We start from the raw sequence: 72,089 nt of genomic DNA, 5'->3' as shown, positions 1-72,089 counted from the left end.
TTTGTTTTATTAATTTTATACCTAGATCTAAATGAAATTAATATTAACTCTAATATGAAATTAATTTATACCTAGAACTAAATGAAATTAAAATTAACTCTAATATGAAATTAATTTATACCTAGATCTAAATGAAATTAATATTAACTCTAATATGAAATTAATTTAAACCCAGGGAAATATTAATTCTAGAATATTAATTTGTTTTATAAATATTATATGAATAATATTAATTTGTATTAATATTAATTTGTTTTATTAATTTGTTATAATATTATTAATTTGCTTTATTAATATTAACCTAGATCTAAATGAAATTAAAATTAATTCTAATATGAAATTAATTTTAACCTAGGGAGATAATAATTCTAATCTGAAATTGATTTTATACCTAGGGTATATTAATAATAAAATGAAATTAATTTTAATTAATATTAATTCCTAAATAATTTAATTAAATTATTAATATTAGTTATATTATATTAACTATTATAAATAATTAACTATTATATATATATTAATAAATTATAATTTAAAATTAATTTGCTTTTTAAAATTTTTAATATATTAGTTTGTTTTATTAATATATTATATATATAATATTAATTTGTTTTAATATTAATTTGATTTAATATATAGTATTAATTTGTTTTAATATTATTAATTTGTTATAATATAACTTTGTTTTATTAATTTTATACCTAGATTTAAATGAAATTAATATTAACTCTAATATGAAATTAATTTAAACCTAGGGAAATATTAATTCTAGAATATTAATTTGTTTTATAAATATTATATGAATAATATTAATTTGTATTAATATTAATTTGTTTTATTAATTTGTTATAATATTATTAATTTGCTTTATTAATATTAACCTAGATCTAAATGAAATTAAAATTAATTCTAATATGAAATTAATTTTAACCTAGGGAGATAATAATTCTAATCTGAAATTTATTTTATACCTAAGGTATATTAATAATAAAATGAAATTAATTTTAATTAATATTAATTCCTAAATAATTTAATTAAATTATTAATATTAGTTATATTATATTAACTATTATATATATATTAATAAATTTATATATATATATATATATATATATATATTTCTTTTTTTATTTTTATTTTTATTTTTTATATTATTGTTGTTTTTTCTCCTCTTTGAATTTTCATGTTTTATTTTATTTATTTTTTTCCTAGTTTTTTTTTTTAAATATAGTTTTTTTATATTTGATTTTTTTTTTTTCCATTTTTAATTTTTAATGTATTTTTTTTCAATGTTTTAATTTTTTTTTACCTATTAGTTTATTATTATTATTATTATGATTTAATTTTGTTTTGTTTTTCAATTTTATTGATTGATTGATTTATTTTTTGTTGTATCGGTTGTGTCAATATTTGACTATCACGTGGACCCAATATGTGTCAATCTGATAGTTGATTTTTTAGTTTTCATTACAATGAATCAAGTTTGCCTCCACTGTGTATTAATTTGATGGTTGATTTTTAAGTTTCAATTGCAATGGGTCAAGCATACTCCAACTATGTGTCAATTTTGTGTCAATTTGATGGTTGATTTTTAAGTTTCCATGGTAATGTGTCAAGTTGTCTTGGGCTAAAATTTTAAAAGAGCTATACTTTTAACGTTTGGTATAATGACTTTTTGATTTAGGTATTTATTTTTAACGTTTAATTTAGTCATGATAATTGATCTCAACATATGTTGGAAATAAGTTTGTTTATTTGTTTGTTTGTTTGTTTTTTTTTTTCCAAAAGGAAAAAAAACTATTGGTTTTTATAGATGAACCACTAGAATTTTTAAAAATATATAATTTGGCAAACATAAAGTATCACAGTTGTCTACATATCAAATTTTCATCATCTACCTGTACCAAATGTATTCCAAGGGTGCTGCAATAAGATTAGTATCCACAGTCGCAATACATAGTAACAAAAACACCCCGAGATGAAAATCTAAGGTTTGTTATAGTCATGATATTTGTTTTTAATTCCAAATGTTGAAAATTTAAGGTTTTTTTGAGTCGTGATATTTTATCTTTAACACCATGATTGAAAAATGACTAAATTATAATGTTTTTCTGAGTCATGATATTTATCTTTAACAACATGGTTGAAAATTATAAAATGACTAAATTGTAATGTTTTTCCGAGTCATGATATCTTTGGTTGAAAATTATTATGTTTTTTTAGAGTGGTTATATTTTATTTTCAATGTATTGTTGAAAACTATTAGAATTTTATGATTTTTGGAGCCATGGTATTTTATTTGAAATTTCATTGTTAAAATGTTGGAATTTTAACAAAAAAAAAAAGTGATGACAACATGAACACTTTTTTATTTGAGTGTTTTTCATAAGTGGTCAAAATCCGGGCAAAAAAATTTCAAAAAATCTTGTAGAGGCAGGGTTTGAATCATACACCTAAAATTTCAAGTTTAACAATTATAATTTGGATTTACAAAAATCCTTGCCGGATTTTCTCTAAATATGACCAGAATTTCCATAACTTTCGGGGCAACTCCTCCGCCTAATTAAATTAGGCGTTTAAAAAATGTTGAAAATTTACACCAAAAAACTTCTAACCTACACCCTTTTCACTTTTTCACTTTTGTATTGTTTTTCAATATTTTTTTAAAAACTTTCTTTTTTGATCGAAGTTCTCATTTTAATAACTTCATTTTGATACGTGCCTAAACAATTGAGGATATTCAGGTATTGTCTCAGGGATGGTAAGGAAATCGACTGTGTAGGTCTCCCAACTTTGCATGGGAGAAAAAAACCTCAGCCATCATGGTCACCCTGATTACTTCCTCGGGATCCAGAAATCCGAATCCATGTAAAGTCAGTACCACCTGTCATTACGTGTATCAACAATGTCCAATACTACTATAGTCCATTGATATTGAAATAAATATAAAATACAGCACCATACCCAATAAATCCCAGGAAAATGGGGCATGCATAAACAATGTAATTACACAAGTATACTTGTAAGTCTATACTGTATTCCCATATATACCAATATGTCATTTTTTGCAAAAGTGGTTCACCATTCCAGGAAGTAGTCATAATCAAACTTTAATACACCAACAACCTCATGAAATTTGAAAAATAACTTAAATTCTCTATAATGAGATGTAAAAATATCCTTGTTCCCACCGAGCACAGCGAACCAGAGAGAGAAAAAAAAAAGGTTTATCGAAGCTTTAAGAACAAAATCCCCCCAAGCTCCTCTGCAACATCACCATCGTCGACATTATTCTATAGAGATATTAGTTACGTAATAAGATTTTCTAGATCTAGCACACCCAAATCGCTATAATGTTTAAATTATAAACAATAAAATATTATACAGAAAATAATTTACATTAACATATAAATCACCAAACTTAAAACTTAAAAAAATATAAAATTATTCATTATAATTAAATCATATATATTCCAATAAAGTTATATATTCTATATTATCAGATTTAAAGCGTTGTATACAATTTAGAAAATAAGAATTATTTTATGACACATTTATCAATTGCCTCGTGGTTAATTTTATGATTAGTTGATTGAAGTTATTTATTTATTATTATTATTTTAATAATAATATTTATATTTTTTAATTAATTTATAATTATGAGTATATATGGTATAGTTTTTTTATAACAAATTGTGAAATTAATTAATTAATTAATTTTTTTATTGTATATATTATTTGTTAGATCTAAAAATCTTGTGATTTATAATATAGATTTAAGTTATTCGGATTAATCACATTAATATTTTTATTTTTAAATTAAATTTAAATTAATAATAATACTTAAATATTATAATATAATTTTAGTTTTATGATTAGAAACTTCTGACTGATTAATGAAGTATTTTAATAGAAATATTTTTCTAAAATTTAATTAATAAATTGGAGAAATTATAACTTTATGTCTCTACATCTTTCTAAATATTTAATCTAAATCCACAATAAAAATTAGATATTTTTCTTATAAGAATGATAAAATCTCTTCGCATCAATTAATATAATAATTTAATAAAAATAATTATCTAAAATCCGATGAGAAAATTATAATTTTAAGTGATTCAATTTATACAATAAAGATATTCTAAACTTTTTCGAAAATATTAAATTTATTTTTTATTAAAAATAATACAAGTTAAATAATGAAATATTATCATTAATTTTTTTCAATGCACTTTAAATAATTAATCATTGCTATTAAAAAAAAATTCATATACATATTTTTAAGAAATCTCTAGCTTCTCCCTGCATCATAAAATTTTTCTTTTGAGTTGTTTTAGTGTTATTTTTTGGAAGTTTTTTGTGTGGGTTTTCTGGTTTAATTTCTCTAAAATTTGATAGGGATTTTTTGAGTTGTTTTAGTACGATTTTTTGGAAGTTTTTTCTGATAGTTTTTCCGGTCTAATTTCTCCAAAATCCGATAGGAATTTATTGAAATCACAAGTTTGATGGATAACCTCTACCCAATCCAATTGCCATAAATTTTTTTCAAATCGCTCAATCCATATATAATCAAAAAACCAATTTAAATAACAGAAATCAAAATTCCATCTAAAATTTTTCCACCGATTCCTACACCAAAAATTTCAAAAAATCACACTCTTTCTCTTTACATCCTATTAAATGCTTTGCACTGATAAGTCCCACTACACATAGATTTCCGCATCCATCGAGACAAATCTTGAATCCGGGTGATTCCCTGAGTTATTCATGTCATGGCACTTTTTGGGGATCGTTCATGTTACGTTAACAAGTTGTCAGAGGAATACTTGCTTAAGTGAGTTAAGCGTAAAAGTCGGAAGAAGAGAGCGCTCTGTACACAGTACTGCTGCGCACACACAGGAGATGAAAGTTCCTTAAGTTCATTGGAACACATAATTCAATGGTTTCAGAGACAACAAACGCAAAACGGCAATGGCGGATGAATGTAGTGCAAGACTTCAAACAATTTGGATTAAAAGCTGCTACTGCAAATAATATCGAGTTTGGCGGTATTTGAAATGGTACAGAGGAAAACGAGAATGGCAATAGCAGAGCCCATGTTGAGCCAACTTAAGCATAGTAAGAGGGTGGCTACAGCGTCTGCTAAAACCCAAGCCAATGCCATCGTTAAACCCCTCGACTCCGTCGGAGTATTGAGGAAAGAAGGTCGTTTGAAGGAGGCGCGAGGTATTTTATGTCAGAGAGGCTGGCGCGCGGACTCCTGTACATACGTTTCCCTCTTGCAGCGCTGCATTAGAAAGAAATCCTTGTCAGAGGGAAGACGAATACACCTTCACATGAACGAGAATGCATTCATGGCGGACAAAGTCTTAAACAACACGCTTCTGAACATGTATGTCAAGTGCGGGAGTGTGGAGGATGCTCGCAAAGTGTTTGACCAAATGCCTGAACGAGATGTGTGCTCTTGGACAATCATGATTGCAGGTTATGCAAGGCATGGAGATCATCCTGAGGAGGCGGTGTCACTCTTTCATCAAATGGAAAAAACAGGCGTCTTGCCCAATCAATTTACCTACGCAAGCGTTCTTCCAGCATGTGCCAACTTGGCATCTCTGCAACAGGGTGTGGAGATCCACCAACATATTTTAAGAAGCGGGCTTGAGTATGATGGAGTTGTGGCGAATGCCCTTGTGGATATGTATGCAAAATGTGGAAGCATAGAGACTGCACGCGATGTGTTTGATAAAATGCCGAAACCAGATACCGTGTCCTGGACAACCATGATAGCGGGCTATGCACGGTCTGGATATCTTGACGAGGCCCTGAGGCTCTTTCGAAAAACGCCTCAAAGAGATGTGTTCTTGTGGACGACTATGATCTCAGCCTATTCGCAGAACGGGTTTGTTGAGGAGGCATTGAACTTGTTTGAGGAAATACCCCAGCCAAATGTGGTATCTTGGACGGCCATTATTGCAGGATTAGCACAAAACAGGCACGATCTGGAGGCTTTGAAGTTTTTTCGACAAATGCAATTGGCGAATGTGAGGCCGGACTCAAAAACCTTTGCTAGTATTCTCCCGGCCTGTGCCAGTTCTGCATCTCTGGACCAGGGTATGGAAATACATGAGAAGATTATTCGAGATGGATATCAGTCTGATGCTGTTGCGATGAATGCAGTGATAGATATGTATGCAAAATGTGGAGATGTACAGAAAGCGCGTCGATTGTTTGACAAAATACATGAACGAGATGTTGTGTCCTGGACATCAATATTTGCAGGGTATGCACAGAATGGATTTATTGATGAGGCTTTGAAACTCTTTGAGGAAATGCCTCTGCGAGATGTGGTCTCATGGAATGCGATGATCGCGGGATTTGCCCAAAATGGGTTTGGTGAGGAAGCCCTGGATTTTTTTCGACAATTGCTATTGAGTGGCATAAAGCCGGACTCAAACACCTTTGCCGGTGTTCTCCCAGCGTGTGCCAAATTGACTGCTCTTGAACAGGGCATTGAAATTCATGAACAAATAATAAGACGTGGATTTCAAACTGATATTGTGGCTGTCAACTCCTTGATAAACATGTATGCAAGTTGTGGTAGTGTACATAAGGCACAGAGATTATTTGACAAAATGCATCAAAGAGATGTTGTGTCATGGACGGTTATGATTACATCATACGCACAGAGTGGGCTTATTGAGAAGTCCTTTGAACTCTTTGAGGAAATGCCCCTGAGGAATGTGGTCTCATGGAATGCAATGATTGCAGGATTTGCACAGAATGGACTTGTTGATAAAGCTCTAAAACTCTTCAAGGAAATGCCTCAGCGAAATGCGACTTCGTGGAATGTTATGATTGCAGGATTTACCCAAAATAGGCACAGTGAGGATGCCCTGAAATTTTTTCAAGAAATGCAAATGATGGGTGTGAGGCCAGACTCAAAAACCTTTGCCAATATAATCCCAGCATATGCAAAATGTAGGGGCATCCATAAGGCAGGTGAATTATTTGACAAAATGTATCAACGAGATGTTGTCTGCTGGACAGCGATGATTTTAGCTTATGTGCAGAATGGGCTGCCAGATGAGGCACTAAAGCTTTTTCAACAAATGCAATTGGTAGACGTGAGGTCAGACCTGAAGACATTTGCTAGTATCCTTCCAGCATGTGCAAACCTGGCAGCTCTGGAACAGGGTATGGAGATCCATGAAAAAATAATCAGAAGTGGATTTCATTCTGATACCATTGTTGTAAATGCCTTGATAGACATGTATGCAAAATGTGGGAGCTTACAACGAGCACATGACTTATTTGATGAAATGCATCAAAAAGATATTGTCTCCTGGACAGTAATGATTGCAGGATATGCTATGCATGGTTGTGGCAAGGAGGCACTTGAACTCTTTGAAAAAATGAAACAATCTGGTACCAGCCCTGATGATGTTACCTTAGTTTGTGTTTTGACTGCATGTAGCCATGCAGGTCTAGTGGATGAGGGTTATCACCATTTCAATTCCATGATTGAATGTTACAACATCACCCCTGCAGTCGAGCACTACAGCTGCATGGTTGATCTCCTTGGCCGTGCAGGGCATCTGGAAGAAGCAAAAGACTTTATCCAAAAAATGCCAGTGAAACCTAACACCGCTGTATGGAATTGTTTGCTTGGTGCGTGTAGAAAATATAACAATATAGAAATAGGACAATATGTGGCAGAACATATTATTGAGTTGGACCCTACAAATGCCACCCCATATGTGCTTCTGTCGAACATTTATGCAGCAGCTGGCAAGTGGAGTGACATTGAAAGAATACGGGAAATGATGAAAGACAGAGGGGTAAGAAAGTCACCAGGATGTTCTTGGATTGAAGTTAATAAAGAGGTGCATGCTTTCCTTACAGGAGATAGGTCACACCCACAAATACAAAAAATTTATGAGAAGTTGGAGAGATTGTCTTGTGAGATGAAGGTGGTAGGGTATGTTCCAGATACAACGTTTGTACTGAACGATGTGAAGGAGGAGGAAAAGGAACAAATTCTATCCCACCATAGTGAGAGGTTGGCAATTGCGTTTGGGTTATTAAACACCCCTCCTGGAATGACTATTCGAGTTATCAAGAATCTTCGAGTGTGTGGTGACTGCCACTCTGCAACCAAGATTATCTCCAAGATTGTTACAAGAGAAATTATTGTTAGGGATGCAAATCGTTACCATCATTTCAAGGATGGAAAATGTTCATGCAGAGATTATTGGTGATATGTTGTAAAACAAGTTATAAGTTGAGGGAATGGGCTTTTATTTTTTGCAGGATGCTATGGAGGGGCATCCACAAAGCATCATAATCTGTGATCGAGGTTTCACTTGTGAGGCCTTATTTGTTAGTGCATACCTCTCTAGCCACATTAAACGATGAGCATTAAAACTTAATTGGGAATGTGCTTGAACCCCCAGACTTGGGTTGCAAATGATGCTTAAAGGTGACTGTGCTTCTATAAATATGCAGTAAGTAGTAACACCTGTTGCTTTATTACGTGCAGAGGAAAAAAGAGAATTGCCATCTAGAGAATATAAGCAGCACAAAATTCTGGAAGCCAATTCAAGTCCCAGGAAAGATAGAGGGGCTGTGAATTGTCCCTGCTGCTTAGGATCAGAGGTGATTTATAGAAACCAATTACACAAAACATGAAAATGTGCTTATTTTCAATCTTATGACTCCTATATTAAATTTATTCTCCTTGCAAGCTGATCTGTAAAGGATTTAGCAAAAGGAAGGAGTAAAAGATTAAGAAGAAAAAGCACCTGGAGGTTCCAAACTTCTGTTTCCAAACGAGTCGGCAGCTTAAGTAGCAGAACCATGTTGGCATAACTTCCTAGCTAAGAGACATGCAGTTAGCCACTGGCTTTCCTGGCAAGGGAAAAAGGCTTGCAAAATAACAGGTTAGGAAGGTGGAACGGGAGAGTTGGAGCATATGTGCCGGAAGGGAGGAGAAAACACTGGCATTCTTTCAGCAGAATGCTGAGGGCTTACAGATTAAACACTGTACATACCCTAACCAAAGACAAAGTGACAAGCTGGTATATCAGCCATTTTGTACTTCAGTAACTATATGTTTTTTTAATAAATCCTGGATTTTTTCCCCAGAAGGGTTTTCACCAATTCAAAATATGGGTGTGTAATTCTATGGAGTGAATTCTGTCTGTTTACAACTGTTATAACATTATCTGTGTAAAGGATCTCTAGCATGGGTTATTTGACTAACATGGCTGCCTTTGAATAAGCCGAGAAGCACTCGGGAATTAAATACATAGCAGTGGAGATGATTAAAATTATTCCCCCCTGAATTTAATAAGCCTCAGGGTAGATAACTGATAGTTGTTAATCACTGCAGTTCCTGGATCATAATTTGGTATCAGAGCTTGCTTCAGATATCCTTGATTGGGAGGATCATCTAATAAAAACTTAGAGTGCGTGTGAACAAAGTGGAGAGCCAGTACAGCCAGAATTCAAATAGAGTAGACAACTATAGATGGAAAAGAATATACACAAAGAGCAACACCAAAAAGAAATACAGGAATCGGAAATCAGGTTTGCTTGGTTAGAACAGAGCATTACTGTGCTGACAGAGATGATAACCTCTCTCGTAAAGGCAGTGGCCAAGAAGGAAGAATACTTAGCAAAACATGTGCAAGGAGATTACTTCTAACGTGAATGATGCCAAAATAAACAGCCCGAAACCTCTGTAGAGGGTAAATTGCTAAATCTTCTTCATTTTCTTCGATTGCCCCATTTGAAATCAAAGCAAAGATTGGTATACCAGCTTCTAAGCTTATGATGGACAAGTTCATTTCAAAAGGCTCAATCACCGGTTCAGACAGTGAGGTATCCTTTCGTATCCAAGGATGCAAAGGTGAGAAAAGATGTATTTTGTCAGATTGAAGATGGCAGGCCATGCATTAATATTGTGGGAAAGCTATATGTAGGACACGACACGATAAAAACCCCCGTTAGTTTCTTGGGAGGAGTTCAAAATGTTGTTGATGTTTGTAGCTCGGGCAGGTATTTCTCCATAGGCCTAAGTGTTTAAGTGTGCATAAGTCGCCCAAACTCTCTTTAGGACACTTGTTTAAGTATGAGCAAATTGCTATTCTCACTTAACCTAAATCTAACTTAGAAAAATCACATAATTAATTATGTTGGTTATTGAGCTAAAGAAACTTAGGAAAAGTAAAGTATTTATTTTAGTAATTATGATTTAATCTCAATCTTTGATCTCAAGTGAGACGAGATCTAATCTCATCTGTCTATCATTTTGGAGATTAGAGTTAAGGATTCAGCTCAATGTAAAGTTATAACAACAAGGCTACGGAGAGGAGAAAGACACACTGTACAACAACCCAAGACATTGAGAGAGGCATCTCAATGGTGAATGGAAAAGGACTTGCATTCCAGTGTGTTGGGCCCAAGAAATGTGCAAAAATACAACATAGGAGATCCAGACCAACCAAGGAGATCAAGGACAGATCTAGGGCCTGATCAGCGAGATCAAATCTACGGTATGTTGTAACTATAAATTTCCTAGTTTGGCCATCCCAAGACGGGAGCTCAAGTAGGTCTTGATTAAAATTTAATGAAGAACTATTTTGATTGGGAAAAGTTTGTATGTGTCATATGTGATTGAGATCGGTTGTGTAATGTTTTGCTTTCACTAAATAATTATGTTAAGAACCTAGTTGTGCATTTATTTAGTAGATTTGTAATCTTTTAGGTTAATAAAGTGTCAGGTGCTAGTTTCAGAAATTAACATGATATCAGAGCAATGTTGGTTTCAAGGGGATGCTTTTGTAGCTAACGGGTTTTGTTTATGCTTGTGGTAGACTTTGTTATAGTGGGAGATCTGCAAAATCAATTATTGTGGTGAAAGAAAGCGATGCCTAGTTCAAAGATAGTGATCGAGTGATTCAATGAGCAGAATTTGAGTCGTGGAAGCTCAAAATGGAAGATATGTTGGTGGACGACTATCAGTGAATCGTTGTGGATTCAGGTATTGCATCAATAAGGTTATTGACAAAAGATTAGACCAAGTTTGATCGAAAGACAAAGAGCACAATACAATAGCCTCTAAAATTTAATATTTACTGAATGTTTTAAGAGAAACTACAACAAAGGTATTGTGGAACAAGTTAGGGACTTTATATTAGTCCAAGTCCTTTCTGAACAAGTGATTCCTATAGAAAAAGTTGTATAATCTGATGATGAAGGATGGAAACTCAGTTGCAATGGCCACATCATTAGAGTTAGAGAGAGCAACTTGTATAGACTAAAGGGCCAACCTATTCAAGCAGTGGTAGACAACAAGACAATCACAAAGAACAAGAGTGGAAATCTATGAATGTTGAGCAGAGTAGAGGCCTTCAAGTTCAAGTAAGGAGGAGTGGTTAGCAAATTTCTCCAAATCTGTCAAAGTCTTTGGGTATGAGATGACCTTACAAGATTCCAAAGGGAGTAGGTTTCCGAGGATGATTCCAAACAAGGTGGGAGGGAAGGCTTCCGATTCAAAAGACACAATCATGGCAGCAGATGCAGTTCCAAGATCAATGCCAGTTCTAGGTGGCAAAAGTACCTCCCTCGCTAAGAGGGAATGTTGATGTTTGTAGCTTGGGTAAGTACTTTTGCACAAGCCTAAGTGTCTAGGCTTACAAAAGTTGTCCAAAGTCTCCTTAAGACACTTGCTCAAGTATAAGTAAGTTGGTGTTGTAACTAAGTTAGCATGAGTCTAACTTAAGAAAAACACATAATTAATTATGTTGCTTATTGAACTAAAAAAAACTTATGAAAAATACTATATTTAATTTAGTGATTATGTTTTAATCTCATCGATTGATCTCAAGTGAGGTGAGATCTAATCTTCGTCATCAATCACTTTGTATATTAGGGTTAGTGATTTAGCTCAATGTAAAGTTATAAAAGAAAGGCTAAAGAGAAGAGCATGACACACTATACAACAACACAAGACATTAAGAGAGGCATCTCAGTGGTGAGTGAGGCATCTCAGTGGTGAGTGGAGAAGGCCTTCCATTCTAGCATGTTGGGCCCAAGGAAGGTGCATGAGTGGAGCATAGGAGACCTAGATCAATCTAGAAGATCAATGACAAATCGAGGGCTTAATTAGTTGGATCATATCCAGGGTATGTTGTAACCATAAATTTCTCAGTTGGGCCATTATCCCAACATGGGGGCCCAAACAGGTTCTGATTAAGCGTTAATAAAGAAATAATTTGATTACGGAGTAGTCTAACCAGGCGGAGGAATTGCCCGGAACCTCCGCCGGTCGGAAAATTTTCTGACTCCGGCCACCGGCATTTTTTTCCCTCAAACCTCGATGTTCGCTCCGTGGAGGAATGTCTCGCAATTCGATGGGAGTCCGATGTAACTGTCCAGACTCGTCGAGTTAAGGCAAAGGTGGCAGGTTGGTGAAGTCAAAATTACTGAACCCGCATTTCTCTTCCTGGCATTTGAATTTAAATTTGTTGTCCCACCTTGATTTGAATTTGGTTCAATCTGGAACCCTTGCATGCCCTTGTGTTTCCATACCCAGCGCAAGGTCACATAACTCCCATGATGCAGTTTCTTGCTTCCAAAGGTGTTACGGTCACCTTCGCTAACGCGCACCACAGGCACCAGCAGATCACTAAAGCTAATACTCAGTGTTGAGCAAGACGATCCTCTTGAGAATGAAGCCCGTAATCTTGGTTTTGATATTCGCTCTACTAAAATATTTGATGAATTACCTCTGGATTTCGATCGGTCGGCCAGATTGATCGATTTTATGCGCTCTGTGGATAACATGGCAGAAGAGTTAAAACGATTCCTTCAAAATTTGAACAAGACCGGGCATGCAATATCTTGTGTCAGCGGATACTACACTTCCCTGGTCATTTGAAGTCACAAAGAAATTTGGTATGTTTCAGAACCACCAGTGTATGTCCGAGAATCACCACGGCTACTTATTTTGATACCTTCCTGAGTAAAGATAGGGAGATGCGCTTAGATATCTCCCTAGCGAGGCGGGACAACAACATTTCAAATGGGGTGGATTCATTCAATAATCACACTTTCGTGGTATCAAGAATTTGCAGCTTGTTGCAGTTAAAGACTGCTATTAAGAAAATATATTGAGGAGGGCTCAGCCCCCACATCTTGCATGGCTCTGCTGGAATCGATGTTCCAACTCTTTCCTTCCTGCCTGGATTCCGATGGAGAATTTAAGAGTTTTAGAAGTGGAGGGGCGCAAATTGAACATCATGCGGCCACATCAATCTCAGGTAAGGAAACATGTATGTTCATTTTTTTTCATTTAATCCATTTTTTAAACTACAGTCATCACATATGTTGAACCGTCAAACATTGCAGGGGCCTCTCCAGTTGCGATATTTGAACATCTGCGCTCCTCTCTCCGAGTTTCCAAAATCTATAGGGAAATTGGAGCACCTCGAAAGGATCCTTTAGCAGTAATGATACTGGCCCTAGTGCTGGGCAGTGCTGCAGGCGCGCCGAATATAACCTTGGTATCGTCTGAGTGTGAAACGCAGAAGATCCCAACAGGAAGTCCTTACATTGTTAGTCTGGAAATCGTTCTCACACGGCTGGAGCTGAACACTGGCCTCGAACGGTTACAACTACACAACATCAAGTCAAGGAATTTTGGGTGCCCCATCTGCCTATGGGCGTGGGGTTTGCAATGAGTCAATCTCTGGGATTGATTGCACCCTATGCGAAACATATCTTGCTACCCACATTTTAAACATTTGCAGCGACGCCATCGGTGCTCTTGTTCGGCTCGCTGACTGTTCCATCCACTACGAGGAGGACAGCGTTTAGTATCAACTATTGTACTGCACTGCGCAATACACATCTATCTAATGTCCATGTTTAAATAAAAGTCATAGGCTTCTCCGAGCTAGAGAATCTGATCTCAATAGCTACATTAGTTGATGGTGTGCTATTCCAACCCGTAACTATCCACCTCTTCTTCAGATAATAAATGTATTGCGTGGTCTTGTATTTTCCTTTACTTTTGGTCACACTAATTTCATTTAGTACTGCTTTTGTTTTGAACATACTAAAATCACTATTCGCTTTAACATTATGTTCCACTAAGCTTCATAAAGCTTCATATGCGTATACTACCACTATGGAAGTCTTTAATTTCTGTACTTTCATAAATTTATCTTCATTCATATTATAATAATTAGTGGAGGTTTTAATATCTATAGCCATAAACATTTTTTATTTTAATTTTTTTTTAACCTCGGGATAGAATATTTTAAAATAAATTTCACTGTATATACCAATCAAATGTTTATATTTATTTCCACATTAATTATGTTTTTTTTTTAACATTTTAATTAATATTAAATTAATATCATTAATTTAAAAAAATGTTATATAGATAAATGTCATATGAAATGACATAATTATATCTTATGATATCTTTATATGGTATTGTAACCAAATTTATTTATAGATTAAATTTTTTTACAGTGTCTATGGTTGGAAGCTTTGTTACATCTTTTTTTAAATGTGTATATGTTTAACTTGTATATTAATTCCTTTTCTCATTAATAATAATTACTATTGTTAGATTTTAGATTTTTGTGATCTGTATTGTGAATAATAATGTCTTTTGGATTAATCTCATTATTAGGATTTGATCTACTTTTCAAACTAACTAATGTGGTTCATTCTCGTAACAAAGGTGAAAAAGTCAGTCTATCTTTTAGAGATAGCTGTTAATAAATTAGCTATAAAATTAATTAGTGATAAACTACTTATTAATAGTTGTTCTTTATTTATTTTAATTATATATATTAAAAATAATTGAAATTAAATTGTACAAAATTTGGTCTATTTTTCGAACCAACTAATGTGGTTCATTCTCAGAACAAAGGTGAAAAACTCAATTGATCTTTTAGAAATAGCTCTTAGTAAATTAGCTAATTATTATAAAATTAATTAAAATACGATTTAGTTATAAATTACTTGTTAGGAATTAATTATGAAAATAATTAAAAACTAATTGTTCTTTATCTATTTTAATTATATATATTAAAAATAATTGAAATTAAATTGTACAAAATTCGGAATTAACCATTTGGTAAATCTATTACAGATTAATTAAAATGATATTTATTTAAGTTATATAAATCTTAAAAGAAATTAAAATAAATAAAAAGAAATCAATAAAAGAGTTTAATAAAATGACAAGTGCTAAGAATTATAATATTTTATAAAAAAGTTCAATAATTATTGTTAAACACACATGGACAGCAAGAGAGATATGAAGGATAAAGCATGCAAGTACAATTTTTATTGATAAATGATATACATTTATAATACATGTTGTGACCCTTGGGTTTCACATCCCAAGGTCTCTTGGACTACTTTGTCTATTTAGCTTCCACACTAACCCATTGAGGATTAGGTGTCCAACATTCCTCCCCTTAATCCGAATGGTTATGTATGAGTCCAAGAAGAGAGCTGTAATACAAAATGTGCAAAAATGCATGGCAACACTAGGCTGAATGTGCTCTCTGAAATGTTGGTATAAAGGGCGATGGTTTAAGGATGACCACCAACACTGGAACGCTTAGTGCAGTTCCCGGAACTCTTCCAAAACTGGCAAGAAACTGAAGTCTTCTGCTAGAGGAAGTGATCCTATTGTTTTAAAGAGGGAAACCTTCAACCATGAAAGGGAGGCCTCGCCTCGCATAAAAGGGAGAACTTCAACCTGAAAAGGGAAGTCTCAACCTGTGATGGTTTAAGGATAACCAACAACTCTGGAATGCTTAATGCAATTCTTGGAACTCTTCCAAATCTGGCAAGAAGCTGGTGTCTTCTGTTAGAGGAAGTGTTCTCAATTTTGTTCCTGGAATTCTTCCAAAACTGGCAAGAAGCTAAAGTCTTCTGCTAGAGGAAGTGTCCCAGATTGCCAACTGAAGGCATGTTCATGGGCATCTTTGTTTCTAGCTACAACTCTGAAACTAGTGTGGCAGGTTGTGGCTCAGGCTCGCTTGATGTGGCTTTGAAGCTTGTAGATGACCATCATTTCCCCCCATGTCAGATACAAGGTGAGATGATGGAGAAAACTCAACTGCAAGACTGTTCAATACTCTAGAACAAGTTCTGACATGTGTTTGGAATATCTTCTTGGCTGTTGATGCCCATTGCCAAGAAGCGATCCATCCAAGATGAATCTTTGTTCTTGCAGGGTGTTTGTTGCTGAAGCATCTATCTGAAGAATGGCTAGTTTTATGACAATGCTTACATGGATGAAGATCAAAATAGTGATCTTTCAGATGGCCAACTCGGTCACAGTGTTGGCATTTTACAATCTGTTTTTGTTGTTGTTGTTGTTGCTGTGGAAGAAGGGTAGAGTCTGGAACAGCTGGATGTGAACTGTCATGAGGAGCAGGTGAACTATCATGAATGAATCCAGCACTCTGAAACTGAATGGGCTTTGAGTAGTCTGGAATATGAAAGGACAAGTCCTTGTCATATCCAAGACTAGTGCTTTGCTTGTTGTGGACAAGTTGTTCCCAAGGTCTGCCGATGGGCTTGGGAAGTGCAGGCTGAGTTTCTGCATCTGCATGTACAACGACTGCTTTGTTGGGCACTGGATCTAAATTACTTCAACAATATTGTCTTGCTGTTTATGGGAGTCTGTTCAATCTTCTGAACAGAAACAGGTTTAGAATGATGACTCCACTGCTGTAATTCTTCCTGCTGTAGCTTTGTCTCAAGCCGCAAAAACTCAATATTCTCTTGTACATTATGCAAACAGATTCTAATGTCAACCAGATAAGCTTTGCTTATTCTTACTGTACCATGATCAGAGGAATGTATCAGAGTTTTTAAGAACTCCAATACTTCACCAATTTTGGCTATTTTATTCATTGTCAAAATTACACTTGAAACTGATCACAACTATGAACTTGTAGAGAATAATCAACACTCACTCGCAATATGTCAATACAATTGGATTTTACAATAGATTGCAATTGTCTTCAAAAATAGTGATGGCTCTCGATTTCAGTTGTGTTTGGTTATATAAGCTTCATATTCCATTATGTATTAACCATACATGCTTCACTCTCAACACATTTGAAATAAACTAAAGTAATCAATGCCATAGAAGGAGCATGAAGGTTTTCATACCCACCATAACCAAACCATAATTTATCCGCGGGATAAATTTAACATCGACGGACAGGTGGTTTTGTATTACCGTCAGTAGTTATAAGTTCAATGCTCCATTTCTTGCCTAATGTGACCCGTTGGGAAAATAAATCCGCAGAGTTATCAAACTTATTAATTCTGAATTCTATTATGCACTAGGCCCAAACTTCTCCTCAATAAAAAATTATAGCGTCTTACCTCGTAAAAATAGATGATGTCATCCATCTGTTTATATCCATGCGATTGAACTTAACAATACTAAAAAATACTGTTTTCAAATAAAAATCCAAAGTCTTCAACGCACAAAAGGAACCACACGGCCTTCAACAAGGAGCGCACAAGTTGTTTAATGCACAACTTGAACCATACGATATGCATTCATCTTCACCTTACATTTACAACGCTGTTGTCCGAGATAGGAGTCATCAAATATGCTGCAGCCACATTAGCAGCAGAAGAAATCCGTTGCTATCATCAGCTAAGCCTTCGAGTAAGGGAAGATCACTTGGGAGGGATCATGTCGAGCACTGCTACAAACTAGCAGAGGGCGAAAGCTCCCGCAAGTTTGATAATAATACACCGCAGGATATTCACTTCAAGGCCACCGAGCTTTGTCCTTCAAGCCAATCTTTCTTGCATACACAGGCAGAAATGATAATAAATACTATGGCTTATCCCACCGCAAGCGAGGAGTACAAGGCTGCCATTGGAAGCTCCGAGCTCTTATTGCAAAGAAAAGCTGTGCGCCGATCCTGGTTCGAATCGCATGGCACAACGTTGGGACTTACGATGATAAGATATGGGGCTGAGCTTGCCCACGGTGCTAACAGTGGTCAGAATCCTTGCTGCAAGATTGAATACAATGGCAGTGTGGCCTCTTTCTTCTTCTTCGTTTTACCTGCAATTATCTCATCTCCGAAACAGATATCTGAAAACAAGCCCTCAAGCCCTCATCAATAGTGCATTTCGATAGCTTACCTTGCTGTAGTCCGTGCTCTTCCTGAGATACGATGGCATGAATCTGCTGTTGGAGCTGTTAATCAGCTGATTGCAGTGTAAATGCCTGGATACGCCATATACTCTGTTGACAGAAAACTTCACGTACCTCAGACTCCCTCGAAATCTGAAAGACTATCAAACGCACGGTGATCCGGGTGGCCACGGAGGGCACGGATAAAGCAATTCTGGCTACGACAATCGATGGATGTGTATTCTGCAACGTCAATCGACAATCGAGCCTGAGGTCATCAATGAAATAAGAGCAATCTGAAACCGCTGTAGCAATGTGAAACCCTTGTCACGACGCGCCCAGTTTCCACTTTGCCTCCTCTATTGTTTGTGGAGCAAGACGTCTGAAATCTCCACGCTCACCGCACCAAGGTAGCGCGCATGTATTAAAACGTAAGTGTAATAACAACTATTTTAATATTTTCCAGAACCTCTAATATGCTTTTGAAATCCACAAGTTGGAAATGAAATCATCGATTTGATTCAGTAACAACGATTCAACACCAACGATAGAGAATTCGAAAAGCAAAAAGATATCCAGCCCAAGAAAGTTTCACCAAAATATATATATTTTTGATCGGTTCAACAATAGAGATGACGAAGGTGAAATGCAGAACGATATTTTCAATATACAGTCCCACTGCAGAATTTTTTCGAGAAGATCGACAATGGATCTAGTAAGAAGAAGCGGTCAACTTCTGTCTATTTTTTTTTTTAATTTTATAATATGCCGACCAAGAAAACCCCATCTGAGAGCCTCAGAAAAATGGAGGAAATCATCTAGGACAGGCGAGTTCAGTGGCTGAATTTTCAGAAGTCGCATTTGGTTGTGTACGTTTGTTCGAAAGCCATGCCTTCCTTCTCAAAGGCTCCAGGCGACGGTAAGAGCAACGTTGGTATCGCAAGTGTTATTAGACTATGTCAGTGAGTGTTTTGTATGTCAGTGAGCGGCGACAAGAGTAATAATAGTGAATTTCAGGTGGAGTAATGATGCGGTCAGGGCAGTGGAAGCATCAGCGTCAGAGTTGATAGACAGAGGTGGCAGCGAATGGCAGACAATGGTTATGGCAGAGAGCCCACAGAGCGCAGACAATTATTATGGTAGAGGTGAGCAGCGCAGGGGAGACTACAGGAATATTAATTAACAATTGATTATATGAAACAACGTTAGGGGCAGCGCAGCATTACATGCAGGTGATTATACAAACGGTAAGCAACATTATTATATGTCAGAGCAAAGCAGGAGCATTGCATAAAAATGGCGCTGGAGAAATGATAGGTTGCAGCTAAAATTTAGCTGATAAAATATTCATGACAAAATATTCCTGAGATGCAGAATTGATGGCATAAATGACTTGCACAAAAAAGGCCATAAAACAAATGGCTCAAAGTAATTATGCAGGACAAGAATACGCCTGCTCTGATACCATGTTAAACACACATGGACAGCAAGAGAGATATGAAAGATAAAACATGCAAGTACAATTTTTATTGAGAAATGATATACATTTATAGTACATGTTGTGACCGTTGGGTTTCACATCCCAAGGTCTCTTGGACTACTTTGTCTATTCAGCTTCCACACTAACCTATTGAGGATTAGGTGTCCAACAATTATATTAAAGAGAATTATAATATTTTAATTAAAGAGAATTTCTTCAAATCTATTAATCTAACTTTGTCTTGAGGATTAACCACATTAGTTGGTTCGAAAGGTTGATCAAATCATTGTTAATCTTAAAGACATGAATAATTACTATTATTTTGAATGAAGTTATAATTCAGTTCATTCTTAAAGCCCTAAGGTTAATCTAAAAGACATTAATAATTAGTATTATTTTAAATGAAGTTATAATTCAGTTCATTCTTAAAGCCCTAAGGGTTAGCTCAACTGGTCGAGTCCCTGTTGTTAAGTACCTCGCTGGACAGAGGGTCAATTCTTCTTGATGCTCTTCAGGTTAGGCCTCATCTCCCTAGATTTTTCCAAGGGAAAAAAAAAAATTCAGTTCATTATTATATTTTTAAATTTTAATTCAATTCATTCATTATTGTATGATGAAGTAAGTGTTTTGATATTTATTATGAATTGATTCCTCTGAACATTTACCCGCCTTTTAATTTATATAGCTTCCCTAGTAATGTTGTTATTCACAAATTAATATTGTTGTTATTGTAATTTTACATTTAGCATTAGTATTGATGAATTCATTCACTGCTAAAGTTGTTAGTACCATGATATAAAATGGATTGTTCATTCATTATTGTATGACGAAGTGTTTTGATATTTATTATGGATTGATTCCTATGAACATTTACCCGTCGTTTAATTTATATGGCTTCCCTATTAATATTGTTATTCACAAATTAATATTGTTGTTCACAAATTAATATTGTTGTTATTGTAAAAGATGATATCCAGCGAGAAAAATCTTCAGGAGTCAATCCCCTGTACTCCACATTATCTCAAAACATTGGAAACCCCGGATGTTCGAAAGAAGAGCTTCAGATTTCAATCATTTGAAAGGATCCTTTCGAGGTGCTCCAATTTCCCTATAGATTTTGGAAACTTAGAAGGGAGCACAAATGTTCAAATATCGCAACTGGAGAGGCCCCTGCAATGTTTGACGGTTCAACATATGTGATGATTGTAGTTTAAAAAATGGATTAAATGAAAAAGAATGAACACACATGTTTCCTTACCTGAGATTGATGTGGCCGCATGATGTTCAATTTGTGCCCCTCCACTTCTAAAACTCTTACATTCTCCATCGGAATCCAGGAAGGAAGGAAAGAGTCGGAACATCGATTGCAACAGAGCCATGCAAGATGTGGGGACTGAGCCCTCCTCAATATACTTTCTAAATAGCAATCTTTAGCTACAACAAGCTGCAAATTCTTGTTACCACGAAAGTGTGATTATTGAATGAATCCACCCCATTTGAAATGTTGTTGTCCCGCCTCGCTAGGGAGATATCTAAGTGCATCTCCCCATCTTTACTCTGGAAGGTATAAAAAGAAGTAGCCGTGGTGATGCTCAAACATAAAGTGGTGGTTCTGAAACATACCAAATTTCTTTGTGACTTCAAATGACTAGGGAAGTTTAGTATCCGCTGACACAAGATATTGCATGCCCAGTCTTGTTTCGATTTTGAAGGAGTCGTTTTAAATCTTTTGCCATGTTATTCACAAAGCGCTAATCTTCTTTTCCAACATGAGCCCATAAAGTTTGGTTAATCATAATGGTCCTGTAGTTAGAGGGAGCGTTTGTGTTCGCATTTTAAAAGATAGGAACAATAAGACTTTGCATCCAAGGCTTTGGGAAGCCATGCTTTCCAATCAAATTGAGAAGCTTTTGGAGATGAGTAATGAGGATAAATCTTCCTATTTTACAGATTTCAACTTGGTATAATTTGATATCTTTAGCTTTCCCATTAGCGAGCTTATTAATCCCGGACTTAACATCTTCAAGAGAAAATATATTTTCCTTAATAGGAGTGTTTACGATGGTGTCCATGGTGTTCGGGAAGTCATACAACTTTTTAAGATAGATTTCCCAGTTCTCTAAGGTGATTGAATTATTATTTTTTGATTTACGAACAAGCATATTTCGCCAAAACTTTATGGGTGCAAATTTAGAAAGGTGAAGTAGATGCTCTCGTCTCTTATTAATATAAGACCACTTCTTTTTAATGAGGGTTTTATCTATACTAATATTCCGGAGCTTTACAGTTTCATTAGAAGCATCTGTAATCGATTTCCTCACAATTTTATAGTGTTTGTCATACCAAGGGTTGGAAGATTTGTTAATCTGTTTATACGAAACCTCATTAGAGAACTTGTTAATGATAGTAGTAAAATTGTAATCAGTTTGATCAATGTCAAATCAACTAATGTGGTCCATTCTCACGACAAGGTGAAGAATCAACAGATCGTAAGGAATAAATAACATGGATGCATCATTGCCCAGAATTCGCCGTTGAAAAATAGTTGTACTATATGTTAAAGAGCCTAATTCCCTTTTTAAATCTTTTAAAAAAAGTGTATATATATTTGCAAATAGCTGTTTTTATTGATTAATAAACCCTAATAATTTTATATATATCCATATTTTTATATACTTATTTTAAATTTTTTTAATACTAAATTTATATTCTAGTTTAATTAAATTAAATTAAAAATTTATATTCTAGTTATCTTTGAATAGTTACTTTTATTATCATTTTTATTTTTATTTTTTATTTTTTTTATCTCTAATATGTATTTGTTTTATTTATTTATTTAATTTTATAGTTTATAATAATAATTATTTATGTTAATATAATAAATAAATAAAATATTTTCTCTTTTTATATTCATAATATGATAATAGAATTAATTTGTTTAAAAGTTGTTGTTTTTCCCTAATTTTTTATTCTTTCTATTTCTAACCATCAATTTTCTTAACAATATTAATATTTTAATAATTTATTATACATTGGCTAAATTATTAATAATTTCTTATATATTGATAATTTTTTTTTCTTAATATTTGTTTTAATTAAAATAATTTTATAATTCTAAAACCGTATGGAACAAAATCGTAATTGTATTAATAAATTACTTTTTTCACGTTAATCCTGAATGTATCTTATTAGTCATAATTGTATTAATAAATTAGTTTTTTCATATTAATCCTGAGAATGAATCTCATTAATAAAATTGAAACGTTGACAAAATAGTTTTCAAAGAATGGTAGAAGAAACCAGAACAAGAATTGACCTCTTGAGCAATGATGCATTCAAGAAATTAAAACCTTAATATAAATCACATTGAGTCTTCATGAATTCAATGGAATGCAATATTGCATTCTTCAAAACATTTGAAATTTTACTATATAAATTCATACAAGATTACATGCGCACTTGAAGTGAATTGAATCTCACACAAATTTGTTAATCCTATACTAATTATGCATATTTCCTTTCAAAGGTGGCTAATATGCTATTTTGAACATGATGATTTGTTTCAAACATTTTAAAACACCACATAGAAGAAAAAGACCATGAATTAGGTAACATACATATCACATAAGAAGTACACAAACTACAATTGAATTTGAGAATATTAATTTGTATTGATTTCTTGGAAACTCATATCAGTGCTTTTTTAATATAATATTGTCCAAATCTCTCAAATATTTTGAACCCCTCTTTTGAGTTCTTTTATTTTTTTAATACAAAATTAGGAAAAATTGTTTCGGATATCATTGGTAATTGTCAAAATTAGCTATCAATTGAAACTGATTAAATAACACTTACAAAAATCATTTACAAAAAAAACCATATTATTCTAGAATTTGACCGACAAACTTCATCATATTAGACAAAGTTCCCATGCACAATTGTAGAGCAACATTCTCGAGCACTCATACCGAAATTTCTTTAAATGGTTCCATTGTTCACCCATAAAATGCTAGAATCCAACCATCTCTCTGAAAGTAACATCCAATTTTGTGAGTTTTTGATAATTGGTCTTTATTAAGAACAATTTTTTTAATGGCCACCAAAGTTGGAATTCCTTATGTAGTTTCTCAAAAATCGTTTCTCCTCTCAAGGATTCAACCAATCCCGCCATCTTATTATTTCTACTTTTTTCTTTAGACAATATTTCATCATATGCCTCCAAAAGGAATTAAATTATCATGTTTATCTTAGCATCATGGTAGACCCATTTACACTAGCTTGTCAAATTTGTTAGCAAACATACCAATATTTTTCTTTGACCCTGTAGTGTTCCTAAGCTTGGTCCATTAATGATGTTTTCGTTAGCACTTTGTTTGTCTCCACTACCAATTGAGTTTGGTCTTCCACACCCAATGCCCTTAATTCTTTCCAAGTCCTTGAATTTAGGAATTTCATGACGTTGTTTTCTTTTTGGGGCATATCACCCAACTCTCCTCTTATTTGTTGGATAATATGCTTAGTTCGGAGAGCATGACCTTTTCATCATCTATCAACCTAATAGAATTCCAAATCTAGTTGATTTCCTCAATAATTGTATCCGAAATCAATTCCTTAGCTTCAATAATGGGCATTTTTTTCTATCAGTTGGGCCTTCAATAAACTTATTTAAGCTCACAACCTATTTATCTCTTCCTTTGTGACCTTCAACAAATCATGTTTCTTTTGCATTTCCTATCTGAAAAGAATAATCTTATATGAATATGGTTGAAAGAGTTTCCTAAATTTGTCTAATTCAACCTCTGTCAAATTCAAGCTTGATAGTGCTTTCACTAATTCATCTGAAGCATCAAGAGGAAAAATGGGTAATGGATTGTGTAGAAGAAGATATGGAACATACATGACATTGAGAAACCTGTGTTAAATCTTGAATTTGTTTTTAATGTTGTTGGACTTCTTTGTTCCTCTATATAATGATGGAAATGAGATATTCTTTTTCTTTTTCCACCCAACCAATTCAGGGGTCTGCACATGTTCAATATTTGGGACATTTAATCTCTTCTTCATTGCTTTCACCTCCATATAATTTGCATGTATAATAAATTTCACAAACTATGTCTTTTGGGTCTACTCCTAATTTTATGATCCACCCTTGTAGCTCATCTATCTTCATTTGTTTTGTTCTAGTGGAGACTCTTTCTTGTTTCAACTGATTGGTGACCTTTGAAACTAAATTTTAGATTTATTCATATACAATCCAGTGGTATCCAAGTCATTACACAATATCTCTCTTCTCTGTCTATGTAAATCAATCTTATCCAATAAATTGTTGTCCTTCAAATTAACAGAACTATTAATGGCTTGGAAATTTGTGCTTTCTTGTATAACTTGTGACTTGGGATATATAAGAGATAATCTTGATCGATACTTTTCAAAGTCCATGGTAGATAATAACTTAGTTTGTAATGAGGAAGTAATGTGTGCCCATAGTTGAGATGATAGGTCCTTTTTGATATCCAGATTTTTTCTTTCTTTTACATTTACAAATTGTGAATGGGTTTTATCTGACAACTGAGATTTTGTTTTGGATACTCATTTTTCAATTCTGCTACAAGGGAAGATGTTGTTGCAGGAATTAATAATTCTAACTGAAAACTAGGCTCTCTTGAGATGAATTTTCCCACTAGTCGACCTAATAACCTCTACTGACTATATTGTTGCTTCTATTTATTCAAACTTTAGCCTCTTTCCAGATTGGTTTCATGACTCGTTCTTTGAATTCTTTGTTCTATCCCTTTTAGAATTTGTTTCTTTACGATGAGGGGTGTTAATAACTATGTTCTAAGCTTCCAAATTAATATTTTTAGATTACTTTGAAGCTAGTTATTCTTCAACCCATGAATCCATGTTTGCTATTTTTTCAATATCCAGATAGCTATCATGCTCTTATGGGGCTGACTAAAAATTCAATCTTTTGTTGGAGATAATATGGTATGGATCATAAGCCCACACTTTGCCTTTGGGAAAATTTATTAAGGCTAGCATTTGATCCAAAATCTTGAAGGCTTGTCTAGTGTTCACAATGAATGGACCCACCTTTTGCTTAAGCTTGAAGGTCACCTCCTACTTCATTGGAACAAAATGTACAAGATCTAAATTTATCCTTTGCATGATATATTCTAATGCAAAAATTGTAATAGGCGAGAATCTGGGAAAATGATAAAGAGGCACTTCTAAACCATATATTATTATTTCGGTGTGGTTTTTATACACATAACAATCCCCTACTCTTGTATCCATACTGAATTGTATAATTTGCTTTATTTCTAGTTGGGGCACTTCATAAAAAAAATTGCAAATGCTACAGACATAAAATGTAATAGTGAGATACTCTGAAAAACCTTTATTGTTCTTTATCCTCATAATGGAAGTCCAATAGACCATTGATTGTTTCTCACCCTTAGAATTATATAGTTGTAGCCTCAAATAAAATAAAAAAATTGATTTGGAAATACAACATGAGATTTACAAAAAAGGATGGATACCTGCAGTATCTTGTATCCTTGAAATTAGACAGTTTAAAATTAATTGCATCTGAGATGTATGTAGTAAGGTCAAAATTTACACTGGTCTTTCTTATGGAAGAAAGAGTGTTGAAATGTCTTAAGACATTTTCATCAACATAATGTATATCATCAACGAAAAAAATAGAAGCAATAGTAGAGAGGATTTCTTGGAAAATTTCATAGAAACATATTTAATTGGTATGTTGGGGCTAATTTTGGGATAATGGTAATGGCAGGTCACATCGAATCCAACATAGTTTTCTTTTCAAATTCTGATAAATCCATGTATAATTGAATTAAATTGTCATCTATGAGTGACTGGGGCTTTTCAACATACGAAAAATTTAACATGTCACATATATATTCAGGCGAGATCTGAAGGACAAACAATGTAAACTTTGAAACTGGAACTGATACTGTTACCCGTTTCGTAGAGATAGCAAAAAAATGACCTGATTTTCAAAAGTGGTGATGCAGAATACACATGTTTTTTTTAGAACATGGTTTTTGGAACTTTAATTTTTTTTCATGTTCAAGGATGAAATCAAGTTTTAGAATGGTAGTGATTTTCATGCTGATTTTAAAAAGTGAGTATTCTGCATCACACCCTTTTTTTAAAAGACCTATTTTTTGACTTTTAATTTTCTAGTGTGTGAAATGTAAAAAATTATTTTCTAAATTTGATAGTTTTTGAAGTCGTCATTTTATTCATATTTTCTTGTTCTCTATCTTAATTTTTTTTTTTTTAGGGGGGTTTTTATTGTTTTGCGTTTTTAAATTAGAAAGTCGATAGTTTGAATTTTAGATAATCTACATATTTATACATCCTTAATTAATTTTTCAATCCACATGAAATAATTGTTTCTAAAAAACAACATTTTTTAACAATGGACATAAAAATAACCATTTTTAACATAAATATAACAAAAATATAAACGTTTTGATAATTTTTTGCTAGAATTAACATGTCAAAATCACAATTTTTATACAAAAATATTAACTAAAAATGGTCAAATAATAGTTTTTTTTATGAATTTCATGTCAAAAAAATAATAATAACAACTTTTTTTTTCAAAAAATAATAATTAACTTAAAAATCAATGCGAAAATCACAGTTGTGCTCTCTCTTTCTTTCACATACCAGAGTCTTGATGGAAATTTCACCTCTTTTGAACTTTTCCAATCTGAGATTAGCTTCTTATCACTTAAAGCACTTGAAATATTTGTAAGCATGAGCTCAGGTGGAGTTCGTTCACCAATGTTTTTTGAAGATACACCTTTAAGACTCTTTGGTCCAGAAAGATTCACAGAAATTTTCCTTGATGCCATTTTCCTAAAAAAAACACATAAATTAGTAAATAAAAAAACATATTAACTTAAATTAACAACAAAAATATACCATAAATTTTTTATTTGTATAATCAGAATTGCCCAGCCACCCCTAACGGGCAGGCGGGTCGATGGGCGAGCGGGAGGTCAGGTGAGGGATAATGAGACTAAGTGCACAATTAGGCAAGTATGGGCGAGCCCCTACCCATGCGCCCCCCACAACCCCCTAACGACTACATTGAAGCCCCAACCCCATTAACTTATTCCTCTCACGAGAGATCTCTTGTATGGATTCACTACACATTAATAATTAAAGTAACACGCCTGATCCAATCTCCGAAAATGATGATGATGACAAATCCCTCGATATGACTACCAAGTTATTGTACTCTCTGCATCTATCAAATCTGTGTTTTCTCTTTGTTTTGCTCGCCAACTCTGTATTTCTTCGTGGTCCATCTTTTGCATGCCATGCTAGATGTTTGTTTTCAGCTCAATTTTCTGTTTGAACGAAGCTTCCTAAGCTTGCCCCCCTCCCCGGCCCCCCTCCCCTTCCCTCACCCTACCCCCTACCGGCCTCCCACACTCTCGCACCCCATCCCCCCTCGCCCCCCCCCCCCCTCCATCCCCCCAAACCCCCGCCCCCCATCCCCCCAAACCCCCTACACCCCCCAACCCCTCCCCGAGGGAGTAAACTTGTTATGAAACCAGCTCAAGAAAAGATAGAAAAGAAAGATCAACGCCTTAGAATTCAGCCTCTTCGAGGGGGCAACCTCCTTTACATTACATAAATGAACAATTCTTGGATGATACAAATGACAAAACCTCCTTTCTATATATAGGAGTCTAAGGAGTCACAATATAATCCAGCCGACCTAACAATAATAATATAAAGCCACAAAAATAACAATAGAGGGATTCTATGGGGCACAGAAATAACAATATGGGGGTAATAGGGGCACAACAATATAAATAAGGGGTATAACTACAATAGTAATGGGGTAATCACTAGTATTATAGGGACCCAACATGCCCCTCTCCTTCAAAAAAGTGTTGTCCTCAACGCTTGAGTAGTTCTGGATACTTCTGCATAAAATTCTCATCCTCCCATGTGGAATCTTCAGCGGATAAGTTCTTCCACTTGATAAGATACTCTGAAATTGATCGATTTCGTAGCTGTCGAGTTCTTGTTTCTGTGACTGCTTCCGGTTCCAATATAATTTTTCCTTCCTCGTCAAGTTCTGGCAATATTGTTTGAACTGGGAGCTTGTCGCCTATAACCTTCTTTAAACATGAAACATGGAAAACTGGGTGCAATCGAGAAGCTGCAGGAAGCTCCAATTTGTATGCCATAGTACCAATCTTTTGCAACACCTTGTACGGACCATAATACTTTGGTGATAATTTATTATCCTTCTTAGCTTGCTTTAGGGACATTTGCTTATATGGTTGTAGCCGTAGGAATACCCAATCACCTACATCAAAACTTCTTTCACTGCGATGTTGATCTGCCTGTTGTTTCATTCTATTTTGTGCCAACACGAGGTTATCCTTTAAGAGTTGGAGGACTTGTTGTTGATGTTCGATGTGATGTTCCACTGCCTGAACCTTAGAATTTTCTCTTAAATATGATGTGATGGATGGTGGTTGATACCCATAAAGTGCCATAAATGGGGTCATTTTTGTTGCTGTATGGAAGGAAGTGTTATACCACCATTCAGCCAGAGGCAACCATTTGACCCATTGTGTCTGTTTATCAGATACAAAGCAACGAAGATATCCTTCCAAACATTTGTTTACTATCTCAGTTTGCCCATCAGATTGAGGATGATAAGATGAGCTATGAGCTAACTGAGTACCAAGACAAGAAAATAATTCTGTCCAAAAATTTCCAGTGAAAATGGGATCTCTGTCACTTACAATAATCTTTGGGTTTCCATGTAGCTTTTGAACTGTTTCCATAAATGCAGTAGAAACTGTACTGGCTTTAAATGGATGTGATAATGCACAAAAGTGTGCATACTTGGTAAGTCTGTCAACTACCACCATGATGACACTCTTTCCCTCAGACTTGGGTAAACCTGTGATAAAATCCATTGAAACCTCCTCCCAACGTTGGCTTGGAATGGATAAAGGTTGTAATAGACCCGGTGTCTTAATTGTTTCAACTTTATTTTGTTGGCAAACCAAACATTCCGCCACAAACTTTTGAATATCTGATTTAAGGCCATCCCAAAAAAATTCCTTCTTAACCCTGTGGTAAGTTTTTAAAAATCCTGAGTGCCCTCCTAAGGGAGAAGTGTGCAATTCCATAAGAATCTTTTGTTTTAGCTGGGAATTCTTACAGAGGTATAAGCGATCTTTGTACCATAACGAATCATTTTTCCAGCTAAATGTATCAGAAGTACTGGAATCTTGTTGTAGCTTTCGAATAAGTGCCCACACTTCTTCGTCATTCTTCCATTCCTCCCTTGCTTCGTTTATCCAATCTGGTTGGATAATAGAAATGGCACACAACAATGCTTCCACATCCTCATCCTTTCTTGAGAGTGCATCTGCCACCACATTTTGCTTCCCTTTTTTGTAGATGATTTCAAAGTCATAACCCAACATCTTTGTGACCCACTTTTGTTGCTCTTCAGAGGATAATCTTTGTTCTAAAAAGTATTTAAGGCTATCATGATCCGTTTTTACCTTGAAGTGTCTTCCCATTAGGTAGGGTCGCCATTTCTTAAGTGCATGGAGTATTGCCAACATTTCCTTCTCATAAATAGCTTTGCTTAAAAACTTTCCCTTGATTGGACGACTTTCAAAAGCAATGGGTCTTTCATCTTGCATTAGAACAGCACCAATTCCATTTCCTGAAGCATCACATTCCACAATAAAGGTTTTTGTGAAGTCCGGTGTAGCTAAGACCGGTGCTTGGCACATTGCCTCTTTAAGATGTTCAAAGGCCTTTGTTGCTTCCGGAGTCCATGAAAATGAATCTTTCTTCAATAATGTTGTTAGAGGTGCTGCTATTCTCCCATAATTCTTAACAAACTTGCGATAATACCCTGTCAACCCAAGAAATCCTCGCAGATGCTTTATGGATGTGGGGATTTTCCATTCCTTAATGGCTTTAATTTTGCTAGGGTCTACCTTAACTCCTTCATGAGATACAATATGACCCAAATATTCCACCTCCTGGACTCCAAAGAAACATTTGGATCTTTTTGCATATAATTGTTTCTCCTCCAATAGTTGTAGCACCCTGTCAACATGTTCAACATGATCCTTCCAAGACTTGCTGTAGATTAGTATATCATCAAAAAATACTAACACAAATTTTCTAAGGAATGGTTTGAAAATTGAATTCATCAAACCTTGAAATGTTGAAGGTGCATTGGTAAGGCCAAAAGGCATGACCAAAAATTCATAATGACCCTCATGAGTTCTAAATGCCGTTTTCGGAATGTCTTCAATCTTCATTCTGATTTGATGATATCCCGAACGAAGATCCAACTTGGTGAAGTAAATTGATCCATGCAATTCATCCAGTAATTCATCAATGACAGGAATGGGGAACTTATCTTTAATAGTGAGCTTGTTGAGCTCCCTATAATCTGGACACATGCGCCATGATCCATCCTTCTTGTGCACCAATACTACTGGAGCTGAGAAAGAACTTTGACTCGGTTGAATTATACCAGCCTCTAGCATTTCTGCAACCATACGTTCAATTTCACTTTTTTGGACATAGGGATATCTGTACGGCCTGATGTTTGGAGGAACACTTCCTGGAATCAGATGAATAGCATGATCATGATCACGCATAGGTGGGAGACCTTTGGGAGTCTCAAATACCTTGGAATGATTGTCCAGGACTTTTTGGAGATCTGGAGAAATAGATGATTCCAATGTGGAAACATCTAGCGAACATAATTGTGCAATTACACCTCTTTGCTCCTTTTTTAGAAGCTTTGTCATGCCATTAGAGCTGATTATCTTTCCTGGTTTCCCTGCAATACCCCTTAATTCAACTTCCTTTCCTTCCACAGAAAATTTCATGAAAAGTTCTTGAAAATTAAAAGCTATTGTACCCAAGGATTGTAGCCATTGGACTCCTAGTACAACATCAGCACCTCCCATTGGAATGGAAAGCATTGGGCTAGTCAATACATATTCTCCCATGGATAGCTTGATATTATGGCACTTTCCAGAACAATTTATTGTTCCTCCATTTGCAATCATCACTTGACACTCTGGTGCTGGATATAGGAAGCAATTCAATTCTTTTGCTACCCTACAATGAATAAAATTGTGGGTGCTTCCTGAATCAATCAACACTATTACCTTTTTCTTCTTGATTTGTCCTTCTATCTTGATGGTTTGAGGAGTGGTAATTCCCGCCAATGCATTACAAGATATGGTCGGATTTATTTGTTCTTCATCTAGGCTTTGTTCCTGGAATATATCCTCTTCTTTTGACCTTTCTTGCTCCTTTTCTTCTTCCTCTTCACAATCTATGTAGAATAATTTCTTCTCAGCACACTTATGACCTTTTGTGTATTTGCTATCACAATTGTAACAAAGCCCTTTTGCTCTTTTTTCTTCCAATTGTTGTGGTGTCAACCTTGTAGGTTGTGGAAGACTATGGGCAACAACACTTCCGTCTTTATAGTTGTGAGTGGTATGCTTCCTAGTTGCCATAATTTTGCTTTCCATTTTTCTTGCTAACCTGAATGCCTTCTCTAATGAATCAGGTTCCCAAAGGCGAACATCATGTTGGATATTATCCTTTAAAGACCCTATGAACACATCAATCCTATGCTCCTCTGGAATATCTTTTACCCTTATGTTCAATTTTTGGAACTCCTCAATGTGCTCCATTATTGAACCCTTTTGTTTGAGACTTATCAATTGGCTAAAAAAAGTGTTGCTTTTTGTATCCTCATAATGTGCTATCAATTCTTCCGTAAAAATTGCCCAAGTGATAAATTGTTTACGAGAACAAAGCCATTGATACCATACAAACTGATTTGGTTCCAAATATAAAGTTGCCATACGTACCTTTTGTGTGTTTTGCACATTATTGAGATCGAAGAATTGCTCCATCTGTAATATCCATGTGGCGGGATCCTTGCCATCAAACTTCCTCATATCGATTTTTGGAATATGGTGGGTCTTCGATCCAACATTAGAGTCTATGGAATCATGATTAACATTTCTTTTGTTCTCATCATGAGTTTCCTTTACTACCTTTTCACCATTAGTAAGTATTTCTTGTAGAAAATTTGTCAAATCTGTCTTCAAATCTGCCATGTCTGTCTTCAAATCTGTCCTCAAATCTGTCTTCAAATCATCCATCTTAGCTTCCATGCCCTTTATCTTAGATTCCACGCCATTTATCTTAGATTCCACGCCATTTATCTTAGCATCTGTTAGCTTTTGTGAGCGTGACATTTGTTGCACTTGTTCTTGTAATTTTGATATATCATGTAGCATTTCTTCCTCTTCTTCATGAGTCATGCTAGAGCTTTCAGGTTCCTTACTAGGTGTTTGCATTTTCTTTCCTCGGGGCATCAGTTACCGATAATAATGCTTTACTATGCCCTTTGAATTCCTTCAAACCAAGCTTATGCAAAAATTAAAAAAAAAACTACACACCTTTTTTCACTTTGTAGAAGCCTGATATTGAATCTGATGTATCTCTGTAATTTCGAATCATCCAGTTCTGAAATTGTGACCTGTAGTAGCCTCTATGTCCTCTTTCCAATGCCACAAGTCTGATCCAAATTGGATTCTCCAAGAAAGAGTTATGCAAATCTCCCACAGTGACTTGATTATAGACTATTCAGTAGAGCGAACTTGTACGAAGTGCCACGTGTCACTGTTTCAACCTTTGACTCTGAAAAATATATAAAAGAAACTACAGTCCGTCCTCTTTCTGTACCTTCTTACAAAATTTCAATCCGATGCTCAGAAAGAAAGTTATGACGATTTTCCCCAGGTCACCTGTTTTGAATGTAATTCAGGAGTCTGCAAAAAGACCAACTTCCTCAGATCATATCTCCGAAAATATCACGCGAAAAGCTCTGAAATTTGGACCCAAGGTTCAGCGATTTCTTCTCAAATGGGTTTTTTTTGCGACTTCTGAAACGTCACAGAAAAAAAGTTATAGCGAAAATGCCACGATGACCTGTTTGGAGCAGCGAAACCCTAGAATCCAAAGCTCTGATACCAAATGTTATGAAACCAGCTCAAGAAAAGATAGAAAAGAAAGATCAACGCCTTAGAATTCAGCCTCTTCGAGGGGGCAACCTCCTTTACATTACATAAATGAACAATTCTTGGATGATACAAATGACAAAACCTCCTTTCTATATATAGGAGTCTAAGGAGTCACAATATAATCCAGCCGACCTAACAATAATAATATAAAGCCACAAAAATAACAATAGAGGGATTCTATGGGGCACAGAAATAACAATATGGGGGTAATAGGGGCACAACAATATAAATAAGGGGTATAACTACAATAGTAATGGGGTAATCACTAGTATTATAGGGACCCAACAAAACTTGTTTGAATAACAATAGAAAAGGTGTTTGGTTTTTTCAATGCATGGATAGAGAGTGATTTGTTGTTGATATTTAAGTAATGATATTTTGGTTATGATTGAATTTCAACTTAATCTTTAGGTCTTCCGTTGTGATAAGAACACACATGTTTGACATCATATTCTAGTGTAAAAATGTTGTTTCTACATTGATACATAGCTTAATCTCAAGTCTTTTACAAGTAGTTAAAGTGCCAAAAGGCACATGCAAGGGAGGTTGTGGGCTATTAGCTATAGAGCAATGAATACTACCATAGAGGGACACAACAATCACAAAAGGAGTCATTTGTGAGGAGATAATTGAGACTTAAATAAATATGGATAAGTAGGTGGCAATCTGAAACAACTTAACATATCTTCCTTATTGTGTAGAAATCAATTTTAGTAATGTGATTGCGTGCATAAAATGAGTAAATATTTCCTTCAAACTTAAATCATTTAAACATCAAGCTTTGCATAGATGGTTTGTTTATTGAGTTATCAACATGAATAGTGCATGGTTTATTACCTTTTGCAAAGATTGGCCTTTGAAGAAATTTTGTATGAAATGTTTTGACAACATTTATCCTTCTATTAAAAATGTAAATATTAGAAGATATACTTCCATTATTTTGGAGTTCCACCTAGGTTTCCATTGTGTCTTTTCTAATCCATTTTTCCTTCAGTGTAAGCATGTGTACAAATTTATTTATTTATTTATTAGAAAAAGTCAGAACAACAATTAGAAGCCCCGCTTCACTCTAACAGTGATAATCGTAATAATTAGAAAATATGATGGTATTCAACCTTGATTGAGGAATCCCCATGTATGGTCCATGTATTAGATATAGAATATGGATATGCAAGCATTGAGAAACATTTCTTGGAATTTGAATTGCTCAACTTTTCATTCCTTTTGAGCATGACCTTTTTTTTTTAATTTTTTCAAATGCACTCAGGAATGCTAAAGTAACAGTGTTTTCTCAAATTTCAAATATAAAATGTTATCCTTTGCTAGACATTCATATGCATACATCAAATTCACATACTAACAAATAAATGCATTTTTTCCAACACATAAATGTAAAGACCTTATTTTTAAACATGTGTTTTATTTAATATTATCCTCACATTGATGAGTAGGGAGCCATGTAACATTAATTCCGATGTGATTATTCAACAAGAGTAAACACATCATTTGCTTTATAAATCGTTATTAAATAGATCTAAACTAGTTTCATTCCACACATATTTTCATGACGTGATTCCTGAATCTCAGATTCATTTTCAGCTTTATTCTTTAATCTTGTGTAAGTTGATGGTAATTGGTTGGCTGTGAATATAGTGGCCTGGTTCATACTGCGATACGCGCAGAGGATGCTGCTACCCTCGCATGGGAAAGCCTGCTTCCGACTTTTCCATTCATGGCCTATGGCCCAATTACAACACCGGCAAATGGCCACAGTTCTGTGATTCTTCCAGAGAATTCGATTACTCAAAGGTGCCATTAATTATATCTTTCTCCATGTACGAATAACATATAACGTTTACCTAATAGGATCATGATATACTCTGAGAAAATTTGCAGATTTCAGATTTGGAGGAGGAGCTGAACAGTTATTGGGGGTCGTTACGCTATCCAAGCAGCGATGGACATGAATTCTGGGGACACGAGTGGGAGAAGCATGGCACTTGCTCTCTCAATCTTGATGAGCATTCATATTTCCAGAAGGCTCTCTCCTTGAGACAAAATATAGACATTCTTGGGGCTCTTAAAACTGCAGGTGGTCACATATCATAAGGTCACTCTCAGATTAATTCCTTGTTATAAAATTTGTTAATTGGTAGTTTGTTTGCAGGTATTAAACCCGATGGAAACCAATACAGTTTGAGCGATATCAAGGAAGCCATTAAACAAAACACTGGGCAGCTCCCAGGAATCGATTGCAACACGAGCGCAGAGGGAGAGTATCAACTATACCAGGTGTACGTGTGTGTTGATAAATCTGATGCTGTCACTGTTATTGAATGCCCCATTTATCCACACAGCAATTGCCCATCCATGGTTGTGTTTCCTTCTTTTGGGGATGATCAAGAGTCTCAAGGGGATTCTACAAACCAGAATATTCACGGAACAGATGAACTCTAGATCCAGACCAGCATAACTCCTTTCAATATTCTGTTATCATTATAATATCTGATTTCAGCAAGAATTTTCATAGGTTTGTTGGTGGCTACTAGAATCTACTGCATAATGTCACAAAGATACGACTATGACTTATGGCGGGTCGATTCTAGGAATCGACCCGCCGTCGGTCGGGCGGGGCGGGGCGGCCCGGGGGTGGCGTTGCACGCCCGCAGCGGCACCCCCGGGCCGCCCCGCCCCGCCCGACCGGCGGCGGGTCGATTCCGGTGGCGTTGCGCGCCCACAGCGGCACCCCCGGGCCGCCCCGCCCCGCCCGACCGGCGGCGGGTCGATTCCGGTGGCGTTGCGCGCCCGCAGCGGCACCCCCGGGCCGCCCCGCCCCGCCCGACCGGCGGCGGGTCGATTCCGGGAACCGACCCGCCGCCGGTCGGGCGAGGCGGGGCGGCCCGGGGGTAGTAAGATTGGCCATGTACTGCAATTTACGACAACAACCGCGGTAGTACCGCCGCCCTTGGGAACCCTGGTACTACGCCTGCACTCTCACCCTTTGAACCATTCATCGGCCTACCATTTAATTCGATCTTTCTTCCCTTTCTCATCACTTTCCACGGTTGTTCTATTCTTGAACTATCTATATCCCAATTTCTTTGTTTTCTGTGCAGAATGGCTCTCACAGAGTTACTCTCTGCAATATTCGCTTGAAAGAGAGGAAAGAAGGGAAGAGGATTCAAGGGGTTCCACGACTCGGCCAGGCATGATAATGAGAAGCCATACTAGCCGTGGTGAGAGAAGCAGTAGGAATATTAACTTCGAATCGCCGCAGGCAGAGGAATATTATTATTATTATTCTGTTAGTTTCAGTTAATGTCATTTTGAATCAGATTTTCTGGCATTTTGATTTCCACTCTGTTTTTCTTTCTTCCATTTTTATCCTACCTACGAATGCCATTTGTATGATTGTTTGAGTCTATTTATGCTTCTTTGAATCTATCGTCGAATTGTAAATGCAGACAAGTTTCTGCGAGACTAGTCGTTATTAGGGATACACCCTCCTCAAAGCAGCGTCTTCGGTGTAATTGATATGGAAATCGAATTGCAGCCTATAATTCTTCCCAGGACGGAAGATCTGGTAAACTGGTGCGCATGGTTGGTTCCAGTTATTTTTTCGCTGATATGGGATGTGTGGAAGGCGTGGAAGACGAGGGCTCTCTGGATTCCAGGACAAACACTTGTGCTCAGCGTCCTTATTATCCAATTGCTCTCCTATATCGACTATTCGCATATCAGCGTATATTCAGGCAGCAGCTACCAGACAAAAGCGGTGACGGCCGTTTTGGTTAAAAATCAGCTGGTGATTGACAGCGGAAGACTTATGATGTGTGTGATCATTGCTTATTTGCTTCCAGGAATGGCCCATTCCGACTCTACTAAGGTGGGGAGTGATCTGGAAATCAAAATGCCAGAAAATCTGATTCAAAATGACATTAACTGAAACTAACAGAATAATAATAATAATATTCCTCTGCCTGCGGCGATTCAAATTTAATATCATTAAATTAAATTATCATTTTATCATTTCGTGCCTTTTTTCATATAAACTTTCTATTTCCTAAATTCTTTTCTGTATATTTTTCCATGTATCATTGTCTGAATGATTAAATCTTTTTAGATCATTTTGAAAAATGGTTTGAATTTTATTTATTTTATTTTTAAATAAGATTGGATATTCCAAATATAATATAAATTCTTATAAACGTTGAATCTATTTTACATTAAAAACTACAATTCTTAAAATAGAAAATTACACAATTCTTAAAATACGAAATTCCTACTTGTGAGAAGTGCCAATAACAATCTGGTCAAAGCTGTAATTTTGTATTTTAAGAATTGTAGTTTTTAACGTAAAATAGATTCAACGTTTATAAGAATTTATATTATATTTGGAATATCCAATCTTATTTAAAAATAAAATAAATAAAATTCAAACCATTTTTCAAAATGATCTAAAAAGATTTAATCATTCAGACAACGATACATGGAAAAATATACAGAAAAGAATTTAGGAAATAGAAAGTTTACATGAAAAAAGGCACGAAATGATAAAATGATAATTTAATTTAATGATATTAAATTCGAATTGCCGCAGGCAGAGGAATATTATTATTATTATTCTGTTAGTTTTAGTTAATGTCATTTTGAATCAGATTTTCTGGCATTTTGATTTCCAGATCACTCCCCACCTTAGTAGAGTCAGAATGGGCCATTCCTGGAAGCAAATAAGCAATGAGCACACACATCATAAGTCTTCCGCTGTCAATCACCAGCTGATTTTTAACCAAAACGGCCGTCACCGCTTTTGTCTGGTAGCTGCTGCCTGAATATACACTGATATGCGAATAGTCGATATAGGAGAGCAATTGGATAATAAGGACGCTGAGCACAAGTGTTGTCCTAGAATCCAGAGAGCCCTCATCTTCCACGCCTTCCACACATCCCATATCAGCGAAAAAATAACTGGAACCAACCATGTGCAACAGTTTACCAGATCTTCCGTCCTGGGAAGAATTATAGGCTGCAATTCGATTTCCATATCAATTACACCGAAGACGCTGCTTTGAGGAGGGTGTATCCCTAATAACGACTAGTCTCGCAGAAACTTGTCTACATTTACAATTCGACGATAGATTCAAAGAAGCATAAATAGACTCAAACAATCATACAAATGGCATTCGTAGGTAGGATAAAAATGGAAGAAAGAAAAACAGAGTGGAAATCAAATGGCCAGAAAATCTGATTCAAAATGACATTAACTGAAACTAACAGAATAATAATAATAATATTCCTCTGCCTGCGGCGATTCGAAGTTAATATTCCTACTGCTTCTCTCACCACGGCTAGTATGGCTTCTCATTATCATGCCTGGCTGAGTCGTGGAACCCCTTGAATCCTCTTCCCTTCTTTCCTCTCTTTCAAGCGAATATTGCAGAGAGTAACTTTGTGAGAGCCATTCTGCACAGAAAACAAAGAAATTGGGATATAGATAGTTCAAGAATAGAACAACCGTGGAAAGTGATGAGAAAGGGAAGAAAGATCGAATTAAATGGTAGGCCGATGAATGGTTCAAAGGGTGAGAGTGCAGGCATAGTACCAGGGTTCCCAAGGGCGGCGGTACTACCGCAGTTGTTGTCGTAAATTGCAGTACATGGCCAATCTTACTACCCCAGGGCCGCCCCGCCCCGCCCGACCGGCGGCGGGTCGATTCCCGGAATCGACCTGCCAGAATTCATAGTCGTATCTTTGTGACATTATGCAGTAGATTCCAGTAGCCACCAACAAACCTATGAAAATTCTTGCTGAAATCAGATATTATAATGATAACAGAATATTGAAAGGAGTTCTGCTGGTCTGGATCTAGAGTTCGTCTGTTCCGTGAATATTCTGGTTTGTAGAATCCCCTTGAGACTCTTGATCGTCCCCAAAAGAAGGAAACACAACCATGGATGGGCAATTGCTGTGTGGATAAATGGGGCATTCAATAACAGTGACAGCATCAGATTTATCAACACACACGTACACCTGGTATAGTTGATGCTCTCCCTCTGCACTTGTGTTGCAATCGATTCCTGGGAGCTGCCCAGTGTTTTGTTTAATGGCTTCCTTGATGTCGCTCAAACTATATTGGTTTCCATCGGGTTTAATACCTGCAAACAAACTACCAATTAACAAATTTTATAACAAGGAATTAATCTGAGAGTGACCTTATGATATGTGACCACCTGCAGTTTTAAGAGCCCCAAGAATGTCTATATTTGGTCTCAAGGAGAGAGCCTTCTGGAAATATGAATGCTCATCAAGATTGAGAGAGCAAGTGCCATGCTTCTCCCACTCGTGTCCCCAGAATTCCTATCCATCGCTGCTTGGACAACGTAACGACCCCCAATAACTGTTCAGCTCCTCCTCCAAATCTGAAATCTGCAAATTTTCTCAGAGTATATCATGATCCTATTAGGTAAATGTTAGATGTTATTCGTACATGGAGAAAGATAGAATTAATGGCACCTTTGAGTAATCGAATTCTCTGGAAGAATCACAGAACTGTGGCCATTTGCCGGTGTTGTAATTGGGTCATAGGCCATGAATGGAAAAGTCGGAAGCAGGATTTCCCGTGCGAGGGTAGCAACATCCTCTGCGCGTATCGCAGTATGAACCAGGCCACTATATTCACAACCAACCAATTACCATCAACTTACACAAGATTAAAGAATAAAGCTGAAAATGAATCTGAGATTTAGGAATCACGTCATGAAAATATGTGTGGAATGAAACTAGTTTAGATCTATTTAATAACGATTTATAAAGCAAATGATGTGTTTACTCTGGTTGAATAATCACATCGGAATTAATGTTACATGGCTCCCTACTCATCAATGTGAGGATAATATTAAATAAAACACATGTTTAAAAATAAGGTCTTTACATTTATGTGTTGGAAAAAATGCATTTATTTGTTAGTATGTGAATTTGATGTATGCATATGAATGTCTAGCAAAGGATAACATTTTATATTTGAAATTTGAGAAAACACTGTTACTTTAGCATTCCTGAGTGCATTTGAAAAAATTAAAAAAAAAAGGGTCATGCTCAAAAGGAATGAAAAGTTGAGCAATTCAAATTCCAAGAAATGTTTCTCAATGCTTGCATATCCATATTCTATATCTAATACATGGACCATACATGGGGATTCCTCAATCAAGGTTGAATACCATCATATTTTCTAATTATTACGATTATCACTGTTAGAGTGAAGCGGGGCTTCTAATTGTTGTTCTGACTTTTTCTAATAAATAAATAAATAAATTTGTACACATGCTTACACTGAAGGAAAAATGGCTTAGAAAAGACACAATGGAAACCTAGGTGGAACTCCAAAATAATGGAAGTATATCTTCTAATATTTACATTTTTAATAGAAGGATAAATGTTGTCAAAACATTTCATACAAAATTTCTTCAAAGGCCAATCTTTGCAAAAGGTAATAAACCATGCACTATTCATGTTGATAACTCAATAAACAAACCATCTATGCAAAGCTTGATGTTTAAATGATTTAAGTTTGAAGGAAATATTTACTCATTTTATGCACGCAATCACATTACTAAAATTGATTTCTACACAATAAGGAAGATATGTTAAGTTGTTTCAGATTGCCACCTACTTATCCATATTTATTTAAGTCTCAATTATCTCCTCACAAATGACTCCTTTTGTGATTGTTGTGTCCCTCTATGGTAGTATTCATTGCTCTATAGCTAATAGCCCACAACCTCCCTTGCATGTGCCTTTTGGCACTTTAACTACTTGTAAAAGACTTGAGATTAAGCTATGTATCAATGTAGAAACAACATTTTTACACTAGAATATGATGTCAAACATGGGTAAGGGGGGTGCAGGGGGGGTGGGGGGGGAGGGGGTTAAGGTAGGGGGTTTGGGGGGGGTGGAGGGGGGGTGGGGGTAGGGTAGGGGGTTGGTGGGGGGGGGGTGGCAGGGGGGGTAAGGGTAGGGGGCAGGGGGGGTGGGGGGGGTAGGGTAAGGGTAGGGGGGTGGCGAGGGGTGGGGGGTAAGGTAAGGGTGGGGGGTGGGGGAAGGTAGGGGGTAGGGGTAAGGGTAGGGTGGAGGGGGGTAGGGCGCGAGGCCCATGGGGTCGACGTTAAGGAAGGGGGGGAGGAGTTGAGATTGGAGGGGAATGGGAGTTAGGGGGTGGGCTTATGGGGAGGAGAGTTGTGGGGTAGGGAAGGAAGAGTTGGGGAAATGGTGCATGGGTGGGTGAGTTGGGGGTAGCAAGGGCTGGCGCATGGGTAGGGCAGAAGGGGGAAGAGGGCATGGGTGAATGGGAAAGATCGGTAATGGGTTGGGGGAAAGGGGCACGATGACGGCCTACCCACGGTTATTGGGTGATTGAGCTTGAATAATTGTTTAAGACAATTTATATAACTGATGTATGCATCGTATCTTCAAATAAAATTAATGTTTTCCATATTTTGTTAAATGAGAAGTTATGAAGCATTTTTATGTTGTTGGATTATGTCTTAAGTATGATAAATTTTATTGTTTAAATATCTACAATGCAATATCAAATTAGAGATATAATGTCTGTTTTATTCAGTATACAAATAAAGACTTTTGAATTCATTCAGTGATATAATTTGTTCATAATGTCATGTTTTTTTAGTTTTATAGTTGAAAAAATTTCAATTTATTTTGTATCTAGCATGTTGTGGTTGAAAACATGTTAAATTTATACTTAGGAAAGAAAAATGATATTCTACCAGAAACATTAATGTGTTTTTTCCTTAAAATTTAACTTTGTTTGAGACATAAAAAATTGGTTTTATTAGCATTTTTTAAAAAGTTTGAAAATTGACCCTAAAAAAAATCATTATTCCAGTATCAACACTTTCGTTTTGAAGCTATATTTTGCACGAAAATTTCGTAGTCACTGCCATTTTTAAAACACGTTCAAAATTGACACCTAAAAAAAAAAACATCGTTCCAGTATACACACTTTTCGTTTTTAGCACTGTTTTTGATGTTTTTTTGGGGTTTTTTGGCCAGAGTTCCCGTTTTGAGTTTATAGTTCCCGTTTCAAAGTTTACATTGTTGACAATACAACCATCCCTAGAAACAATAACTTGGCTATGTGGTATATAATACATTCCATGCCAGGAAACAAACTTGAGGAAGTCATACACTTGAGGAATGGTGACAATCCCTAGACCAAATTCACATACCTAGAATGTATCATTTGAATGGGAAAACCTACTTAAAGCCTATTCTCTAACCTGAAAGAGGTCTACGTGAAAATGAGTGTCATATATGTCTGCTTTCCAGTTAATTAACGAAATATTATCTAAATTAACAAGGTCTTAAGTTGTAGGGTTTTCATATTTCATCTTAGTCATTACGAAAAAAAGGAGTTGTGGAAGAAGCTACCCGAGAATATTTCTTGGAGAGTTTGTTGGCTTGTAACTTAATGTATAGAACTAAGAGTGTGAATCATTCCTTGTACAAGGATTACTATCTGAAAATTATAGTAACGAGCCCTGTTGTGATTCCCTTTCACAAATAGAATAATAAAATACATTTTCCCCTTTTTGCCATTTCAAATCCTTTCTTTTCCTTGGGGTGCAAACTTCAAAATCATTTCAAAAATTATTTTCATTGGTGATGTTATTGATGACATCATCATGATGTCACACTAACATAGAATACTACATCAATTATCCATATAAATTTTCATGTCAGCATTATTCCATCGACTTGTGCATGTTTCGTATGACTCAGCTACTTACCTGTCCATCGAGTCATTTTCCCCGTCGACCTTTGGAAGGGTACCCACATTGTCCTTTCCCACTACTCCAAATATTTTTGTGATATGCAAAACCACCCTTGGAAATACAGTTGGTAACACTCCCCCTCCCCTCCCCCCCCGCTAATGGCTTTGAATTTGGGGAGAGGGGGTCTTTATAATCAATCTCATCTGTTGATCGAGCATAAGTAGTTTGGCATGAATCCTAACCATGCCTCCTCTCTCGTGATAAAAATAAACCACCATTGGGTATCTGATTCATATAATCCATCATATCTAGTGCTCTTGTGTACTAACAATTGTCTAACATTCCAATGCACATGTCATTTAACCTTTATCAACTTTGCATGAAAAAAAACTTTAATTTTTAATAAAGTGCACATAGCATAATAATACCACCTTTTCCAGCCCATGCATTTAAACTTCATAACCCTAATACACACACACACACACTAGGTTGTTCAAATTTTGATTCACCTTTACCCAACTCAAGGTTGTAGAAGACTTTATTGTTAGAGTTTCAAGAAATTAAGAAATAGATCAAAACATGGTTGGACAAAGATTTAATATGGCCTAGTTCATCTCCATATGGATCATCGGTTGTTCTAGTCCCAAAGAAGGATGGTTCCAAGAGGATTTCATGTATTATTGAGCATTAAACAAGATAACCATCAAGAATAGTTTCTAATATTTTAAATTGATGACATGCTAGAGTGACCACATCATGCTAAATACTTCACAAAACCAAATCTAAATTTAGCTATCATACGAATGATTGGTTCTACCATGTATTTTTTGTACGAATCGTTGGTTCTACCATTTGAAATGTGTAGGGAATTGTTACCCACCAAAACATGGGTAAACTATAGGAGAAAAAATTTCTCCTACTAAAACAACCAGCCAACCAACAACCCTATGTGATTAACACATAACATGATGCCAAGATCCTCCACTACTTGAATTAGTTAGATTTATCTCTCCCATCTGGAATTCCTTCTTGAAGGGAGATGGGTCATCCGACAACAAGTGATTTTAACCATTTTACAATTATGTGCTTTCACTTAATGTTATAGGCATATTAATATGGATTAAGGAGAAAAATAGATAATTGATTAATATTGATTATATTCTTGTTCTATAAGATCCCTAGCCCTCCCGCTAGGCGATTCCACTCACACCAATTTCAGCATTTCTAAAATATAATTGAAACATGTGCATAAACTGAGCAAAATGTAAAACGTGTGCATGGTGAAGCCATAAAATAAATAACAATATAGTTAAACATGTGCCAATAAAATTCATGAAGCATGCAAATAACAGGTTTTGTCACTTATTTGGTGAATTTTTCGACTGAATACAAGCCTTGAACATTCCTCTTAGCCATAGATCATGTTGTTTTAGTTCTTTCAATAGTCAGTCACCTCCAATATGAGGCCATGACTCCAATCAACAAAGACTTCTCGAGTCAAGTACATGCTTTGAAAAAAAATGTTGACACTTTATATATAAGACGATTTAAAATGTTAATTTATCTTATTGTGACATACTACTAGAAATTGGATTATTGCTAGGTTAATTAATGTTTAAATTAATTTTATAATTTTTTGTTTATTATGATTGAAAATCTAAATCTTGAAGAGCTCGTGCAGAGCTAGGGTTTTCCTAGCCACCGCCCTTCACCCCTACCTCAAGAAATTGAGAATGGTGATTTCTGGAGCTTAGATGTGTAGCTAGTGGGTTGAACACCATTTAGTGGCTCAGATCTAATATTTTTCATCTTCATAAATATTGAATCTTTCTGACCATGTGTAGTTGGAACTGGTTGCTCTAAGTTTATTTTTCTAAGTGGGTGATTCTTTCATCCAAGATGAGGAAGCCCCTATTTTTTGTCATGAAATCTAAATCCCTAGTGTCAAGAAGTCGAGGCATGAAGAGCCTATTATCACTTCAAAGAAGTTGATATTCTAAGATATCACCACATTTTTTCCTCTCAATGGGTGGTCTTTCCAATCTCGAAGAGGTAGGTCATGCTTCTCTACCTAATGATTCTTCTTCAATTGGTTAGAAATGTCCTGTTAACAGTGCTAGAAATCTATCAACCAAGGGGGGTATCCCCGATGTGAAGTATCAATTAAACCTCACACCATTTGGAATAGGGGCCCCATCCAGAGCATTGTCCTAGTTTTCATGTATTATTATATATTTTCCTTGGCTCTAACTGTTAGTAAGAGAGAGGAATGCAAATGTGCCTTTGAAAAACAAGTTAGTGTGCCTGATGAGTGTTTGGTTGTAAGTGTGTCAAGGTTTTTGTACTGCGGAGGGTGAAAAGAAAGTGATCCTATAAAAGAGAGGTGATAGTACCACCCTAGTAGAGACACACGCAACCAAGAAGGATTTGTCTAACATCCAGCGAAATAGTCCACAAAGATGTGATGCCCATTACAACCAATCAACAAGAAATATATGTCTAATATCCAGTGGAATAGTCCACAAGGACGTGAGAGTAATAACAACCATTACAATGCATTCTAAATATGATAAGCACCAAAATAATTGAAATAGTTCAATTACTTTCTCACAGATGAAAGAAAACATGAATTACAAACATCCACATAATACTCTTATAAATATTCATAATCCATATATGAAGAACGTGTTGGTCATGAGGCTTTTGATATTAAGTAAAATTTCCTAGACACATGTATACAATGAACACCACTAGCTCTAGTAGTAGAGCATTGGAGCCACTACTTGCTCCCAAAAAGAACTAGCTTGTCTCTCCAATGCCTTGAAAGAGGAGCCAATTTGAAAAGTCCTTTTTTCATACAATGAGGATGTAGATATAATCAATTGGGTGATGCTTCACCTCCCTTGTGACTCTTTGACTACCCTCATGATTGTTTGACTTCCTATGATTTTTCAACTTTACGTGACTCTTTATCTTCTCTACATGTCCTTTGGAATTCCACTTTACAATACATTTTGAATAGATAATTACATAATCCACCATAATGATGTGGCATATGATGACTCATGAAAAGACATGACATGACACTGCTGACATGCAATGCATGATGACATGGAAATGTCAAGCCCTTCTTTGTTGCTGCTTGGTTTGTGTCTTCTAAAAAGATGGGTCATGATTTTATTCTTTTTCCTCCAAATGGCTTAGAGATGAGGAGTCTTCAGTTGAACTTGATATCTATTTGTTGTCTTCATTTGATGTCCCTTTGATTTCTCTTGATTGATCAACTTTTATTTGCAACTAATAAAGTGTCTTCTAGCATGGTCTACTTCTCCATCTCCTTCATCATCATCTTGCCATAGCATGATAGGTTCCCTGCATCTGCAATCCACTCATGACAAGATGAAATCAGTACGATAAACCCTTAGTTTCATATGCTGCATGATGATCCAGTGACTAAGCCGGAACTGGGTGTGTTAACGGGAAAAGTGTCTATTCAGAACGACCCTACCCCACTAAGGTGTGACAGTGACCTTAGAAACAAACAGAGAAAACTACTTTTGTATTCTCCTTTATGAACTATAAACAAAGAGAAATAGGGTGAACCAACCTGTGTCTTGCGCTAGTCCTTTGATCCAATCTCTCTTCTCTTTGGCAGCTCCCAGCTACCTGCTCCCTTAGTTGCCCAGCTTCACCAAATACCTGCAAGATCACAGAAGAAGGGAACTATACAAAGACATGGGTTCATACTCATAAAAAGCTTAGGATCAGATTTAAGCTAAACATACAAATGTAACAAACATCAATGATTCACAAGCATGTAGGAGAAACTCAAATAGTTTTATTGATATAACAAGAAGTTCCAGGAGGAGTTACAACCGATGATTCCTGATCCAGCATCAACCTCCCAGCAGAGAAGCCCCTCTTCACCTCCAACAAAGCATAAATCACCCAATACTCTGATATCTATCTCAAAACCAACAGCAATTCTCTGCAATGTACAATATTCCAGCCTCTGGATCTCTTGGTGAGGGATCCATATATAGATGTATGCAAAGAGGATGAGTCAGCTCATGAATTGATTAGTGGCTTCTCTCTATCAGTTCTTGCTTCCACTTGGAGACTGAGAGCCTCTTACTCATCCCTGGTCAAATTCAGTGAGGCAAGTGTCATTGGAGAAGATTCTGGAAGCTTCCATTGTCTCTCCACCTCGTGGAAGGACTCTGCCACTTGTCATTTCCCGCTCAACGCACCCTGGTAGTGCATTTAGGTGCGTTGCAACACACTTAGCTAGTGTATTTGGGTGCTTTGCAACGCAACTAGCTAGTGGAGCAGCTGAAATGATCCTGATTTGACTAGTTCTGAGCAGTTTCTGGTGGGGAACTTCTGGAAGAAGCTGTAATTTGTTGACCTTGTTCCTTTAGGAGTAATAACAACACTTTTAAGGACTTAGGAGCCCTTGGTTTATGGACATTTCATGCTTGGATCTGTAAGGCACAAAAATGTCTATAACAGTTGCCCCCTAAAGTATGAGGCCGTTTATCGGGTGAAATGCTTTATTAGGAGGATCCGAAGTTCTTTCAATGCTGGGAGGAGACTTGTAATAAGATACAATACAATACATTATCTTCATACTATTTTCATGATTTAGCTGAGGCGGGCATTCCCATGCTCAGCTTTATAAATTCATTTTCATGTACATAGGACAGACAATCGTCTGATGGTAGACTGATGATTCTGATAGAGTCATCATCCTTTTGGTAGGATGATTATCTGTGCTGCAATGCTGTACATTTCAATGTCTTTATTTTTCCTGAATATATATCGCAGCCCGGATGGATGAAACTAGATCCGAGGTCTTCAATCTCGTCCGATCTTCACTCGAAGTACAAGTCGATCCATGTGAGAAATGTTTTGAAGTCGAACATGGAAAGACATCGCTTGATTACCAGTCAATGATGTAAACTGTTAACAAGCGCGAGAGGAATCACCGATAATGATAATGACCCTCAAGGTACTGCAGTACAATTCACGTGGTGTGAATAAAGGACTTGGCGTCGAACACCACGCAAAATCTTTCGGTCGAAGGTCATTGATGTATACCTGTCGCCGGAAGTGAGAAACTTGCCATTGAGGCATGCAAGCTTCAAAGTACTGAATGGGGTGTTCCTAGATCAACTTCTTGGATAATGAGCTGATGTCGACAAGAAACGATTTGTCAAAGGAGGGCCTTAATGAATCCCACATCAATGACACGGAACAGAGAAAATGATTTTTATGGAGGTGAAAATGATCTGATGATATATGGTTCAGGGTGGCGGTCATGAAGGAATGAAGTATAATGTATGGTAGTGGATGGGACCAGGTGACTTCTCTGGATGACTTCTCTTGAACATGTCGGCGACACTTATGTGATGGATTGGTAGCATTTACCCCAAATGTGGATGGTATGGCGTGACCATGGTGATGTGACCGGTGAATGAAACAACCCAACCCGACTCAGGCACGGAGTGGAAGTGTCATGTTCAAGAGCGACTTGCTACCAACAAAGTTTCTTTGAGTTTTCTTCCCAATTTTTCCCCAGTCATTGCTGACCAGTACCTCTTTATTTTTGTCAAGCTTGAGGAGGATAACATATGCTTGTTCTATAATTTGCCCTTCGGGCAAACCCATCGCTATATTTTAACGAGCCTAGCGATAGTGAAACTCGTTCTCGCCTAAAGACAAGTTTGTCGCTATTAATCTTTTTAATGAGTCTAATGACAAAGATAACTCGGTCCTTTTCATTTTTAGAGAGTCTTAAAAGGTACATAAAGGTAACTCCAGAATTCCTTTTTCGTCATCTAATCCCTTAAGTCCGAAAAAGTATAAAACAATACAGAAGGGATGAATTTTCGATAGTTTTAACGAGCCGAACAAACCAAGCGCTCGATCTTTTTGTGCAATAATCCCTCAGGTCCAAAAAGATTAAAATCTAGAGGAGGGATAGCACTTCCTGTCGCTTTAACGAGCTGGAAGGCCAAAACTCGGCAATCTTTTCATATTTTACGAGTCAGATGAAAAGAGCTTAAAGAAGACTCGTCTTTTGAGGAACGAGTGATAAAATGGGTAGCAGCTGATTCCAGGTAAGGTTTGGAATTTTCCAATCACGGAAGTGTCACAAGGATGGCTAGTGAAATCACTCTTCGCAGCTGTTCCTCAAAATGGGTAAACAATCAAATGGAGGTGAATGATCGGCCAATGGAAAAGTGGAGGTGACGGTGCAAACACGACCAAGGCTTTAATGGCTGAAAATGCTTCATTCACGGTGGTTATTTACCGGGGGATGGTTCATTTTTTAACAGGCTTAAACGTGGGTGGAAACATTTGCTCGGTCTTATGTTTATTTTTTAACGAGCTTGAACTATGCACTAAAACTGCTCGATTAATCCAGTCATATGATAAGAATGTCTCATATAAAACGGCAACTTTTAGATTTTTGCCCCACATCCTTTCTTTATGCAAGTTAGGTGACGACTAATCCTACGAGTTTAAAGGGTTAGCCTACAGGTTTAAAGGGAGGACCTAAAAATTTAAAAAATAAATAGTCGCCCTTCGCTTGCACTCCAAAAGGTTTGCATGCCCCCAGGTATAAAATATGATTTCAAGGTTACCCCTCAATTTGCAGACAAAACATTTGTTCTATCGGGAGAGGCCTACCTCTTATAGGTTACCCAAAGATTGTTCTATTCACACAGCAAACAAAACACTTCTTCGGTGATGTCTACTGAGATAAACAAGGGTGAGCGACGACGTCCGCCAACTCACATAACTTTGACAAGAGAATCTTATTCTAGACTAACCCCTCTTCCACCGACGGACGGGGTACAGACTAGTCATATTCTCCCGCGGAAACCTACCCTATACCTGAAGTTTTCCTGCCGAAGCAGACCAGGACGCATGCCCCCTGGGATTCAGTCATATCCCTCCGAATTACTCGCGCTCATCGGGAGGACGGACTGGGGATCGAGACATTTCTTGCGTGAAGAGACCATTTAGGGACGGTATATGACTATTTGCTATGCGTGATCCAGGAAATGAAAGCTGGTCCACGAGCTTGACCACTCTTCCTTCGTGCAGAAAACACATTACTCTAAAGAGTGAGGAGACGATGGCTCCCATGCAATAAATATAGTCTCGTCCAAGGAGTAGGTTATAATCCAAGGGTCCTTGAATGACCATGACGTTCATGCGAACTGTCTTCCCTCTCAATGTTATGGGCACATCGGGAAGGATCCCTAAAGGTCGTCTGGTTCCTTTATCAAAGCCTGTCAGATTTCTCATCTCAGGCAACAGCGATGGCGAACCAAGTGCTTTCCAAGCAATAGAGGAAAGGATACTCACAGAAGCCCCCTCATCTATGATGGTACCAGCCATGACCATTCTATATATTTGAATGATAATTCGGAATGGTATGCTTGCTGGAAAATGGGGTCTGCCTAGTTGATTCTAGTCGAAGGAGAGAACTAGGTTGCTTAGAGGTGGGACCGAGTAGACGGCCAGGTATGGATCTGACGAAATTCCTTCCTGCGGTAAAGGAATGGGTGGATTGCCCCCATGTTCGTCGGAGTCTGTGTTGATGAAGAGAATTTGGATGGTGTCATCCTTGTTCTCTTCAGTGACTGTATCATCCGAAGATAAAACCTCTGAAGGCAAGACCGGGTCAACTGCCGCCTCGACCTTTTGACTTTCGTCTGGTATGGATTCAGTTGGTTTATCTTCAATGATAGGCGCTTCAGCCGACCACTTGAGCGGGCCAGCTGGGTTCTCAACTAATGACGGACTCGGCAAGAGTTTTTTATATCCAGGGGGAAGTCATAACGGTGAAACTGGACGATCATCCAAAACTATTTTAGCCTCATCTAAGAAGGGACAACGGTGGAGGGCATGGTCGCCTTCGCACAGTTTACAAGGAAATCTAGCTTTCCCTTTTTGTCCTGGGGCTTCACTTTCACTAGTTGACGGTGTGCTTTCAACATGATCTCCAGAGGTCGATGACACCGGGTTGTGCAAACGAGGAGACCAGTCCCTTAGTGTCCGGGGGATGCAAGGACAATCTCTGTGAAAGTGGTCTCCTTTGCAAATGACACATGGCGATTTAGGCCTGGTCGGTGCTGTGTGTGGATTTTCGTTAGACGACACTCGTTTTCCCCCATTCACCTTTGGCTCCTTCTTCTTTTTCTCTTTCTTCTTCTTTTCCTTCTTCTCCTTAGGAACTTGGCTTTTAGCTTTACCAGTCCCGTCAAGTGAAGAGGAAGGAGGAGAGGAAGAATTAGAGGAAGTAGAAGGCTGGTGGGTAACTCTAGACTCGTCTAATTGCTGATTCGATTGTTCAGGAATAGTGGTGTTCTGAACGACATTGGTTGAGAAGAGCCATACGGGCAAGCCAATTGTCAGTCCTGGAAGCGACAATGTGGCCATATGGGGCGCACCAACATCTCCCCAAGAGGAGAAGGGACTAGGATTTCCACCAAGGGGAATTCCTTGGTTGGTAGGCTCCATTTTCTGAACCCAAAGATCAACGTAGGAAAAGGGGATGAATATTCCGTTTAAAATAAATTTTAACACGCTTTGACACAACTTGTTTTTTCAGTTTTAAAGAGTCGAGAAAAAACAAAAGATGACTCTAGTCTCCTTCGATTTTTAATGAGCCTGAAGTGACAAGTGCTCAGATGGACCTTTTCCGTTAAGGAGTCTGAAAAGGAACGAAAGGGACTGCTCTGGAGGTCTAGGTAGAGGGAGCACCAAACCAATCGCAAAACTGCAGAATACGTTTTACGGTACGGCAGTCAATCTTCCCGAATGTTGTGTTCGGTGCATTGCGATCAGTAGGGTGGCCGACATGGCTTCCTATGGATAAAGGGTTTTAAGCCTATAGGGGTCTCCCAATATATACTCGACGGTACGTGGGAGCACAAGTCCATACTGGCACTTATCGTCTCAAAGTGGAGGAATCACCCAACCATCAGTGAGGACAACAGTTACCAGGCTTTACGACACCGGAATACGTCTCTAGCCTAGACCTCTAAATGTTGTGCGTTAAGTTACAAAGCGTTGTTAAGTTCATTGAATTTATTTTAGGTTGATCTTTCTTATGAAGTTTGCCTTTTGGGATCACCACGAGATGTATATGTAATTCCTAAAATGCAATCTAAAGATGATAAACAAGATTTTATCTCTTTTCAGCAATGAAAATCCTAGCTACAAGGGAAAAGAAAGACACAATCTTTTCGCAAAGAACAAAGAGCACACTGTAAATGCACTTTTCCTAAATCAAGCCAAACAGACTATCAATATGAAAATGCACATGCATGTGTTTCGTTTTTCACTTTCTTAATATTGATGCCTAAAAATAAAATTGTTGTACAAATCTGAATTCGCTTTCAAGTAAAAAACACAAACAAGCTTATTTTCGAAATCAAAAGGTAGAGACGATTACGACACTTTATGATTTTGAAATAAACACTCGTTTCGACACTAGAAAGTCACAAATTCAAACCAAAGGCAAAAGTAAACGCATAATCGACTGTCAACAACAAATAAACTTTCTCCTATGATCAAAATCGACACTTGCGACAGATCTAAATCAAAGGACGACAGTACAACTATTATACTTTTGCAATGGAAAACTGTAAATGACGTAACAAACACACAAAAAACATCTACAATTTCTTTTATACAACTGAGGCGGAATATCAGCAAAGAAAAGGGTTTTTTAAACAGACACACACACTGATCACAGGTTGCAAAAATCAGAGACAAAACTGAAAAAATTGAGCAAAGAACCTCAGCTGCACAAGGCTAGGCTGATCAACGCACCTGCTACACAGAGAAACTGGATTGCAACGCAGGTTGCCCTCACGGGAACTGCGCTGAAATGCAGGAACTCTTCACAGTACTTGCGCTAGGGCAGAAACGAGAATTCTATCCAGGTTCTGGGTCACGATTTGCAGTTTAATCTATGGTTTTTGGCCGAGTAAAAGCAATCAGTAATGCACAATCAGAGGGTAGATTTAATGAAGGTTTAAGAGCTATCACAAAGGGTAATCAGATCATTTGTGAATCAGCTGTTCAAATCATAAACAGATCCAGTAAATGGATTGAAGCAGCAAATGTCTACTTTGCATTTGTTAATGGCAAATGCAGTTCGATTCGCTACTTCTAAGTTTATGAAACAAACAATAAGAGAAACACAAACAAACCAACTAGACGATCGTCCCCAACGGAGTTGCCATTTTGTTAATGGGAAAAGTGTCTATTCAGAACGACCCTATCCCACTAAGGTGTGACAGTGACCTTAGAAACAAACAGAGAAAACTACTTTTGTATTCTCCTTTATGAACTATAAACAAAGAGAAATAGGGTGAACCAACCTGTGTCCTGCGCTAGTCCTTTGATCCAATCTCTCTTCTCTTTGACAGCTCCCAGCTACCTGCTCCCTTACTTGCCCAGCTTCACCAAATACCTGCAAGATCACAGAAGAAGGAAACTATACAAAGACATGGGTTCATACTCATAAAAAGCTTAGGATCAGATTTAAGCTAAACATACAAATGTAACAAACATCAATGATTCACAAGCATGTAGGAGAAACTCAAATAGTTTTATTGATATAACAAGAAGGTCCAGGAGGAGTTACAACTGATGATTCCTGATCCAGCATCAACCTCCCAGCAGAGAAGCCCCTCTTCACCTCCAACAAAGCATAAATCACCCAATACTCTGATATCTATCTCAAAACCAACAACAATTCTCTGCAATGTACAATATTCCAGCCTCTGGATCTCTTGGTGAGGGATCCATATATAGATGTATGCAAAGAGGATGAGTCAGCTCATGAATTGATTAGTGGCTTCTCTCTGTCAGTTCTTGCTTCCACTTGGAGACTGAGAGCCTCTTACTCATCCCTGGTCGAATTCAGTGAGGCAAGTGTCATTGGAGAAGATTCTGGAAGCTTCCATTGTCTCTCCACCTCGTGGAATGACTCTGCCACTTGTCATTTCCCGCTCAACGCACCCTGGTAGTGCATTTAGGTGCGTTGCAACGCACTTAGCTAGTGTATTTGGGTGCTTTGCAACGCAACTAGCTAGTGGAGCAGCTGAAGTGATCCTGATTTGACTAGTTCTGAGTAGTTTCTGGTGGGGAACTTCTGGGAGAAGCTGTAATTTGTTGACCTTGTTCCTTTAGGAGTAATAACAACACTTTTAAGGACTTAGGAGCCCTTGGTTTATGGACATTTCATGCTTGGAGATGTAAGGCACAAAAATGTCTATAACAGGGTGACAGACTAAGGGATAAGCTCAATGATTGTGCAGTTGTGTAGCTCATGCGCAATGTGCAGTTCAGGTTAGACTGAGAAAAAATATTGCGTAGTTGGGGAGCTTAGGGAACCAGGTTGAGGGCTTGAGAACTTATTTTTTCCATTGTGCAGTTCTAGAATACAAAGGACTCAGGAACCCAGGGGATTGCGCAGTTTAAGAGCTCAGGGCTGAGGCTTGAGCCTTGAGACTGCACAATGCACAATACTAACTGGGAAGGAGAGAGAAATTACACATTTTTGGGAGTCAGTGAGCCAGGCTAATGGATTTTGCACTATTTTAGCCAACTGCGTAGTTCTAGGAGGCTTATAAGGCTTGGTAATTGCACAATTCTATAGTTCAAGGGATCAAGGTTTGAGCTTGAGGTCAAAGTTTGCACATTGGGTAGTTGGTGCCAGGATGGAGGGATGAATTACATAATTTTGGAGGCCAAGGCTTGGGCTTGAGCACTAAAACTGTGCAATGCACAATACTAGAAGGCATGATGTGCACATTGCGCAATGTCAAGAGGAAAGGTTGTAGATTGAGGGTTGGGACTGTGCAATGCGTAATTTAGGAAGGTTGGATGAGGCTAAGTTGCTGGGAATTTTCCAAAATTTGGCTAAGTGTGGGGTTAGTGAAAATAATGTGAATAGTGATAGAACTTGACTGTGATCACACACTTAGAGTGCTTAATGACACAAAGTCGATCATCTAGAACACATTAACATCATACTTCCCTTAATGAGACAACCTTTACAACAACTTACGACAAGTGTGACACTAAAGATACACTTTGCGACGAACCAGTGCGACGGTGCTTAAAACTTTGGAAATGAGTGTGACGAAGGTTTACATGGTAAGAAAAACTCATTTAAACAAAGAGAACCTCTTGAAACCACAAAAAAAATCTTACATACATTGTGCGACACTTAAATGCTAGAAGATAACAAGTGCTAAAGTGTGAACGACACTTGTGATATGTGAATGACATTGAAAGTGACACATGCTAGAGTGAAGGTAACATTAAAACGACACTAATTAGGGTGAAATAAAGAAAAAGCAACAACCAAAAAGATGGAAATGACACTCGCAAAAATAAAGGTGCACAAATGCGCCAGTTTGCAAGACTCGCCAAAATAGAAGTACAAACACAGCTAGAAATGGGAAATTGTTGATGTCAGTGCACACTGATTGTCAACATGGATTGACATCGCATAAGCATAGTCTTGATGGACCATGCTATGCTTGTTCATGATTGCGTAAAATAATGCGCTTGTGAACTTTTTGCAAACTGAGCATGTGTGAGCAAGTGATTTCGACACTTCCAATCCTAAAGGAAGATCAAAGACTTAACAAAGCTAGAAGTGACTATAGAAAGGTCGATCACAAGGTCCACGATAGACTCCAAAATTCAAGTATAGGCAAAATTTGGAGGGTGTTTGTAGTAGTGACACACTTGTAGAACTCAAGCTTTTTTACCTTGGTCAATTCTTTCGTGTAGGGTCTAGTTCTTCAGGGAGTATTGATTCATCATTCAGATTACCATGGTTTCCCCACTTACCCTGTGCATAAACATAGTCCCCTTCATTTCTTTACTCGGTTAAACACAAATATAAGGTCAATGATCACATAATGTTTCAAATCAGGGTAGCGTAATGAAGTTCATGAGCTTTAGATTTTCAGAGTATAGTTTTTCATCTCTGGTGTTGCTCCATTACCAATAGGCCTGGAATGTACCCTGATGAAGTCACTTCAGGAAAAAAAACATTGAACCTCTGTCAGTGATCCTATACAATACCCCGACGGAGTTGATTGCTTCACCTCTCCATGAAAAAAGTCTTTTTCTTCTTTCGCCTTTATTTATTTATTTATATAGAACTATTCATCGGCAATTATTTATTTCATGGTCATAAGAGGGATCCCAACTTATTGAGAGCAAGAGAGGTTGTCCCTCCAGAGAAGCATATTGTTACATAGTAATTTGTCACTGCCTTCATCCCAGTCTTCCTACTGTGTCATGAGTCCAAAATCATTCGTGCTCATGCTCTCTGATGTTGCCAAATGACCCACTTTGCCAAAGTTTCTGCATCATCGTGTCTGTTGTCCAAATAAACGCGCTGATGAGCGCTCCAAAACAATCCATACGTGCTGCCATCGCGGAAGTACACGTGATTCCCGCGATGGTCGATTTTCATATGCCAGTGCAAATATTGCTTGTATTTTCCCGCGATGACATGAACTTCTCTGTTATGCAGTAGCGACGTCAGCGCGTCAGACCAGCTATGTAACCGCGATGATCCAGTCTGGGCGAGTTTGTTCTAACAGTCGGGCTTCCAGATGACTCTAGACTTGGTTGTTGGCCTTGTTTTCGTCGCCCTCTCTTCTCTGGCATGGCTATTCCGTAATTTGTGCTACCTTCCTTGGAGATAAGCTCATCTTCCCACCATTCATGGAGACTCCTTTTCCTATTTAAGCTTTCACCATTGCTATGAGCTGCTAGTTTGGAATTCTTAGTCTTTGGAGTGTTGCTGGTAGTATTGTGAGCTTGATAGGTAGCTAGTGTGACAAGTGTGGGATTGTTTGAGAGCTTGAGGAAGGTTGTGAAGTGCTTTTGATCTTGTGTGAAACTTGTGAGTGAGAGAGACTTGTATTGGGAGATCCATCTTCAAGGGTGAATGTTTGAGGAACATGCTAGCTGGACCCTCCTGAGAAGGTTTGTGATGTCAAGACCTAGGTTGTAAGCTTACTCTATTTCATATTTAATACAATCAATGATGTTTTCCTATGTCTCGTATGCAATGTACTAGATAGCTCATGATTTCTTGACTTTATGGGTAAATAGTTCTTTGTTGTATTTGGTTATGTGATTTGTTGTATTTCCTTGCTTTGTTTCAGGTTGATTACTCATTAGGAGAAGGAAGCGGAAGCTGGAGCAGCGCAACGGAACTCCATCGACCACCGGTTGAGGTAGGCCTCCAACTCGAACTATTTAAGGAGAATTGTTGTTGATTTGTCCTTGTTTGTGACTAGACCCACTCTAGGGCTAGAGGGGTTGCCTCTGTCCGCAGAGGGAACACTTTCCTGCTTCACAAATTGGCGACTCCACTGGGGAGTTGGCCTTTGTCCCTTTTTTGTTCATTCTTTCCTTGAGTTTTTATTTCGGTCTCTTTTCAAAATTTTGGGGATTAGTTGTCTATTTCTGGGTTTCCTGGCTTGGTCTGGGAGATGCTTTATTTGTTTAAAGATTGAATGTTTTGGTTTGGGAGTTTTTGGCTCGGCTGTGGCTGTTTTTGAACATCATCGCGCTTTTTGATTTAACAGTCACACTGTCATCGCGCCACACTTTTTGTAATTTCCTGCCCATCGCGTTATTACACCTAACAGTCGCGACGGTTCTATAATTCGGACCATCGCGGAAAAGGTGTGTACTTCCGCGTTGAAATCGCATTGTTGCTGCGTGTCATTATTTATCAGCGCATTGTTGCTGCGTATTACCCGCGCTGATTGCTGTAGAATTGAATTTTTTCAATTCTGCCTCCTGAATCTGTCAGTCTTGCTAACCCCTGCTGTTCTCACTTGGTTGATGACTTGTTTTTCACTATCTAGAGGTTGAAGCACTCTCTTGTGAGTTTTGTTGAGTGAATCTTGCCTTTTTGCTTTGTGACCTAGTTTTATTGTTCCAATTTTGCTAGATCAGCTTTGCTTGGTTGCTTGTTTGCAAAGATTCGTTTGCTGCTTGCTGTTGGTTTGATTGAGCCTTCCCCTTTGCTTACTTTTGGTTGATTATCTAGTGATCGTTGTTGAACCAATCTTGGTGTTGTTTTGATTTCTCTTCACTACCCAGACATAGATTACAATTGTTTGGGGTCAACCGATTTTCCACATTTGTTTGCTGCTTACTGATTTATTTCGATTAAAGGCATCAAAATCAAAAATTGCATCTCATTTAGCATGCGAAAGTGAAAGAAAATTTTCATTTCAAGTTGCATATTGAAAAGCGAATGTTTAGATCTCTCATTAGTAGTATCCATGCATTTTAGGGATTGATGTCTGCTTGCATTGAGTGACTGTGTGTTGCCTTGGCTTTCTTGGTTTGGGAATGATCTCTCTACCCTCCCGTAGGTAGGTTTTCATCAAAGAAAAAGAATACTTCATTCATTTTAGCTGCATCCTAAGCTTTGAAATATACATACGGTAAGGCCTGAAAACTGAAACATAATCCAAGATCAACGTTAAAATGAACTGAATAAATCTAACAACGCATTGGAACATAACGCACACATTTAGAGGTCTAGGCTAAAGACATGCTCCGGCGTCGTTAAACCTAGTCACTTTTGTTTCACTCAAGGTTGGGTGATTCCTCCTTCCGTGACTCAATAGTGGTCTAGTACGGATTTGAGCTCCCATGTACCGTCGAGTATATGGGGAGACCTCACTAGGTTATCATCCTTTATCCATAGGAACCCGTGTCTACCGCCCTACAAGCCATAACACACCGAACACAACATTCGGGAAGATTGACTACCGTATGGAAAGTCCTTGGTTTTCATATGACTGCCAAGGTGTATATGCAGTTTTATAGATTTGTTTGGTAAACCTTTTTGCCTAGTTCTCCAGAGTAGTCACTTTCATTCCTTTTCGGACTCCCTAAAAGAAAAGGTCCATCTGAGCACTTGTCACTTTAGGCTCATTAAATATTCGAAGGCAACTAGAGTCATCTTTTGTCCTTTTCTCGACTCTTTAAAAATTAAAAGGTCAAGTTTTGTTCCTGTGTCTTAAAATTTATTCGGCCAGGATTCACATTTACCCGGTTAGATCTTGTTTGTGTTAGCTTGAGTAGGGTTCTTTCTAGTTAGTTTGCCTAGGATCTTTTGAAGTTGTCATCCTGGCGGAATCACCGATCCCATCTCCTGTTCCGAGTGACCAAGGGTCTCCTTCCTCTGTTGCTCCTGAGGTACTGGTTGTGAGTGATACTCTCCCTGTTATTTCGAGTATCCAACAGATTAACTCTCGTGCTCCAGACAACAAGGCTTACGAAATTCACTGGAACCCCATTTGGGAGCCTTCTGAAGAAGATATCCCTCCTACTCCCCCTGGTGTCTCGGTTCCAATGTCTTCTTCTGATATGGAGGACATATCGCCTGTCACAAGTGAAGAATCCATTGCGTTGAGCAGTGAAATTCCCACCGCAATGGAAACTACACCTTTTCCTAACACCCCTCTTGGTGTTACGTTGCCTTTACGCTACAAGGCGTTAAGGGATGTTATGTCTTCTAGGACTCCCTCTACGAGTTCTATATGGTCACACGCCGTCACTCCGACCTTGGAGTCCTTTATTCCTCAAATTCACAATGTGTCTGTCACTTTCGTCCTAACTATTCCAACTGTTTGTGTGGCGTCTTCAACCCCTGTTTTCGGTGCCGTTACTGCATCCTCAGTTGTGATCGCTGCTGCTGGGCCTTCCTTAGGGTCAGCTTACAGTGGCCCATCGGCATCCGTACCCGGAGTTGTTAATCCTGCAGTAAATGCCTCACCTTCTGCTGGTTCCATTCCAACAGGGGGGGCATACGATCAGTATTTACAAGCTGTCTAGAATCCGAGCTCGCAAGGTTCGTTCCATTAATACGATCCTGTAGGACATCACCTTTATCTTGCCGGATCCTTGCCATCTCAGCCTACTGTTGAGGTCTCGGTTCCATTATCTGTTGCTTGGGGCACCACCACTTATCATGGTGGCCAAGTATCGCCTGCACATTTTCAAGGACTGCCTAATCAAGGCCAACCGTCTTACGTGAAAACCTCTCAAGGGCAGTAGTATTACGGGCAATCTTATCCAGGGCAGCCTGGGGGCCCACAAGGACAACCCTTTCAGGGACAACCTTCATCTCTGGTGGTCCGTATTTTACCTATTTTGCTCAACCTTCTGGTAATCTGGGACAACCTTACATGCAACAAGGTCAACCTGGTGTCCAGCAAGGTTATCCTTCTGGGCAAGCTGGTAAACCTTACATTCAGCAAGGCCAACCCGCTGTCCAGTATGGTCAAACATCTGGGCAAGCTGGTCAACCTTACGTTCAGCAAGGCCAACCCACTGTCCAGTATGGTCAAGCATCTAGGCAGGTCGATCAGCCTCAAATCCAATCAGGTCAACCAACTGTCCAGTCCGCTCAGCCATCCGGTCTGTCAGGACAACCCTCAGCTGTGCAAGGACAGCCCAATACCCAGCAAGCTCATCCTTCTAGGTAGATGGGCCAATCTCAATCTCAACTAGGTAAACCTTCTGGCCAGATGGCTTAGCCTCAACTCTCTCAAGGACATCCTTCTGGGCCTGCCCAACCGGGCACTCAAATGATCGTTGCTTCTCAAGCTCAACTCGGTTTTCAGCCCCAGGTTGGGCCCCAGACCCAATCTGGTCTTTAGATGCAGGTTGGATTTCAATCCCAACCAGCCTATCAAATGCAGCATGCTTCTCAGGCTCAGTTTGAAGCCCAGTCGCCTTATGGTTTCCAGCAATCCCAAGGGAAAACTCAATTTGCCCCGTACCAAAATTATCAACAAATGCAGGTGAGTCCTTATCAGAATTACCAACAACAGTATGTTGCTCCTGTAGGTCAAGTTGGTAATCAATGGGGTGTTGGGGGGAAAATCCAGGGTCAGCCGTCCAGTTATGGCTATAACCCCTACGGGCAAAATCCCTACAGACAAAACAATTCGGGGCCAAATCCATTCAGACAAAGTCAATGGGGGCAACCAAAAACTGGTTGGAACCCTAGTGCTACCCCCTACCCGTGGCCACAAATGTCCTCCAATCCTCAATTACCTTTCTTAGCAACATTGGAACTGCCAGATGTGTCCAAATTGACTAATGATCCTATCCTTCATAATCCATTCTGGCCACCAGTTCCAACCAAGATTCCCGGTGATTGTCCCAAATTTGATGGCAAAGCTGGAGAAGACCCCCAAGCCCACGTCATGACTTATCATCTTTGGTGTTCGTCAAATTCGTGGCTTGACGATTCAGTCCGGCTCCGCCTTTTTCAAAGGACTCTCATTAGCTCTGCTACTAAGTGGTATATTAAGCTAGCTCGCGGATCCTTTCAAGATTTTAACTCGTTGGCAATGGCATTTTTAACTCATTTTCAGTTGCCAATCCGGTATGAGACGGGAACGCATCTCCTCACATCTCTTAAACAGGATACAGCCACACCCATCTCCAATCATATACATGAATGGAGACGGCGTCGTCATTTGATTAAGTTTTGGATTCCTGATCAGCTCCTAACCGATTGGTTTACAATCTCCTTTGTCCCTGCAATCGCATGAGACATCACTATGGGGGCATGTGTAACTGAAAAGCAGGCTATTGCGTGTGCTCAGTACCTTGACTTGGTTTATTCCCAGTCTGGTACCCTATATGATTATTTGCTTGACGCCCTGAGGCCTGGAACTTCCAAAGCTCTGCCAAAGCCATCTGTTGATGGTGTCATTGGATCTGTAAGTCCGTCCTCTAAGAAATCTTCAGTGAACCCTGGGAAGCAAAAGTCGAATGCTTCGAACGAAAATACTTCTCAGGCTGTGTCTAATTCTGGTAATACTTCCGAGGTCAACATCGTCCAGTCCACCATGACGGACAAAACCTCGAAAGGAAAGAAGAAGGGAAAAGGAAAGAATAAAGCGGATCAACCTCAGCAGGATTCCCCTAAACCTCCACCCGAGGAAGGCACCAAACGCAAGCCCAAGTACCCTTGTCTTATCTGTGACGAGGATCACTATACCAAAGACTGCCCGAGGCGGTCCGAACTTAGTCGTTTGTTGAAAGGTGCTTCCGTTAATCCTGCTGTGCTCAAAGAGCCTTTTCCCTCACAGCAAATGTAAATGGTGGCTGATCCATCTCAACCCTCTTATTCCTTTGGTTCTCAAGTATTTATGGTTGGGATGATCCCCATCCATATCAGTACTCGGGCAAAAGAGTATCCGTCGCCTGCCGGGAAAGAGCCTAAGGTCCCCTCCAGCGTTCCTTCGTCTAGTTCTGGACTGCTCCATATCGAGAGACTTAGCATTGAGATGCCCATTTGACCCCCTCCAAAAGGTGTACTCCGGATGTCTTCTTACAACCCTAATGCTCATGCTGCCCAGCACTACAACATCGTTAAGGATTTAGCTCAGGCTCTATCTGCTATGTCCGCCTTAGAAGTACTCCAGAGCTGCCCCTCTCAGAGGAAGTCCTTGCTATCGGCCATCGGTGGCATAGACCCGGCCGACTCAGATCTGATCACTTTTGACCTGGAAAGCCATACACTAAGAATGCCTCACCAAATCGCCTTCCTCATACAGGTCATTATCAATTCCAAAACGATTCATCTTACAGTCATTAATGAAGGCGCTTCAACTTGCATCATGTATGTTTCCTGTTGGAAGGCTATTGGTTCTCCGACGCTGAGCCAGTCTCCTACAACCTTGGAAGCCTTTGATGGGAGAGAGTCTCGCCCTTATGGTATACTCCAACGTTTACCCATTTCTTTGGAAGGGAAGACGGTAGAAGTGGAAGTTAAAATTGTTGATGCTAATCTTACCTACAACCTCCTCCTTGGACGTAGCTGGACATACGCCATGCAAGTCGTGGCTTCGTCTCCTTTTCGTGTCACTCATTTCCCTCATCAGGGGAAGATTGTCACCGTAGACCAACTCTCCTTCTTCACCTCCTCTTTTGAAGGCAACGTGCCTTTTGTGGAGCATACCTCCAAACCATATGAGAGTGTGGGAGCTGGACTTTTTAAAGATCCTACCCTGATGGTTTTTCACTCCCACCTCCTAACGTCGCTCCTATTAATATGATTTCCATTTGCTCTGATCCATGGGTTCTTCCTCCCGCTGATCAGGTAGAATCTTGGGGCGATAAGATGCCGTTGAGTCCTGCTGAGCTCAACTACATCGAAATCATTGCTGCATCGGCTCCCCCTTCCGAACCTGCTCCTTTGAGCAGGGCTCCTGACTCGTACATTCATTCCCCTTGGCTTGGAGATGATGCTTCTTCAGATCCTTTAAAGGAAACATTTCCTTCTGATGAAACCATTATCGAGACCATGTCTCTAGAGGAACCTCCTTGTTCTAATCATCACCATCGTTCCTTGTTTCTTCCTGCCCATCGGGAAATGCTTACCTGTCTCGAGCGGTTTTCTCCTTGTCTCCCATCTCAACCCCTTCAAACACCTATTCAAGTTTATCAAGTGTCCTCTGAAGGAAATATGGGAAACATCATGCAGACCCAACCCATTGACATCTTTGCGAAACCAGGGATTGTCAAGCATATTCATATTGGAGTCACTTGCACTCCGGAGGAAATTCAGCTCTATACTGATCCTTTTCGTGAATTTCGTGATGTCTTTGCTTGGTCCTACGAAGAAATGCCTGGCATTGACCCTAGCATAGTGGTGCATGAGATACCTACGTATCTGAGTGCTAAGCCTGTTCGCCAATGTCTACGCCCCATGCACCCCCGAAAGGCTGCAACCATTAAAGCAGAAGTTGAAAAGCTTCTTAAGGCTGGTTTTATTTACCCCATCCCACTCACAGATTGGATCTCCAATATCGTCCCTGTGAATAAAAAATAGGGTACCATTTGAGTCTGTGTTAATTACCGTGAAATTAACTGGGCCTGTCCTAAAGATAACTTCTCCACACCCTTCATTGATTAGCTCATTGATGAGTGTGCTGGGGGTGAAATGTATTCATTCATGGATGGTTTTTCTAGGTATAACCAGATCAATATTGTGCCCACCGATCAACACAAGACTGCCTTTATCTGTCCTTGGGGAACTTTCGCCTACAAAAAGCTCCCTTTCGGTTTAAAGAACGCCGGTGCTACTTTCCAACGTGAAATGTCCTATTCTTTCCATGAAATCCATCACATTGTACAACCATACCTGGATGATCTACCAGCTCATCCAGTCAAATGCCAGGACCACCCCACTCATCTTCGTGAAATCTTTCTCCGCTGTCGACACTACCGCATTGGGCTTAATCCTCACAAGTGTGTCTTCTGCATTGAGTCAGGAAGACTGCTCGGGTTTATCATCTCCTGAGAGGGCATCCATTTGGATCCCCTTAAAGTCGAGGCTATTCTAAATCTTTGTCCCCCTGCTTCTTTGCAGCAATTCCAGAGCTTGCAGGGCAAAGCAAATTTTTTAAGACGATTCGTTCCGAACTATGTCGAAGTGGCTAAAGGCTTTACACGGTTATCGAAGCGAGATACCCCTTTTCATTGGGATGCCGTCGCTCAAGAGTCCTTCAAGCATCTCAAGCTTCTCCTTGTTTCAGCTCCATTGGTGCATCCTCCGAATTATCATCGCGACTATACTCTGTATTTGGCTGCTGCCGATACCACTATCGACATGGTTCTCGTTCAAGATGACGATGATGACACTGAGCATGTCATATATTACCTTAGCCGCAATCTTCTAGATACGGAAACTTGATATGCTTACGTCAAGAAGTTGGCACTGACTGCCGTTTGTGCCGTCCAATGTTTCCGCCATTATATCATGTTGCGTACTACGACCGTGGTTTCTGATTGCAACCCGATGACGCACATTTTGTCACGTCAGTTGCTGGGGGGCAAGTACTCGAAGTGGATCATTATCCTCCAAGAGTTTGACTTGGAATTCACCACTGCCAAGTCTAAGAAATCCCTTGTCTTTGCTGAGTTACTTTGCTCTTTGCCATCGCCTACTGCGCCCTCTCGATCAGAGGACCATATCCCGGACGAAACTCTGTTCCTAATTAGCACCCTTGATCCCTGGTACAGGGATATCATTGTATATCTGCAGACGTCCTCTTTTCATCCCGTTGTGTCCAGGGATGCTCGGCGACGGATCCGTCATCAGTCTCAGCCCTACCGTATCATTGGGGACACCCTGTACCATCTCGGCGCCGACTCCATTCTCCGTTGATGTCTAACTTTCGAGGAAGCTGAGCGAGTTTTGAATGACTACCATTCTGGTGCCTGTGGTGGTCACATGTTCGGATATGCTACTGCTCAAAAATCCTCCGCACTAGTTATTTCTGGCCCTCCATCTTTAAGGATTGCATTCTTGCCGTTCGCTCCTGTCACGAGTGCCAGATATACCAGCGGAAGATGCGTGCACCTCCCACTCCATTGCACCCTGTTGTCACCATCTGCCCTTTTGCAAAATGGGTCATTGATTATACAACCTGTAACCCTCGCTCAGCTGGGAGGCATGGGTATATTATCGTTGCCATCGATTACTTCACCAAATGGGCTGAGGTGATGCCCACATTAACTAAAAATGGTCACACAGTGATGCAATTTTTGTTCAACCATGTTATTTCACGGTTCGGAGTCCCTCAGGCCATCGTCACAGATCACGGGAAGCATTTCCGTAATCACATGATGACCGAACTAACAACCCAGCTAGGCTTACGGCATGATAGTTCGACTCCATATTATCCTCAGGCCAACGGCCAGGTTGAAGCCATCAACAAGGTTTTGGTTACGATGCTTCAATGTACCGTTGGCATGCATAAGTCTAATTGGCACTTGATGTTGTTCCCCGCCTTGTGGGCATACCGAACCTCTGTGAAGGGTTCCACCGGTTTCACTCCATTTGAATTAGTTTACGGACTGGAGGCTACCCTTCCCATCGAGTGCGAGATCCCTTCATTGAAGTTGGCCGTCGAGTTACTTCCCAACTCTACTCCGGTAGAAGAACACCTTCTTTATCTAGAACGGCTGGACGAGACCCATCAACTAGCCTCTCTAGCTATCGAAGCACAGAAGAAGAGAGTGAAAACTCACTTCGATCATACTGTCCATCCTCGTTCTTTTGTTGAGGGAGATTTAGTCCTGTTATATGATCAAGCGAATGATAAGCTAGGGGCAGACAAACTCGAGCCCATGTGGCTAGGGCCTTATATTGTAAAGAGAGTTTTGCAGAAAGGGGCATATGAGCTAATTGACTACGAAGGGAATCCTCTTGATAAGCCCCGAAACGGGCTGTACTTGAAAAAGTACTATGCGTGAATTCCATGCACTTTGGTTTGTACATATATGTGTTTTAGCAGGTGTGCTGTGTGTGTGTGTTTTCATGTTTTTGGCTTTGTGTGAAGGAGTGATTGCCGCTTATTGTGTCTTTTGCTTCTCGTGTAGATGTCTGGTGAACCTCACGTTGGTTTTGTTGATGGTGCCTGCCGCAACACCTGCAACTTGTCTTCTGTGGCGTGGGTGATCTACGATCCTCACTGTGAGTTGATAGATCTTCAAGGTGTGTGTTTAGGTTGTACCACAAACAATGTCGCTGAATATAATGTTGTGATTGAATTACTGGCTGAGGCGATTAATCTCGATATTCGTACATTGGTTGTGAACCTGGACTCTCAACTTGTCGTCCACCAGCCCAATGGGCGATATTCCGTCAGAGACCATCGCATTTTAAGGTTGTATTTACATGTTAAATTGTTATAAAGGAATTTTGATTTCATTACATATCAGCATATTCCACGACGATTGAACACGTTATCTGATACATTGGCTAATCATGTATTAGACAGACATTTGCGTAACATGTAATCAAAACATCATACAATAAAGCATATAAAGCACAATAATAGACCATAGCAATATGTATGTATATATATATCGTGTGGCACACCGAGGCGCTCAAAAAATAAGTGTATATGTCTAAATAGAGTTTGCATTCTCTGTACATCTGAGACACATGTCTCTCAAAAAATCACCAACAGGAAATAAAAACCTAGGTGTCTATTGTGGCAGGTTGTGCTCCCTATAGTGCACAGCTGCTCGTGCCACCCACCTCAACAGGTGGTGCATCCTAGGTTCCACTCCTACTGTGTGGATCTGGGACACTCTGGGGACCTCCTCAATCCCCATGTAATCTGGAATCCTGCTAGCAGGCCCTCAAGGTTCTGGATCACTGTCTCCATTGTTTCATCTTCCGGAGGAGCCAGGGCTAGAGCTCCAACGTCCTACCCGTCCCTCCGTGCCTCTGGAGCCAGTCCAAGGGGTCTCACTGGTCCTACATCTGCATACCATAGCGTTCGTCATTAGGACATGTACATGAAAAAATAAAAAAAAATCATAAAAATCAAAAATCAAAAAATGTGATAAAGTGTTTTACCACCGTCATCCCACTGCTCTCTAGCAGGCAGCTGCATGTCAGGATATCCGCGGAAATCCATGCCGGCATACGGCCAATCCTCCATGAAGATCGTCTGTCGCTCTAGCCACTCTCGGAAAAATGTCCCCCACGCCACTGGTTGGCCGCCACCTCCTCGTGGCATGATGTGAGCCCATCGCGTGGCCCTCGTCTCGCGCGGCCTGGGTGCATCCAAAGCCATGTCTTGCAACTGTGGTTCCGGCACCCACTCCAGCATGAGCGAGACTAAGATCGATCCATAACCAAACTGTTTCGTCTCTCCTCGACGACAGTTGGTCAGTTGCCTTTTCATGCTTACCGTTACTGCCCCTGCCCAGTTAAACATGGTGGGATTTAGACATTCGAGGGCCAGTCGAAGATGGGTCTTTGAAGCCTCATGTTGGGCTTGGGAGCCCACTACCCGTGTCACCATGAAAAGCATAGCATGAAGGATTATGTCCTCCACCGTTGGGATTGCCACTTTTCCTTCCTTGACTTGCGTGCCTGTGGGCACACTTGAGCCATCAGCATATCTAAGGTATCACCCCCGGGTCGCTGCCCCTCCAGAATGGGCATCTCACCTCGACGAGACAGCTGGGTCAAAAAATAGATGTCTGTAGAATCAAACTCGATATCCTGGCCTCGGATGACAAATTTCCCATCTATGAGATTCCAGGCCCTGATTAGTAGATCCAACAGGTTAGGTTGTGCCTGTAAGCGTGGAGTTAGGAAAAATTTGAGTAATCCACATCCCCGCAATGCGTTTCAGCACCCCGCATCGGCAAAAGCCTCTATATCATTGTTATCATGTGCGCGTTCTTGCCAGACGAACGCCATTATAACCCTGCATGACGAAAAATTCCATTAGCGCCTTGTTTGCAAAGTTTTAAACGTGAATTTTATTAAAAAATTGTCGCGCGACATCATCACGTTTATTTCTAAAATAGACGCGATGATAATGGGCGCCTGTGTTATTTTTCCCGGGTCATCGCGGAAGTACATCACTTTTCCACGATGATCCGGGCGTGGTCTGTGTAAATTTTTATCTGTCATCGCGGAGCCGATAGCAAAACCCACGATGACCGAGAGCGGAATGTGAATTGAAAATCTGCCCAAATGCACACATCCCACCATCAAATGCAGCAAAAAAGACATTAAATCAGAGCGCAGGGCAATGTGTGTCTACCTGGAACTGGTTTTGGGACGAATGATGCACGTACGGGGCCGAATTTCATTCGCCAACCTCAATGCTCCAAGTTGCTCCATGATGGCTGAATGGTAACAATGGTAAAAAATTATGGTTTAACCTCCCTATTTATGGTAATTTTGTGAAATTAAATATTACATTTCACAAATGTTGGTTTTTCTCATGGTTTTTGCTATATGCATGGTCAAAATATGGTTTTTAACTATGTCCTTATACGCATTGTTCATATTGTCTTGAACGGGTTTACGTGTGCAGTGTTCTTTGTGCAGAATCTTAGATGGTGGAATTACAACAGTTTTATGTGCACTTGATCCAAAAAAGTCGTCTTTAAGCTCTTTTCCGACTTGAAACATGAAAAGATGGCCGAGTTTCCCTCTTGACTCGTTAAAAGAAACGAGAGGCGGTCGCCTTTAAGCTCTTTTTTCAACTGTTTAAACATAAAAAGGTCACTGGGTTTTTGTAGTTTTAGACTCGTTATTGGTTACGAAACGACGTGCTTCTGATCGCTTTTTTACTTTTTTGGGTCAAAGTTACTACTTACGAAAAGTACTCCTCGATCATAACGGTTGGGCGGTTCTTTCGAGTATTGTTTTATACTTTTTCGGGCTTGAGAGACACAAATCTACGAAAAAGGACCCCCCTGGAGTTTTCTTTTCCGTGTCTTTTTCAAACTCTCTAAACATGAAAAAGACTCTGAGTTTCACCTATGTTGGACTCATTAAACCCTGACGACATTGGACTCGTCACCATGATGAGACTCGAGCTTCTCCTTCCTAGGGCTCATTAAACTATTACTAGGGTGGATTCAACAACTGGTTTAGCATTGATTGTCTATGGCAGCTAGTCACTCTTGAACATCGACACTTTTGCTTTTTGTTGGGTTGGGACATCCATACATCATCATTTTGCCTTCCGCGGGTTTGGGTTATCATTCTAGCCTCATTTCATGTGATTCATGCCATCTCCTTCGTGCCTCTGATCCATCGGTGCCTGAATGCTGCCACACCCCCTTCCGGAGTCGTGTCGCCGATATGTTCAAGAGTATAATCCCTCTGCAGTTTACACCCTCGCCTTCTCCTCTGGTACTCTGCTCTGCCATCTACCACTTGTTCCTTATCTCGTGTTGTTGATGGGGGAAACATTATGGCCCTCCTGCGACGGGTCGTCTCCTGTCGACATCAGCTCATTATCCAGGAGATTGACCTAGAGATCCCCTTTGGTACCTTAGAGCTTGCATGCCTCAATGGCAAGTTCTTCGCACCTAACAGTCGACTTTCATCATTGGTCGTCAATTGGGTGATTCCACGAGTGTTTGACTTCAGCTCTTTTTTCACACTTCGTGGATTGTGCTAGACAGTACCTTGAGAGCCATTGGCATTATTGGTGGTTTCTCTCGTGCTTGTTAATGGTTTTCATCATTGACCGGTAATCAAGTGATATTCTATCATGCTCGACCTCAACACCTCTATTCGCATGTTAGGATTTGTAATATAATCGGATGGGTTCAAGACCCCGAACTCAGCTTACACATGTTCGGGCTACGTGGATTGCTTTTATGATTACATGACTCATTGATGGATGGCTGTGACCATACCCGAGTCTTCATGGATGGCTATGACCATCCCTTTATTATCATCATGGTCTCATTAGCTGGGTGGCTGCGTCCATACCACAGACCTATTTTGTATGTATTTTAGATGGTTGCGCCCATGCCTAGACTACACGTAATTCATTATCAGAGATATCAGTTGTACTTGCTTGCAGGTTCTTCCAGATGGTGTTCCAGTTCAGTCAGTTTCGTAAAGCATTTCACCCCTCCCACTCTCTCAGGCTTCATACTTTAGGGGACATCTGTTACACAGTAATTTGTCACTGCCTTCATCCCCAGTCTTCCTACTGTGTCATGAGTCCAAAATCATTCGTGCTCATGCTCTCTGATGTTGCCAAATGACCCACTTTGCCAAAGTCTTTGCATCATCGCGTCTGTTGTCCAAATAAACACGCTGATGAGTGCTCCAAAATAGTCCATACACGCTGCCATCACGGAAGTACACGTGATTCCCGCGATGGTCGATTTTCATATGACAATGCAACTGTTGCTTGTATTTTCCTGCGATGACATGACCTTCTCCATTATGCAGTAGCAATGTCAGCGCGTCAGACCAGCTATGTACCTGCGATGATCCAGTTTGGGCGAGTTTGTTCTAACAGTCGGGCTTCTAGATGACTCCAGACCTGGTTATTGGTGTTGTTTTTGTCGCCCTCCCTTCTCTGGCATGGCTGTTCCGTCATTTGTGCTACCTTCCTTGGAGATAAGCTCATCTTCCCACCATTCATGGAGACTCCTTTTCCTATTTAAGCTTTCACCATTGCTATGAGCTGCTAGTTTGGAATTCTTAGTCTTTGGAGTGTTGCTGGTAGTATTGTGAGCTTGGTAGGTAGCTGGTGTGACAAGTATGGGATTGTTTGAGAGCTTGAGGAAGGTTGTGAAGTGCTTTTGATCTTGTGTGAAACTTGTGAGTGAGAGAGACTTGTATTGGGAGATCCATCTTCAAGGGTGAATGCTTGAGGAACATGCTGCTGGACCCTCCTGAGAAGGCTTATGACGTCAAGACCCAGGTTGTAAGCTTACTCTATTTCATATTTAATACAATCAATGATGTTTTCCTATGTCTCGTATGTAATGTACTAGATAGCTCATGATTTCTTGACTTTATGGGTAAATAGTTCTTT

General features: G+C 38.6%; 1 protein-coding gene and 2 pseudogenes across 1 annotated transcript; 2 read left to right on the top strand and 1 right to left on the bottom strand.

Moving 5' to 3' along the window:
- Nucleotides 1-4,738: 4,738 nt before the first annotated feature.
- Nucleotides 4,739-10,132, top strand: LOC149259275 (pentatricopeptide repeat-containing protein At1g08070, chloroplastic pseudogene; annotated as a pseudogene).
- An 8,165-nt stretch (nucleotides 10,133-18,297) lies between these two features.
- Nucleotides 18,298-36,310, top strand: LOC149259274 (ribonuclease 1-like). The gene is made up of 4 exons (XM_089453762.1): nucleotides 18,298-18,339; nucleotides 35,507-35,662; nucleotides 35,750-35,945; nucleotides 36,021-36,310. The coding sequence occupies exons 1-4, from the start codon at nucleotides 18,298-18,300 to the stop codon at nucleotides 36,308-36,310; spliced, it is 684 nt and encodes a 227-aa protein (XP_089309888.1).
- A 3,406-nt stretch (nucleotides 36,311-39,716) lies between these two features.
- On the bottom strand, nucleotides 39,717-60,140 carry LOC149259273 (ribonuclease 1-like; annotated as a pseudogene).
- Between the last annotated feature and the right edge of the window lie 11,949 nt (nucleotides 60,141-72,089).

Source organism: Pinus tabuliformis, chromosome 6 (assembly GCF_031772625.1).
Source record: "Pinus tabuliformis cultivar Carrire ecotype Pingquan chromosome 6, CPIR1, whole genome shotgun sequence".
Taxonomy (NCBI): domain Eukaryota; kingdom Viridiplantae; phylum Streptophyta; class Pinopsida; order Pinales; family Pinaceae; genus Pinus; species Pinus tabuliformis.
Note: the sequence above shows the minus strand (reverse complement) of the source record. Positions and strands in the feature narration are given on the sequence as shown.

Bases quoted from the DNA above. Each gene is read 5' to 3' on its own strand.
- LOC149259274 (XM_089453762.1), top strand. From the start codon at position 18,298: ATGCCTGGATACGCCATATACTCTGTTGACAGAAAACTTCAC. The intron at 18,340-35,506 runs GTACCTCAGACT...CTGTGAATATAG, and splicing joins CTGTTGACAGAAAACTTCAC to TGGCCTGGTTCATACTGCGA. The intron at 35,663-35,749 runs GTGCCATTAATT...GAAAATTTGCAG, and splicing joins GAGAATTCGATTACTCAAAG to ATTTCAGATTTGGAGGAGGA.